General features: G+C 44.2%; 1 protein-coding gene across 1 annotated transcript; it reads right to left on the bottom strand.

Moving 5' to 3' along the window:
* Positions 1-3,802: 3,802 nt before the first annotated feature.
* Positions 3,803-54,384, bottom strand: LOC308081240 (heparan sulfate glucosamine 3-O-sulfotransferase 6-like). Its single transcript, XM_080457623.1, has 3 exons — positions 53,538-54,384; positions 49,564-49,853; positions 3,803-4,865 (listed from the first exon to the last, which is right to left on the bottom strand). Exons 1-3 carry the CDS (start codon positions 54,021-54,023, stop codon positions 4,214-4,216), a joined length of 1,428 nt encoding a protein of 475 aa, XP_080313749.1. The 5' UTR covers positions 54,024-54,384; the 3' UTR covers positions 3,803-4,213.
* Between the last annotated feature and the right edge of the window lie 8,116 nt (positions 54,385-62,500).

Raw genomic sequence — 62,500 nt, 5'->3', positions numbered from 1 at the left:
TGCATGTCGGACTTCAGTGATGGATTCTGGAAAAAAAAGAGCACCACACACACCAGAAGAACAACAGCACCAGATTGTCAAATAAAGCTTTACTTAGTACTTCTCAGTGCGAGTACCAGAGTCAGACACAGAATAATAAAACACCTTAGTACACATTTAGTATGCTTTTTACTTTAAGCCACAGATCCAACATGGTCCAATATATTCACAGATCAAAAGAACAATTTATTTTTTTACATTATGAACAATTGCGGTCATCTCCATTCAGAACATCTAAACGCACTCGGTCAGTTGGTAAAGATGATGGTGGTCAACGTTTTTTATCCCATTAAGACCAGGAAAGCATTTGTGTGTCATTTTTAGATTTCTTTGGCTATTCAAAAATAGCAGATATACAAGCTCATAGTGCGGCACCAAGTGCCACGCTACGAGCTTGTAAATCTGCTATTTATTTTTAAAAAAAATGAAAATTTGAGCAAATCTTTGAATACATATACTTTTAAAGCGAACATTCGTAACTCAAATCTTTGCCTCTGGGGGGTCCCTGGAACAACCTATTTTGAGATGGGGGTCCGCGGCCAAATACATATAATTTTGGGTGGTCCTTGACTTGAAAAGTTTGAGAACCACTGATGTAGCAACATAGGTTTTTTTCAAAAAACTGTTGAGATTTAGTAGACATTAGTAGAATCCCCCAGAAGCAAAGATTTGAGTTACATATGTTCGCTTTAAAAATATTACGCATTTTAACGATTTTTCCAAAAAATAGCAGATCTACAAGCTCGTAGTGCGGCACTCGGTGCAGCGCTATGAGCTTGTAGATCTGCAATTTTTGAATAGCCAAAGAAATCTAAAAATGACACACAGATGCGTTCCCGGTCTTAATGGGTTAATGAGCAAAATACAGTATGTACAATTATTCCATGAATGGATCCCATGTGTGAGTGCTTTCAGACAACGGTTCATAATTTGAGATGAGGTATCACTGGTATAATGTATCATATCAACTGTCAGTTCCAGGCAAATTGCCTGCAAACGTGTGATATGGGAGTTACATATTGAATTACGTAATCACTTGTGCTCATGTATTTTATACTTTGTCGTATGACGGCTAAATAGCAGTGGTGGAAAGTAACTAAGTACATTTACTCAAGTACTGTACTTAAGTAACATTTTTGGGGTATTTTATTTTACTTTACTGGAGTATTTCCAGTTTTCCGTACTTTCACTTCTACTCCACTGCACCTCGGAGCCAAATATTGTACTTTTACTCCACTACAATTATTTGAAAACTATAAATTATTACATTATAAAACATGCATTAACCACTTTAGTCCCATTTTATACGTAGGCTATTTGAACAGAGCCGATCTACAAGCTCACAAGCTTGTAGATCTGCTTTTTTCAAACATTTTAGTACTTTTACTTCTGGTACTTTTAAGTACATTTTGATACCAATACTTTTGTGCTTTTACTCAAGTAAATTTTGAATTCCGGACTTTTACTTACTGTATAACAGAGTACTTCTACATTGCAGTATTGATACTTTTACTTAAGTAAAACATTTAAGTACTTTTTTCCACCACTGCGTGGAGTTCTGCTCAAGCAGTGAAACGAGGCACGGTTCAGGTTCATAGTGAAACAAATACATAAACGCAGTCAAGGTAACAAAAAACGGCTCAACGTCAAAACTAGATAGTGGTTCATGTTGGAATGTCATATTGTTACGTCCAATAACCCCATACTGTGTCTTGATGTTTCTCTGTCGTATAATAAATATTTCCACATTTAAAAAAAAAAAATCTGTTGCATCTTAAATCAAAATCAAAAATATAAATATCAGCTTATACTATTAACAAAAAAAGTGGACGTCAAAAGTGTCAGGCAGGTGTAATGTTCCCGCACACACACTTCTTCTCCATGTCGCTTAATTTCCACAGAAGTCTGTGGGTCTCCATCCGTTTGCTATCCGTTTCTTTAATTTATTATTCTCATATATTTTATGTAGAGCCCGACCAATACATACATCGGTTTAGGCCAGGGGTTTCCAACCAGTGGTCCGGGGACCACTTGGGGGGAGTCCCCCGGCGATATTACAGTAGCTAACATAGCGTCACAATCATTTTAACCACTTAGTTTTGGCTATTCAAAAATAGCAGATATACAAGCTCATAGCGCGGCACCGAGTGCCGCGCAATGAGCTTGTAGATCTGCTATTTTTGAAAAAATCATAAAAATGGGTTCCTTGGCATGAAAAAGGTTGAAAACCGCTGGTTTAGGCCATAAGTAGATTTTTTGAACGACATTGTTATTGATTTATAACCTATTTTTGAAGATTTGGTCAAATTGATTAAGTGGCTAAATAAAAGAAGAGCAGTTTACGTCTCACGTAGAAACATTAAATATAAAAATAAAAATAAATAGATGTTTTTCAAATAGAAGATTTTGGATATTTTTTACCCAATATCGTTTAAAAAGTTGTCTGGGACTCTCCAAAATCTGGATCAGCATCGGAGCCAAACATCTGTGCATCGGCCGGGGCTCTATACCTTTATGTACAATAATAAAAAAACAAGACAAACGGTTGGATTTAGCATAATAACCCCATTAAGACCGGGAAAGAATCGGTGTCTTTTTTAGATTTCTTTGGCTATTCAAAAATAGCAGATATACAAGCTCATAGCACGGCACCGAGTGCCGCGCTACGAGCTTGTAGATCTGCTATTTTTTTTAAAATCGTGCACATTTGAGCAAATCTTTAAATATATACATTCTTAAAGCAAAACATTTTAACTCAAATCTTTGCTTCTGGGGGGATTCTACAAATGTCTTCTAAATCCTAGTTTTTGTTGTTGATTTTTTTTTTGCTATAATCAGTGGTTCTCAAAATATTTTGTTCCAGGGACCCCCCCAGAAGTTGTAACAGCGTTAAAAATGTGTGCTGCCGAAAAATGTGGTGCCGCGCTATGAGCTTGTGTAGATCTGCTATTTTTGAATAGCCCAAAGAAATCTTAAAAAATGACACAGATGCGTTCTCGGTCTGAAAGGGTTAAGCGAGTCATGCTCCGGTTCGTAGCGTACATAGCAGTGAGAAGCTGTCAGCCACACTGCCTCACACTGAAGCACGCTTCCCATTGACAGTCAGTCAGTCCTTCCATGCTGTGCCTTCTGTTGATTGAGGCAGAACGTTCCAAACGTTCGGGGGGGGGGGGGGGGGCTCCACTTTGGTGACCCCCCCTCCCCTCCCCTCTCATTCCTTTAGCCCCCCCCCCCCTCCCTGAGTATATAATATATATGTCAGCCCTGCGAATCATTATACCGAGTCTCTCCAGAAACAAGACGTCACTGTCCGGTGGTCCGTGGTCGCTGGAAACCTTGTATGTGTCCAAAGCGGTTACTTTTCAGCAAATGGAGAAAAAAAAAGAGAACCTGTGTTCCAAATGGATCCACTGTAGTTATCATTTAGTCACAACACAAGCTCTTGTTAACACTTTCCATTGGTTCAGTATGTATTTATAAAAATAAATAAAAAACAGAGACACACTTAACCACTTCAACAATTTGTTTTTCTAAAAATCGTCACCTTGCTAAACTAATGGCCTAAGTCGTTTTTTGAGGAAAATTATATTTTATTTAGTCAGCTCCTCATGACACTGGCCACCTCTGGTAAAATGGCCTATCTCCTAATTGAAAATGCTGTTCACTCCCTTTTAGTATAATGGCTTAACTCCCTAGTGTGACTTAGGCCAAAATAGGCAAAATTGCCAAAAAATTGCCTAAATCAGTAAATCATTTGGCCTAAGTCAGATGTAATCCTATTTAAATCTCTTATGTTAAATAACTGACAGACAGTTATTTTTATTTTAATAGTAATCATTTGTTATAAACATTTTGGGTGAAATGATTAAGAAATATATAGTTTTGTTTTGGATCTTTTTTTTTGTTTTTACCTAAAAAAATGACTTAGGCCATTAGTTTAGCAAGGTGACGAAATAGCAAAAAAAAATGCAGATCTACAAGTTTACAACGCGTTGTGAGCTTGTAGATCGGCTATTGTCGCTACTTTTTGCGCGACACTCTTCTACGACGAAGTGCGGCGTTAATTTACTCATGATAAAAAAAAGTTGGACATACAAGGTTTCTGCCCGACAACAACGCGGACGACTCGAGTTATGACAGGAACCCGGCCCCCGTTCCTTTCCTTCCCTTCCCTTCAGTCCCAGCCAAAGTCGTGGCCGCTCATCTGGTAGAAGCGGAGGTTGTGGGGCCGGTAGAAGTCCCTGAGCCTCTGCAGGACCTGGGCGGGGATCCGGGGATGCGGTCGGCCCTTGGACTTGCCCAGGCAGCGGGGCCTGCAGCTGCCCTCCGGCTTCTTCAGGCAGGGGAACCCTTTGGTCTGGTTGAAGTAGAAGTGCTTGTCCGAGACCACCCTCTTCAGGCCCAGGAAGTCCTGCACGCGGCCCATCTCGCCCGCCGGGTCCGACACCAGCCGCTCGCCGCTGACGAACAGGAAGCGCGACGGCGGGAAGTGCCGGAGCCAGTTCTCCAGGTGCTTGGCGTACAGGCCGATGCGCACCGCGCTCCACGCGCTGTCGATCGGGCGTCGGTCGCCGTCGTCGTCCGTCGCCGCGGAGGAGGAGGAGGAGTTTTTCAGAGCCAGGCTCTGGAAGGACGGCAGGCCGGGGTTCTTGGAGAGGGTCTGGGTGTAGTCGGACACGGCCCTCGTCACGGGGTCCCGGACCACCACGATCAGCTTGGTGTGGGGGTTCAGGGCGGACACGCGCTGAGGGGTCTCCTTGGTGACGAAGTAGCTGGGCGTCTTCTCCATGGTGATCTGGCCGTCCAGGGTGCGAGGCATCAGGTTCCTGGCGAGAAGAAGAAGAATGAGTCAGTCATCTTGTGAGAATGACCGGCTTAGCGGTTGGAATTAGTACAGAGGCATTGTATAGAGCTCAACCAGACGGTGTATTTATTCACCAAACCAATACACATAACATTCAATCATTGTCACCACATTGACATGGTGGTGTCCAGCTTTCCACCCCTCTCTCTCCTCTCCCTGAGAACTGGCAGCCTTTTATACCAGCTGCAGCTAATGAGCCTGGACTGCTCCATTCCAAGGGGTGTATTATACATCTAAAACATTATAAATACATGAATACCTGTACAGTTAATCCACATAAAAATCTATCACAAACTCTTAAGAACTACAACAATCATGATTCTTTATCACACTATACTACAACATAAATATCAATAGCAAAAGCACATCACAACCCCCCTCTGACCTCCTGACTATGGTACAGCCCAATCTACTGAAACACACCAGGTACAGTTAAGCATTCAATCAAACACTTTGATAAATTGGGCTTCAAAACAGTTTAATCTCATCACGTGTCTTTGGTCTGAACTATAGGCTTTATTGAATACAGAAACGTAAGAATACTATGGTTGAGACAGTTCCATGGATATCCACCATAAACTGTAAAAAATGTGGATGAAGGGAGCCGTGACGTCGCCCATTGGTCTCGACAAACCCATTTTGAAGCCACTATTTCGGCGCATTCAAATCCACCATCTTGGATTCCCGGTCCCGCTTTTGGAACCGTAAACTAATGCTATTGGGTGGAAGGGGAGCGAGGGCGGGTCTTCACTCAGTAAAACCCAATCACAAGCCCCGAAAACATGCCTTGCTTTATCATCAATTAAAACATCAATTGCATTTGTTTCAATAAATCAGGGCCAATTGAACACCCTTTATGTCTGTGTGTTGGTAAAAAAAAAATTGAACCAATGAAAAGCATTAAAAAGCGCTGACAAAACCAGCTAACTCCATTGGATCCTCAAACTTTCTGCTAAACCAGCTAAGTCCGGTGGAGTTTTGCTGACTCAAGGCTCCACCCCCTTTTGACCTCCAACCTCATTGTGAGTGTTCACTTTTATAGCCAACCTAGTTTTCTGCTTTGTGCAGAGTTAAACAACGGTTACTAAGCCCAAATGAAAGGGTAGAGAGAGAGAGTGAGTCTAAGGCATTACTCAAACCAAATGTCTTTTAAGGTGGTTTATTTTACTAATCACACATACAATACATTTAGGTAAATAGTTAGGTAATAAAACCTGGTAAGAGAAAACAAGCACAGAACATTCACAGTATTAAGATATGACTTCATCCCATTATGAACACATCAAACATACAATCATTTACAATGCTTTACTTACTATTGACTTTCCACTCTCTTCCAGATAATCAATGGGTCACTCAAGAACCCATATTCGAGGGACAACCCATGGCCAGTTACTTATCGAATCTGAAGTTTGTTCCTAGACAGGCTCCTTTATAAACTTCTCACACAGTGCCCTCCTTCAGGGAGGTTCAAGCAACCGGAAGTTCTGTTTACCCACAAAGCCTTGCGATTGCCTGCCGCTTCCTGTCACACTCTCTTCAGAGCTCCCCCGCTCGGAGTTGCTATCTCTTTTGTTTAGAAACCCACCACCTGATAGCGAGACCTGTTCCCTATCTTCCACACAAAGGCCTATTGTCTCTGGTATGCAAGAAGTCTTTGAAGCTCAGGAGCACAGCAGGGAGCCTGCCTCTGCCCACTCTGTACCACTAGGCTCAACTCAAACAGTACATGTTTGCTAACTCCTGCAGGACAATAAAAGCACATTGCTGTTGCACCAATAATAATACACAGTTATCTTTCATAATCATGGATTATTCCACACCTGCCACCTGTGATAACTGAACCCTGTTCAGTTCTCTCACAACCAACCTCTACTACCACCATTCACTGTGAGCTTTTTAGGCTTCTTAAATCATGGCTTAGGTCAGTATTTGGCGAAAGTATGGCGGAAAAGTTCGATTTCATCTCTGTAAACTGCTCTGATCCCACACTCATACAGGTTACATTCTCAACACAATTTTCACTCATTGTCTTTAAGTGGCTTCAATCCCATATTTTGGAATAATTTACAGTTCAACTTAACTTTCTCAATTTGTAATCTTTAAACTTTTTTAGTAATTCAAATTGTTTTGGAAAACTTTTCTTCTCCCACTTTTTTCCCTAGTAAGTCAATGTCCTATTTAGGGCATGTTGCCATGACAATTGACATAGTAACTTGGTTAAAGGGTTTAAAGGATTTTAAAATGGCTGATCTACAATCTTACCTTTGAGGAACTTCACTCTGCATTTAAACTTCTAGCCCACATCCCAAAATGCTTTTTATACAATCAACAAATTAGCAATTCAAAAAGGCCTGATTACTCAGATCATGAGTTAACAACAGTTAAGAATAATTTTGTTGCATGGAAGAACCTTCCAAATTATTGTTGCATTTTGACTTAGTGGCATATTGTCGGCAGTAAATTAATACATTTCATTATGCAAGTTATTTCTTCTGGTAATATCGTAAACACTACAAATGATACATTCATTTACACAATATCTCTCGAAATTCCTAAGTAAACAGTCGCTCAAATAAGACATTTCGATTTTTTAGACACCACGTTGGCATCTTTTTCGCTTATTGTCCGCACCGCGTACCACTGTTCACAGCTACTAACTGGATAGACCTGTTAGTCAAGCCTGTTGCAAAGGCCTAAACCCTTGTCTAGCCAGTCACAGCTGCCATGCCGCTTTCTCATGGACCTTTCCATCTGCACTGCTCCCTTACTCTGAGGGTGGCAGTGCAAATGTCAGTTCGTTCGCCAGCGTCACTTTGCTGGCACCACCAGCCACCAGTGGAACTGCTTTTTTAGCAACATCCAACTGGGGGCTCTTCTCGGCCGCTGCCAAGAAAGAGCGTGGGGCTTTGCTCCACCTGGTGGCCCTCTTCCCCTCCTTCGAGGGTGGAGAAGGGATTGTTAGTGTATCTTTAATCTTCACCTTTTTCCTTCTAGTTATTCCAGCCCCACCAGGACGAAGCATTCTCTTTGCCTGGATCCTGGCGGTAAGAACTGAAATGACCTGACGTAGCACTCCGCCCCTCTCTTTCCGAGCGGGCGCACGGATGCCAGTATTTACCCACTCAGACTTCTTTCTGAGGGGTTCTGGGGGAGCTGGTTTGGCGCCCAGTCCCCGTTTTCGGACAGACCCGACTGGTCTGTCTTCGGCGGCTCCCTTCTTGAACGCCACCGGTCCGCTGGTAGCTGGTCCCCTGCCACCTTTCTTAGACGGGCCCTTGGAGCGAACGCCACCCTTGACAGGCCTGACTGGTCTGCTTTGGGCCATCTGCCTGCCACCTTTCGTAGACGGGCGCTTGGAGCGAACGCCACCCTTGACAGGCCTGACTGGTCTGCTTTGGGCCATCTGCCTGCCACCTTTCGTAGACGGGCGCTTGGAGCGAACGCCACCCTTGCCAGGCGACTCGGATCCCTTCTTCTCCGTGTTGAGTGGGCTGGCGGCGACGTCCGTCGCAGCAGCGGCGTCTACTGACGCCCTCGCCGGCTTCTCTCCTGGTTCAGCGACCTCCAGTGACTGGCTCCCCTCTGCGTCGAGTGGATTGGTGAAGACTTTCACCGCCGTGGCGACGTCCATTGAAGCTGCCTCCCTGGCGGTCTGCTCATCTGCGACGTTGGCTCCCTCTGGTCGATCCCCCTCGGCTTCCTCCGCAGGCGTCTCGTCCCCAGGTCCAGCTCCATCGATCACCAGTGGCACCTTTGCAGCTGCTCTCTCGATCGCAGCGTGGAATGGGGTCTCCCCTGCAGCTTCTCTCGCTTCTCTCGCGATCTCCAGTGGCACCTCCCCCGCCGCCGATGGCTCCTCTCCGCCGGCCGTCACGACCTCCTCGGCGCCTTCCCTGCGCGTCGTGATGAGGAGATATCCCTCCGCCGCGTTGTCCATCGAAGCTGCTCTCTCGATCTCCAGTGACTGGTTCTCCGCAGTTACTTCCTCAGGATTGACCTCCTTCTCCGCGTGGTCCCTCGGAGCAGCGTGGAAAGGGGTCTCTGCCTCCCTCGGAGCGTGGAAAGGGGTCTCTGCCTCCCTCGGAGCGTGGAAAGGGGTCCCTGCCTCCCTCGGAGCAGCGTGGAAAGGGGTCTCTGCGTTGTCCCTTGCAGTAGTGATGCCATCTGGTTTCACTCTGAGGACTGCTGGCCCAGCTGATCCATCTGTAGGTGTGACATTCCTACCCCCCTCTGCAGCGTGGTCTGCTTCCTGCTTTATGACCGAATCTGCTGCCTTATCTGTGGAGATAGTCATTTGCCCTTCCCCCACAGCAGTAGTGATGTCATCTAGGTTGACTCTGAGGTCTGCTGGCCCATCTGATCCATCCGTAGGTGTGACATCCCTGCCCCCCTCTGCAGCGTCCGGCTTATCTGTATCTGTAGGGGTTACAGTCTCACCTCCTCCAGCTGCTGGAGGATTGGTCGCCCCAACCCCCTCTTCAGTTACTACCGGCTCTGCTGCTTTCTCTGTGGGGTCAGACATTAGTTCCTCCCCCACAGCAGGGGGATGTTCACTCACTGGTGGCTGTGTGAAGTGGGACCCTCTCTCATCCTGGAGTGATCTCTCCACCTCAACCCAGACCAGCTTCAATGTCTCGATATACTCTAGGACACAGGCATCCAGTATCCTGCAGATCTCAGATGAATCCTTGCCAACTTCTTCTAGTATGGCGATAGAACTAGTAGCAATCTCAAGGAATCTAGCTAAATCGGCTTTTAGCTCCCTTCCCGCTGCACCTATCTCATTTGTTGATAGATAACTAACAATATAGAGTGTGTACTCTGCTGCCATCTCAAAGTCTGACTGCGCTTCCCACACCCTTTCCACTAAATCAGCTAAATCTGCCATTTTCCCCCTTTTACCTTGCCTTCTTGGCTTATAGGACTTTAGGTATAGGCTTTTTCAGTTAGTCTAAATTCAATAGGCTCTGACAGCAATCGTCAGTTATTTTAGCAAGTAACAGTGTTGTTTCAGCCTTTAGCTATATAACAACAATAATTAATTAACACTGTGTTTAACCTGTAAAATAGCACCCACCCTATCAGCATTCCACGCAAGAAGCCTTTTAATGGTCTACTTACATTAGTTAATTTTGTTAATTAATACTGGATAGGATATATTTTGCTCTACCAAGGTACATTCTAGTATTTAACCCACAATGATTACCATTGATCCATTATTATTGTAAACTAATCATCTAGTTACTCATACTTTTAGATCTATCATAAAGTTTAGTTAAACATTGAATTACACTGGTAGTAACCTCCCCCACCCCTTATCAGTATACAATGGCTTTTTAACTTCCAATGATAAGATAACCTCACATTCACTGTCTGTTAGTCTAATTCTTTAGCTACATTGCAGTGTCTGGTCACTCATAAAGCCTAGTTAAACCATGAATACTCTCTTAATGTTTGTTTAATCAGCTTAAAGCAAGCATCTCATTGCTATGATTAGATTATTAACCAAACCTAACTACTCCTCATCTCAAGGTGTGTTAGTATTGGCTGTTAGCTTAGCACTGTATGCTAGACAATAGAATAGTTAGCTTAGCACTGTAAGCTAGCGGTGGCCGTTACCTGAGCTAACTAGCCTCCTCTGTGCTAATATAACCCCCTTAGTAACCCGCGCTAGCTTTGCTACACTAACGGTATCTCAGACAATAGAATTGTTAGCTTAGCACTGTAAGCTAGTGACGCTAATGGTAGCTCTCAAGTCGGATAGCTTTAGCTTCTAAACCCCCTCTGGTACGCTAATCAAACTTTTAACGGTAGCCTAGCTACATAACCTGTGGTTAGCTTCTAGCCCCTGCCTCCTAGCTCCTTATTCTTAGCTCAGTCAATAGAATTGTTAGCACGCAGCGTTTAACAAGCTACAGTCTCTGTTCTCCACGGTTTTCGCAAACTGTGGGGCTTCGTTCATAGCAACCTGAGTGAGTCTTTTTCCCGGAAGGTTCCTCAGTAGGCCCGTACGGTATTCAATGCCTCGGTCCTCGCGCCATGCTAGGCCGCCGGCTCCGTGTATCCCCTTTCGCCTCCGTGGATTCGACCTTCTGCAGGCTGTGGTTTTTGGAGACCCTTTGTCCCCACACCGACTCCTTCGGCGCTGATTTTCACGCTAGCACTAGTTCATTACGCCAGTGTTAGTGCTGTTAACCTATTTTAACCTGTCCCATAACCAGGTCTAATAGATACTTTATTTCGTTACAACTCACTTCTCATCTTAAAGAGACAGTGCGTCTTCATTCCTATGGCTATAGGAGTTTTTATACTGTTATTTCTTTATATAACACGCATAATTCAATTACTTTTAGTGTGTCATATCTTTACAACCACACAAAAATCACTCAATCATACCATCCGCTTCAAGGGCCTAATACCTATCTAGCTATTACATAGGCTACCACGGGTTATAACTTTAATTACTCTGTCACACTTAAACTCGAAAGATAATCTAGTAGTTGAATTACTTGGTAATTTGACTTCAATTATTATGTTAACCTCTTCTAGGACCACCTAAAACTCATCTAGTTTCACATAGGCTCCCTCGGTTTTATAATTGTTTAATTACCCTGTAACACTTCAACTCGAAAGATAATCTAGTAGTTCAATGACTTGGTAATTTATACTCTGTAATAAGCGGAGTTCAAACACAGTGTCCTTCGCTTATTAACTCTAAGCTGTCCCCCAAGAGGACACCACAGTCTTATTACAGTGTAACAAGCAGAGTTCCAATTACTAAACTCAGATAAGTTTCCTCCGGAGACTATCATTAGTTTATTTACTTGTAATTAATACTTTAAACCTAAAGAAATCCCTTCCAGGGATTACTAGAGTTTAATAACTGTGTTATACCTATGATAACACGGTTAATCAATTTAAACTCCTAGATGTCTCTCTTAAGAGACACTACAGTTTAATTACTGCGTAATTTAACGCTTAAACCCTAAAGAAATCCCCTCCGGGGATTACAGTAGTTTTATTACTGTTCACTTTTATAGCCAACCTAGTTTTCTGCTTTGTGCAGAGTTAAACAACGGTTACTAAGCCCAAATGAAAGGGTAGAGAGAGAGAGTGAGTCTAAGGCATTACTCAAACCAAATGTCTTTTAAGGTGGTTTATTTTACTAATCACACATACAATACATTTAGGTAAATAGTTAGGTAATAAAACCTGGTAAGAGAAAACAAGCACAGAACATTCACAGTATTAAGATATGACTTCATCCCATTATGAACACATCAAACATACAATCATTTACAATGCTTTACTTACTATTGACTTTCCACTCTCTTCCAGATAATCAATGGGTCACTCAAGAACCCATATTCGAGGGACAACCCATGGCCAGTTACTTATCGAATCTGAAGTTTGTTCCTAGACAGGCTCCTTTATAAACTTCTCACACAGTGCCCTCCTTCAGGGAGGTTCAAGCAACCGGAAGTTCTGTTTACCCACAAAGCCTTGCGATTGCCTGCCGCTTCCTGTCACACTCTCTTCAGAGCTCCCCCGCTCGGAGTTGCTATCTCTTTTGTTTAGAAACCCACCACCTGATAGCGAGACCTGTTCCCTATCTTCCACACAAAGGCCTATTGTCTCTGGTATGCAAGAAGTCTTTGAAGCTCAGGAGCACAGCAGGGAGCCTGCCTCTGCCCACTCTGTACCACTAGGCTCAACTCAAACAGTACATGTTTGCTAACTCCTGCAGGACAATAAAAGCACATTGCTGTTGCACCAATAATAATACACAGTTATCTTTCATAATCATGGATTATTCCACAGTGAGCTTGGAGGTCCGTTCAGCTGTTCTTATCAATTATGAACAAAACCTCCTAACTCCACTTTTTTCATTTCCTGATAAATGTACATTTTGGAGTTGGTTTCTGCCGGACAGCAGAGATATCCACCTGGATTTGAACCCGGGTCTCCTGCATAGAAAACCAAACCCCGTACCGCTCCTGCAAAGGGGGAACCCCACATTTGTCCGAGGGAGATATCATCAGGCATCTGGTGTTCAGGCAGAGCTACTCACCAAAGCCACAGACTACACTCAGCATTAGGTTCCAGTGTAAAATCCTAATCACGGCCTTGAGCCCGTTGTTTAAAGTACGTCAGAAGACATAAACATGTCAGAGTGTGTGCAGCGTACGTAGAAAACATCCCACCCCACAACACGTATGATTAAAGCGCCATACAGACCACTTTATGAAGCACGGGCCCCATAAGGCGCGGCCCATCCCAGTGCTGTTGCTATGGCCATCGTTGATGTCGGGTTGGGAAACCTCACATGTTCAAAAATAAATAAATTAATTAAATAAAACTGTTGCTTTTCAGGGTTAGAAACATAAGAGAAAAAAATAGCACATCTACAAGTTCAAAACGTGACGCGAACACGACACGTTTTGAGCTTGTAGATCTGCTACTTTTGGTCCTTTTGTGCAGTGTTGATTTCGTCGACTAAAACTATGACGAAAAATGTTCGTCGACTACCTTTTTTCACTGACGAAAACTAAATAAAAACTAAATAAAAACTAAGCTGTGATGACTAAGACTAAGACTAAATATATTGACAATTTCGTCAACAAATAAAAACTAGACTAAAATGTTAGTGAGGGATCTAGTGGAGAAGAGATCCAGTAGAACTAAAAGACAAGTCATTTTATGTTTGGTTGGGCTCGGGTGTTGCGCTCTGAAAATAACGCTGACAACGCGTCGCAGCGACGCGTTGTCAGCGTTAGTGTAGATCGGCTATTTTCAGCATGCAACCACATGTAAAATCAGCCATTACGACGCCATCAAGGCACCGCCAACCTACATTTTTGTGGACTAAATCAACTGTAGTTTTAGTCGACTATAATCTTATGATATTTAGTCGACTAAAACCTTATGATATTTAGTCGACTAAAACCTTATGATATTTAGTCGACTAAAACTAAACAAAAACTAAAACATTTCAGATGACTAAAATATGACTAAAACTAAATGGAATTTTATTCCAAAGACTATGACTAAAACTGAATACAAATTTGCTGTCAAAATCAACACCGCTTTTGTGTGACACTGTAGTATGACAAAAGTATAGGCCATTAATTTATGGAAGAAAACGTGACATAAAAAGTATAAAAAATGGAGATAAGAGGTTTCTGCCCTAACAGGAACAGCAGCAACTGAATGCCATGCGGAATGGAAGGCCATCTACTCAGAGCGCGGCTGATGAGTCAAAGAACCACAAAGCCACAAGAACCACTTAACAGCAATTTCCTTAAACCTCCCCCCCCCCCCCCCCCCCTCTCTCTCTTCCAGGACTCTTTCCTGAAGGAGTGGTGTGCCGCCCCCCCCCCCCCCAGGGAGGCTCCAAGAAGGACCATACCAGACCAAACCAGACCAGACTAGACCAAGTAAAACCAAAGTCTACATGCTAAACACACCAACACTGCTGAGCTCAGCTGAAACCCATAAACATTATTAGCAAGCAACGGTTGCTACGTATGTATACAGTACAGTAGTAGATACTGCAGCTCTCTACCCTGGAAGTCTGCTGAATCATGTGCAGTTACAATTTAGACAATTTAGCAGTGGTGGGAAAAAGTACTCTGATATTTTACTTAAGTGAAAGTAGCAATACCACAATATAAAGATACTCTGTTACAAGTAAAAGGCCTGAGGTCAAAATGTTACTTGAGTAAAAGTAGAAAAGGATTGGCATCAAAATATACTTAAAGTACCAAAAGTAAAAGTAGTAAAATGTTTGAAAATAGCAGATCTACAAGCTCACAGCGCGTCGCGATGCGACGCGCTGTGAGCTGGTAGATCGGCTATTTTCAAATAGCCTATGTATAAAACAGGCTAAAGTGGTTAATGTGTGTTTTTATAATATAATGATTTATATCTGCAAAGTAACTTAGTGACTAAAGTTTTCAAATAATCGTATTGGAGTAAAAGTACAACATTTGCCTCTGAGATGTAGATGAGAGTAGAAGTAAAAGTACTGAAAACTGGAAATACTCCAGTAAAGTAGAAATACTTAAGAACATGACTTGACTAAATGTACTTAGTTACTTTCAACCACTAGCATTTAGCTGACACTCTTTATCCAGAGCGACTTACAGTACGAAAGGTAAACACATAGAGTACATCAAATGCAGAGAGACAGTGTAGTGCCTCAGTAAACTAGGATCGTAGGTAAACCAAGAACCTATAGAGCGTGCCAAAAATCCTGAAGGGGGTGTCACCAAGTGTCTTTTGGTAGCGGCGGACATCTTTGAGGGGTAAAAAACAGGTTGACCACACGTTGGCACGCTCTATATAGAGCATCGCAGTTCCCGCCCACTTCCTGGTTTTTCCTGGTGCCGGAAGGAAAAACTCAATGCATTTTTCCCATTGACATTTCCAAAAATATTTATATCTATTAATTTTAGCCTCGAATCAAGCCATCATGACATGACATGAATCATGACCATAAAATGATTTTTTCTGTGATTTTTATTTATTTCATATTTAATTATATGATATACTATATTTAATAAATACCCTTTGTTTTGCCGTTTAAAAAAATAAATAATCACAGAATCAAACGTTTTATGGTCATGATTCATGTCATGTCATGATGGCTTGATTCGAGGCTTAAATTAATAGATATAAATATTTTTGGAAATGTCAATGGGAAAAATGCATTGAGTATTTTGCGGTGGAACCCGGAAGGGGGCGGGAACTGCGATGCTCTACAGCATCAGTCGGAAGTTTAGACTGCAAAGCACCTGCTCTCCATATCGTCTTTGAGTAAAAGTCTAGACACGATGGTTCGATTTAACAGCATGGTGTGTGTGTGTGTGTGTGTGTGTGTGTGTGTGTGTGTGTGTGTGTGTGTGTGTGTGTGTGTGTGTGTGTGTGTGTGTCTGTCTGTGTGTGACTATAGTACACAGTGAGGCTGCCGGCTCATTCCACCCCACCACCAGCTGCCAAAGAGGCCAGCTTTGTGGGCATTGAGGGTACAGTGTGTGGTATAGCTGTCCTATCTGGCGCCAGCTCATATGTCTTCTTCTGACATCCCCCCCCCCTCCCCCCCCAACCAAAAAAAAAAAAGGTTTCAGGCTATATTGTGGCCAATATGGATCTGAGGGAACAAATTGTCTGACTTCAAAAAGAGGGATGATGGTGAGTAATGGTCAAAACAGTAAACGACTTTAGAAGAGCACTTTACTGTGGCTTTGCCATAAAACAAACAAGTAATGGAGCCTGAACGCTTTTATTTGTTTCCGATTAAAAAGTCACTGTGACGTCCAAGTCTTACATGGAAATGACAGGAGTCTTCACTAAGCGTCCCTTAAGAACGCCAATCACTGCTACGGTACATTGTCATACATGAGTTGCGCATAATTCAGCGGAGAAAAAAAGAAGAATATGTCCCGGCATGGAGGCAGTTCAAAGACCCCGGGTCCAAAAACAAAACACAGCTTGATCTCGCCAGTTATTCCAGCGGAGTTTCTCTCTCTCTCTGCGGTTTCTCCCTGAATCCACTTTGATGATTGTTTCAAGACGCCTGTTGGATAAAGGAACGGTTCATTAGTTTCCCCTCTTGTTTCCTCGCCAGACTTGACATGGCACCGAAACAACAACGGCAACCCAAAAAAATGCTCGGTTTTAGCCCCCCCCCCAGAAAAAAAAAAACACCCCGACCAATAAGCGACAGGCCATGGAATCGATTTCAAACAAATCAAGTCAATAAAATAACTGCGTCCTGTATGCACTGTCCGTTTAAGAATTGGGTTATGTTTCCCCTCATTGGATCACTCCAATGTGGGTATCACTCCGCGGCGGAGGGATACATTCGAGGTAAGGATTAACTGATTCACTACCGTGCGCACCTGTGCGTGCGTGGGGGTGTGGCCTCCCCTATATAGGCACACCACACCCACGCGCGCCTGCTTTTTCATTTCTCGGCGGAACATTCAGGTTCAAGGTCGGTAAGTGAGCAGAGAAGGTATGTAACCTCTACTATAGCTCAATTATTTCACATCCAAGTGTTCTCAGTGGCTAGGTTTAGCCTGGAGCTGCTAACTTTGTAGCCCTCCTCACGAGAACTCTTAATTATTGTGCCGTGTGTACCATTTATGCTGGTTGCTAAATGTTTGTAGCGCTGTTAGCGCTGGTTAGCAGCCGGCTGCACTAACCAAGCCTCAGCTTGTACTAGCTTTGCTAGCTGTTCTGAGGTCTTTTTGTGCTTTCTTTCCTTGTTTCGCAGGAATCCCAATTAAAGGAAATTCTGCTTTATATTATTATATATATATTATAGTTTGTATTTAAAGAGACAGTCAGTTTTACCATAACCTGGTGCTGACTGTTATTCCCCTTAGCTGACAGGCATCTCCATAACCTGGAAGCCTGGTCAGACTGTTGTGCTTTATATTTCAAATTTTGTGTTTTCAGTCAGTTTTACCATAACCTGGTGCTGACTGTTATTCCCCTTAGCTGACAGGCATCTCCATAACCTGGAAGCCTGGTCAGTCTGTTGTTTGCTGACTACATTTATTACTGTTTAGGGGATAAGTGTAGTGTTTTCAGTTACAGCTGTGACCCAGGTGTAAGACCCTTACGGGGCGGCCATTGTCTTTGGGCCTCTCCCCTGGTAATTCCCTTACCGGGTGCAGTGCGTAGGGAGAGGCGACCCTGCCACGGCGTGCCAGGGGCACGGGGCCACTACAGGATGTCAGCCCTTTGTGTCAAGTGCAGAGAGGACATCCCACCTGGGGATGCGCATGCATCTTGCATGCACTGCCTGGGGCTGGTCCATGCAGAGGAGGCGGTTAGGCGCCCTAATGGCTGCCTGTACTGCTGTGTCTTCTCTGAGCGCCTGAGAGTGGCCCGACTGGGGGCCATGCGGGCCTGGGTGGCTCAGGCCTTGGCTCCAGCTGAGGACCGTAGATCTCTGCCTCCCTCCGGTGTGGTGAGCCGCCATCACAGTAGTCCTGCCCGCAGTGCGGGCGGGCGTGGAGAGCTGACCTGGCATCAGCAGGTGGACGCTGACCAGGGAGACGACATTCTCTCAGTGGAGGCCAGCGAGGGCCTTTGGCTGGGAGATGACGCCGGCACTGTTAACCGCAGGTCCGAGCAGTCAGCGGGGCCCTCTGAGGGGGGCAGTGACCGCCCTGATGTGGCCCCTGCCATGCAGGCAGGGGTCCAGGACCTTGTAGAGAGGATCAGAGTTACCCTGGACATTGCCCAGGAGGGTCCTCCGGGCAGCCCAACAGTGGTGCCCATATCTAGCCTGGGACCAGACGAATCTGCGAGTGCAAAAAAAAATTGCACTCTGGGATTTGGGTCTGGCACCGCTCCATAGAGAATCCATTTCCTGCTCCAGAAGACGTGGGTAACCAATCAGGGCCCAGTATTCGAATATGGGAGACTGTAATTGGTAGTTGGTTTGTAGGTCTAACCAATTGCGTCTAGAGTCATTGTTTTGATCCCGCCCCCTTGGAAAAAACACTTCCTCATAGAAGCACCAGACTCATATCCACGCAGTGATATAGTCTGTCTACGCCAGGCTAGCCCATATCCAGTGCCTTCAAGGAGGCCATGATGGAAGGCTGGGCTGAAAAAAGAGGCCGCTTCCACTTTACCTCTGATTCAGGGCCATGGGCTTTCATGGCAGAGCCTGATTCCCTTGGCCTCCGGGAGTACCCAACCATGGACTCCATGATTGCAGCCATGGTCCTGCCAGATAAGGACATCATTGGCAAAACCCCACGTCTTAAGCCTGGTCCTCCCAGGACGTTTGACGATGACCTCAAGACGGTCTATGGTTCACTGACAGCGGGGGGACGCCTGTCTAATGCAGTGATGCTCCTCCACGCCTACCTGCAGAGCTTGCTGCCCCAGGTCACAGGGGATAGAGGACCTCTCACTCAAGAGGTGAAACTGGTCTCTGACCTGATCGGCCAGATCCAGAGAGACATGGCCCGGGCTAATGGGAAAGCCTTGGGCCAGATCGTGACTGCTAGGCGCCACCTTTGGCTGGCACAGACCAAGCTGCCTTCCTCTATGCAGAGCACGTTTGCTGACCTCCCCCTGACCCCCGGTGTTACCTTTGGGCCCGGGGTCGATGATATCTTGCGGCAGACGGACAGGGTCCGAAAGGATCGGGAGACCCTGAAACATTTCATGCCTCCACCTCGGGTCCGTGCCCCTCCTTTCAGGCCAGGCCGACCAGACCGAGGTGGCCCTCCACCGTCCGGGAGGACGGCAGAGTCCTTGCCTACTCGGCAGCCCCAGGCTGCGTCACCTAACCCGGCTCAGAGGCGAGTCGACAGGCGCAGAGAGGGGGACCGCCGTCGGGGACGCAACGAGACTGGAAGGCCCAGACGCGCCACTCCTAAGGGGGGCGGGCCTCAGCAGTCAACCTGACAGTGTCGCCGGCCTCGGCCGCTTCTCCCAGGCCCAAAGGGCAATCTGGGAGGAGCGGGTGGAGTCCCCATGGGTTCTTTCTACCATGCTCCAAGGGTACAGACTCCAATTCCAAGGCCGGCCGCCTCCATTCACGGGTATCCATCCTACAACAGTGGCCGACCCCCTGAAGAGGGAAGTGCTACGGAAGGAGATATCCGTACTGCTGGACAAGGACGCCATCAGGATACTACGGCCGCTAGAACGGCTAGGTGGGTTCTACTCGACCTATTTTGTCATTCCCAAAAAGGGCGGGGGGCTTCGCCCTATTCTCGATCTGCGAAGGGTGAATCGCTGGCTAAAGCGGTTAAAGTTCCGTATGCTTTCCCCAGCTCGTGTTCTTCAGGCCATGTCGAAGGGCCTATGGTTCACGACGATCGACTTGAAGGATGCGTATTTCCAAATTCCCATGCATCCATCCTGTTGGAAGTACCTCCGGTTCGCCTTCGAAGGGAGGGCTTACGAATTCATGGTCCTTCCCTTCGGGCTTTCGCTGGCGCCACGGACATTTACCAAATGCATGGTGGCAGTCCTCGCGCCCTTGGCAGCCAGAGGTCTGACGATACTAAACTATCTGGACGACTGGCTAATTTGCGCTCACTCCGAGGAGGAAGCGAATTTAGCCACACACAAGGTTGTGCTCCACATACAGCAGTTGGGGTTGGTGTTGAACCACGAGAAGAGTCACTTGACTCCATCCCAGGCTGTGACGTTCATAGGGATGTCTTTGGATGCACAGACAATGAGGGCGTCTCTACCGCGGGTAAGGGTAGAGACGATCCTCTCATTCCTGAGCCGCTTTCAGCGCGGTCAGAAGGTGACAGTGTGGGAGTGCCAGCGTCTGTTGGGCTTGCTAACAGCGGCCTCACTGCTGGTTCCTCTAGGCCTGCTCCATCTCAGGCCTCTACAACTGTGGTTCAACTCCCACAGATTTCACCCGAAACGACACAGACATCGTCGCCTTGTGGTGACAGCACAGTGCCTGAGGGCGCTGTCGAGGTGGCACTCACGCTCCTTTCTATGTCAAGGAGTGGAGCTGCACAGGGTGTGTCGCAGGGAGCTAGTGTGCACGGACGCCTCCCTGGCAGGTTGGGGAGCAGTGCACAATGGCAGGTCAGCGAGTGGCCAGTGGAAGGCCCCGTGGCTGGGCAGACATATCAATGTCTTGGAGCTCAGGGCAGTGCACCTGGCTCTTCAGAGTTTCCTCCCGTCCCTAAGGGACAGACATGTGTTGGTGAGGACAGACAATGCCTCAGTGGTGGCCTACATCAACCACCAGGGGGGGGTGAGATCTCCCCGTCTGCACAGAGTGGCAGAGAGGTTGCTCTTGTGGGCTCATGCGCATCTAGCTTCTCTACATGCAGCGTTCATTCCTGGGGCTCACAACACAGCAGCGGACATGCTCTCGAGGGCAGGGCCGCAAGAGGGGGACTGGCGCCTGCACCCTCAGGTGGTGCAGCAGCTGTGGATGAGGTTTGGCCGGGCCCAAGTGGACCTCTTTGCCGCCTCAGGGAACACTCAGTGCCCCCTCTGGTTCTCAGTGACGGGGCCTCCGGGACCCTTGGGACTGGATGCTCTGGCCCACGACTGGCCAGAGGAACCGCTGTATGCATTTCCTCCAATCCCCTTGATCCCTGCAGTGCTGGACAGGACCAAGCAGGCAGGTCACAGGTTGATACTAATTGCCCCATTTTGGCCGAGGCGCCCATGGTTCAGTCTCCTGTCGTCTCTCCTTGCAGGGACTGCATGGCAGTTGCCCCTGAGGCCCGACCTGCTCTCGCAGGCCGGGGGGACCCTGTGGCACCCCGAACCACGGCGGCTCAATCTGTGGGCCTGGCCCCTGAGCGGCGCCAGTGGTCAGAGCTAGGCCTCCAAGAGGGGGTGATAGCTACTTTGGAGGGAGCCAGGGCTCCTTCTACTAATGCAGCATATCACTTGCGCTGGCGAATCTTTAGTTCTTGGTGTGCAGCGCACAGCCTGGACCCAGAATTCTGCAATGTGCAGGCCATATTGCAGTTCTTGCAATCCTGTCTGGATAAGGGATTGTCTGCCTCCACTGTGAGGGTGTACTTGGCAGCCATCTCTGCTGGTCATGTCCAGCTTCCAGAGGGTTCGGTGGGGAGACACCCCTGGGTCTCTAAGTTCATGAAGGGGGCCAGACGTCTGCGTCCAGCCAGAGCTAAGAAGGCTGTACGCTGGGATCTGGACATTGTTTTGTCAGCCCTTACTAGGCCTCCATTCGAACCCCTCGAGGCTGCTTCGTTGAAGCACCTTTCCTTGAAGGTGGCCTTTCTACTAGCAATCACTTCCACCAAGAGGGTTGGTGAGTTGCATGCTCTTTCAGTAAGCCCTGAGTGCTTCCAGATGGGGCCTGACCGGAGGAGTGTGGTTCTTCGACCAAATCCTTCCTTCTTGCCGAAGGTCCTGTCTGAGGGGTACGTCAACAGTTCCTGGTCTCTATCTGCTTTCTCCCCATCTGCAGACGAGGAGGGGCATGGTTCCGCTCCCAGTGTGCTTTGCCCTGTGAGGGCTCTGCAAGCTTATGTGAGTCGCACGCAGTCGCTGCGCAGGACAGACCAGCTCTTTGTGTGCTATGCAGAGCGGGTCCTGGGGTCAGGTCTGTCTAAGCAGAGGCTGTCCCATTGGATTGTGGACGCAATCCAGTTGGCGTATGGGCTGGCTGGTAGGCCTGGGCCAGTTGGTGTGGTGGCTCATTCCACCAGGGGAATGGCCACATCTAGAGCCCTCCTGCGGGGGGTTCCACTCTCTGAGGTGTGTGCCGCAGCCAGTTGGGCCTCATCTGCCACCTTTGCCAGATTTTATAATATCAACGTGGCGATACCTAATGCAGTGGTGTCGGCAGTTCTGGGCAGCTCCTCCTGACCTCACAGACGAGGCGGCCAGTTCGGGGTAGGTTCTATGCTTTCAGCCTTCTTTGTTGGCCTGACTGTTCCTACCTCAACCACCAGGTGAATCGGGTACTTCTATACCCACATTGGAGTGATCCAATGAGGGGAAACATAACGTAGGTTACGAAGGTAACCACGGTTATGTGACCCTATTGGATCACTCCAATCCTGTCGTGGTGCTTGAGGCGCCTCGAAATGTTCTTCAAGCAGGCGCGCGTGGGTGTGGTGTGCCTATATAGGGGAGGCCACACCCCCACGCACGCACAGGTGCGCACGGTAGTGAATCAGTTAATCCTTACCTCGAATGTATCCCTCCGCCGCGGAGTGATACCCACATTGGAGTGATCCAATAGGGTCACATAACCGTGGTTACCTTCGTAACCTACGTAATGCACACACAGAAGGCTCTTTGAAGGTTCCTAGTGCATTGCTTTGTTCAGTAACAGTGTTAAATAGCTCTACATCCCGATAGTAATCATTGCTACAGAGTGTTTGTTCAGTAACAGTGTTAAATAGCTCAACATCCCGCTAGTAATCATTGCTACAGAGTGTTTGTTCAGTAACAGTGTTAAATAGCTCTACATCCCGATAGTAATCATTGCTACAGAGTGTTTGTTCAGTAACAGTGTTAAATAGCTGTTCATCTTGATAGTAATCATTGCTACAGCGTGTTTGTTCAGTAACAGTGTTAAATAGCTCTACATCCCGATAGTAATCATTGCTACAGAGTGTTTGTTCAGTAACAGTGTTAAATAGCTGTACATCTTGATAGTAATCATTGCTACAGAGTGTTTGTTCAGTAACAGTGTTAAATAGCTCTACATCCCGATAGTAATCATTGCTACAGAGTGTTTGTTCAGTAACAGTGTTAAATAGCTCTACATCCTGATAGTAATCATTGCTACAGCGTGTTTGTTCAGTAACAGTGTTAAATACCTGTTCATCTTGATAGTAATCATTGCTACAGAGTGTTTGTTCAGTAACAGTGTTAAATAGCTCTACATCCCGATAGTAATCATTGCTACAGCGTGTTTGTTCAGTAACAGTGTTAAATACCTGTTCATCTTGATAGTAATCATTGCTACAGAGTGTTTGTTCAGTAACAGTGTTAAATAGCTCTACATCCCGATAGTAATCATTGCTACAGCGTGTTTGCTCAGTAACAGGGGTCTCTCCCCGTCTCTCCAACTCTTTAGTAAACAAACAGGTCAGCGTATCAATTTTATCCAATCAGGAGGGAGAACACTTACAGGTTAAACAAGTCAAATTGGTAAACGGAACACCATCAAAGTTACGCTGATATATAGAGAATATGGAGCTTTACATTTTTAACAAAAACTTCTCCATGTTACAAAAACATAATTACATACACTCCTTTTAAATAACAGAGCTGTAGTTCGATACTTTAATGTAGCAACACTTCCTACACTTAAGCACTTAAACCCTGTATTATATACTTCATAGACCAGGGTCCCCAAGGGCTCTATACTTGGCCCTCTCATTTTTTCCCCCCCTTCTACATCAAATCTCTTTGCCGAAGAATTGCTGATCTACAAGCTCACAACGGGTCAAGTTGCGAGGCGTTGTTAGCTCGTAGATCGGCTATTTTCCCACAAATGTTCACCCCAGTGTAGCAGGGACGCTAGGGTCCATGTGGTTCATTTCGCCCCCAAACACCACAAACACAAACATATTTATGACAGAGTATCTGTTATTGATTCACTAATAGTGAGACAGAATGTGACCGGGGCGGAGGGGGGGGGGGGGGGACGGACGGAGGGGGTACAGACCCCGAGCATTGTGGGTGAAAAGCCACCGCACACACCATCAACTATTCATGAGTCTGGGAAGACGACTTCTGGTCAATTAGTGAAGTGACAAACATCACTTATGGAGGGAAGGAAGGACGACAGACACCTCCAAGACTGCTGCAGTCTCAACACGCTAAACAACACCTCCAGCGTAACATATCTGTTACATCGTACAGACATGCATTCATACATGCACGCACGCACGCACGCACGCACGCACGCACGCACGCACACACACACACACACACACACACACACACACACACACACACACACACACACACACACACACACACACACACACACACACACACACACACACACACACACACACACACACGCTGTAGAGACAGACCTATCGATCATATGGAGGACAGGCAGACAGGGAGGGAGGGAGGAGGCCATTTGTGGTGTAACGATAATCAATTAATGGCCTTTTCTGATGAGGATCAATTCATGCATGGGACGGGGCTTAACTATAATTAAAGGACACTCTCAAAAACTTGAGCAAGAAGCTGAGATCTGAGAAGAATGTTCTCTGCTTTCGAAGAATTCTGTTGAAGAATCAAATTGTGGTTTTTACAATCCATGTGGGCACAAACAGGCATCCATGTTATGTTATTATGTGCACTTCTCTAATTACCAGTGGTGGAAAAAGTACTCAAATGTTTTACTTAAGTAAAAGTATACTGCAATGTAGAAGCTATATGTTACAAGTAAAAGTCCGGAATTCTAAATTCACTTGACTAAAAGTAAGGAAAATACTCAAGTACAAATACCTCAAAATTGTACTTAATAAGTACAGTATTTGAGTACATGTACTTAGTTACTTTCCACCACTGCTAATTACAGGCAGTTGTTTCCCCCGTAGCTAGCTGCATCTCTACAGTAGGATATATACCTCTAATCACTGAAGTTAGAGCACTGCACTTCTTGACTACAGTGTCGGACTGCACTGACTGCATTGACTGCACTGAAGCTCCGCTCTGATCACAGAAGTGCTCTCCCGCTATACTTTGAACTATCGTCAACCAGTGCTTATAGCTTCAGGCTGTTAGAGGGTCAGTTACCACAACACCTTCTTTCTTTGGCCCACACATTAAGGCTCTGCTGAACACGAGGAGCCGCTCTCAGCCCCTTCAGCCTGAATCCAAAGGGGAATAAAGGCAGATGTAAGGGATACGTCATGCAGCAGGACATGGCCTCAAAGCATAAGTAGTTACTTACCTACTACTAGGAACCTTCAGAAAGCCAGAGACAGCAGTGGCTCTCAAACGTTTTCATGTCAAGGACCCCCAAATTGAGACGCTGCGGACCCCCCCCCCATCTCAGAAATAGTTTGTGCCAGGGACTTCCAAAAGCAAAGATTTGAGTTAAAAATGTTTGCTTAAAAATATATATATATTCAAAGATTTGCACAAATGTTCACGATTTTTCGAACATAGCAGATCTACAAGCTCATAGTGTTTTGAATAGCCAGCTAATTAAGCTGGGGACCCCATGGTACCCCCCAACCAGCAGGGGGGGGGGGGTACTTTGAGAACCAAACAATCTGTAGCAATGATTACTATGAGGATGTAGAGCTATTTAACACTGTTACTGAACAAACACGCTGTAGCAATGATTACTATGAGGATGTAGAACTACTTAACACTGTTACTGAACAAACACTCTGTAGCAATGATTACTATGAGGATGTAGAGCTATTCAACACTGTTACTGAACAAACACACTGTAGCAATGATTACAATCGGGATGTAGAGCTATTTAACACTGTTACTGAACAAACACTCTGTAGCAATGATTACTATCAGGATGTAGAGCTATTTAACACTGTTACTGAACAAACACTCTGTAGCAATGCTTACTATGAGGATGTAGAGCTATTTAACACTTATTTTAACAAAAGTAACATTAGCTTCCAGTCTGCAACCTTAACGTATAGGCAAACAAAAGCCAGCCTACTGTATGCTATAGACCTCCTGCTTCTAGAACACATGCAGAGAGAGTAACTGGGGCCACGGAGATGTTTTCTATTTAGCCGTGATGCTTGGAAAGCCTTGCTGACTCGTCACATTATAAAGTCCCAGGTCCCTGCTGTTTAAAAGGAAGTGGCTCTTTTCCTCCCCGATGTGATATGGCGCTGATTATACGACTAATATGCGCTGGGCTGTCTGGATCAGGACATTATAATGGGCTTATTACAAAACAACAAGGATGTGGCCTATAGGTTTCCTGCCCTTAAAGAGCAGAGCTCGCTCTGTCGGAGAACGAGTGCACCTCCATCCCCTGTAGTGCACGACAACAACAAAAAAGTGTTCTAAAGAATATCGTTGCCATCGGTGGCAGAAACCTTGTATCTCCATATTTCAACTTGTTTTTTTTTTGGTTTATGAACCCACTTCATCGTACAGGAGTGTCACACTAAAGTAGTGAAAATAGCAGATCTAAAAGGCTTAGATAAGCTATTTTCACTATTTAAATTTCGTTTTTTGACTAATTATTGGCAAGGTTTGAAACCCAAAATACGTCATTTTTATATTTATTTGGGCTATTCAAAAAGAGCAGATATACAAGCTCATAGCGCGGCACTCTATGAGCTTGTATATCTGCTATTTTTGGAAAATCGTGAAAATTGGTGCAAATCTTTGAGTACATATATTTTTGGAAACAACATTTTGTGTAAGTCTACACCGTGTACTAAATGAATCTACAGGACCGTCTAAACATCAACTTGTTATGGAGGGAAGAGACCTTCATTAATCCCATGAAAGGGGGATTCGTTTTCAGCTTCAGCGAGCTGATGGCTGCTCAGATGGTCATGATCAAAGTGTCTCGCTAAGCTATGGGACACTTAGGACATGGGGGCGGGGCCTGGGACGGGCCGGGGACGTGAACCGGCCGTGACCTTCCGAGTACCAGATGGCCTCTCTCTCTCTCTCTCTCTCTCTCTCTCTCTCTCTCTCTCCCTCTACTATACCCACTAAGCTACGACCTCGACCGCCCCCAGCTGTGGAGCGCTTGTGCCTTGGCGGGCGGTCAACTTGTTTGTTTGGTAACGATTCAATTAAAGAAAGTAAACTGAATATCAGCACTGTAGAAAAAAAGGAGTGAGTATGAGGGAGAGAGAGAGAGAGAGAGAGGGGGGGGGCAAAGAACAAGCTGTTTCAAACACTTCCCAGCAGTGTTGCCATGTCTGCTTATTATAAGCAACTTTGGGCTTGTTTTTCTGTGTAGTCACTTGTAAATATTGGTATTTGCGGGTTGCGTTTTTTGGGGGGGGGGCTTGTTTCCTCATGTTGTTTAAACCAGTGGTTGTGAAACATTGTCATGTCAAGGAACCCCGCCCCCAAATAAATATGCATTTGGAGGGACAGCGAGTGCATTTTCCGGCAGCGGCAGCTTCCGCGGAGCTGCCGCGGAGCTGCCGGCGGCGCCAGCTTTGGGAGTGTGCTGCGTTTGTGTAACGCAGTCCCCACCAATATTATTTACGATTCTGTGCCTATCGGTACATAACTCGCACGGCGCTTAGTCGACTAGCAGACCATCGGCCGGTCGTCGCGGGCACAAGGTCTGCTGAGTCGGCGCACCTCCGTCATGGTCCAAAACTATACTTTATCGGCGGAAAAAAGAAGTTGACTGCCGCTCCTCCACCGGCAGTTCCGCGACTGCCGCTCCTCCACCGGCAGTTCCGCTGCTCCGCCGGTAGCTGCCGCTCCACCGCCGGCAGTCACTGCCGGGAGCTGCCGCTCCTCCACCGGCAGTTCCGCGGCAGTTCCGCGGCTGCTGCCGCTGCCGGAGAATGCACTCGCTCCTTCTGTGCATTTGTCCATGGACCCCCATCTGAAACTAACTTGTGCCAGGGACCCCCCCATATACAATGTTTCAAAAGTATTCCAAATATCTCACATCTTTTTCCAGATCTTTCTTTAAAATAGCATATGAGCTTATAGATCGGCTATAGATCGGCTATTTCAAAATAGCCGATGTGTATAATATATATAGGTTTAAAGGCATAGTTCACCCCCGAAATGACTTTTTTTCCCCTATAGATTAGTCACCCCATGGAGACTTGAATTCATGGATATTTTTTAGTTTTTGTTGCATTCGTAAGTCAATAATTTGTTGACCGGCAGCGGTTTCCGTTTTGTGTCTCCTACCGGAACCGCTGCCTATACCGGTCCGCTGGTCATGAAATTATTGTCTTAGGAATGCGACAACAACAAAAATATATCCATGAATTCATGGGGTGACAAATCGAAATAATACCTTAAAAGTGGTTAAACTGATAGAGTCGCTTGTTTTTTGGGCTTGTTTTCATAGACCCGGTTGCTTGTTTCATTGCTTCCCAGAAGCACACAGAGGGTGTCAGAGTGTTGACTGACTCAGTGTGGGAACTTTGTTTGCTTGGCACCCGTTTCCTTCGCTGTTGTCGGGCAGAAAACTCTTATCTCCATATTGAAAGGTAGGGTAAGTGATATTTTTTGGTAATTTTTGTATTTGTGTTAAAAAGTACTAGGGTACTATATTCTATATTCTGACAGTAATCATTGCTACAGAGCGTTTGTTCGGTCACAGGGGTCTCTCCAGCTCTTTAGTAAACAGAATATAGTACATTGTTTACCTGCAGACACTGGAAAAAACTGGAGAAGTGTGGTGGTGTTTACCTATAGAAACACACTGGAGTAGTGTGGTGGTGTTTACCTATAGAAACACACTGGAGTAGTGTGGTGGTGTTTACCTATAGAAACACACTGGAGTAGTGTGGTGGTGTTTACCTATAGAAACACACTGGAGTAGTGTGGTGGTGTTTACCTGCAGAAGCACACTACAGTAGTGTGGTGGTGTTTACCTATAGAAACACACTGGAGTAGTGTGGTGGTGTTTACCTATAGAAACACACTGGAGTAGTGTGGTGGTGTTTACCTATAGAAACACACTGGAGTAGTGTGGTGGTGTTTACCTATAGAAACACACTGGAGTAGTGTGGTGGTGTTTACCTATAGAAACACACTGGAGTAGTGTGGTGGTGTTTACCTGCAGAAACACATTGGAGTAGTGTGGTGGTGTTTACCTGCAGAAACACACTGGAGTAGTGTGGTGGTGTTTACCTATAGAAACACACTGGAGTAGTGTGGTGGTGTTTACCTGCAGAAACACACTGGAGTAGTGTGTTGGTGTTTACCTGCAGAAACACACTGGAGTAGTGTGTTGGTGTTTACCTATAGAAACACACTGGAGTAGTGTGGTGGTGTTTACCTGCAGAAACACACTGGAGTAGTGTGGTGGTGTTTACCTGTAGAAACACACTGGAGTAGTGTGGTGGTGTTTACCTATAGAAACACATTGGAGTAGTGTGGTGGTGTTTACCTATAGAAACACACTGGAGTAGTGTGGTGGTGTTTACCTATAGAAACACACTGGAGTAGTGTGGTGGTGTTTACCTATAGAAACACATTGGAGTAGTGTGGTGGTGTTTACCTATAGAAACACACTGGAGTAGTGTGGTGGTGTTTACCTATAGAAACACACTACAGTAGTGTGGTGGTGTTTACCTGCAGAAACACACTACAGTAGTGTGGTGGTGTTTACCTATAGAAACACATTGGAGTAGTGTGGTGGTGTTTACCTATAGAAACACACTGGAGTAGTGTGGTGGTGTTTACCTATAGAAACACACTGGAGTAGTGTGGTGGTGTTTACCTATAGAAACACACTGGAGTAGTGTGGTGGTGTTTACCTATAGAAACACACTACAGTAGTGTGGTGGTGTTTACCTGCAGAAACACACTACAGTAGTGTGGTGGTGTTTACCTGCAGAAAGTGATGTTTTCACTGTTTGTTTTGGTTCTCCCGAAAAACATCCCGTCTAACAAAATGTTAACATATTTGGGGTATTCAACAGGGGGACCGGGACCCCTAGGGGGTCCCCCGAGTTACTACAGGGGGGCCGCTAAATCTTTGTGTGATAGAATCGGGGGCGGCAGTGGCTCAGGGGTAGAGTGGCCCGGTCGAGCGGCCGGATGGCAACTGTGAGGTTCCCAGTTCGATCCCGGACTATGGCCATGGTATGGCTGATGTGTTAACAATCTTTTACAGCACAGGCTGATTGACGTTCAGGAAGTCGAGGAAGGCAACGAACACACGTTTAATGAATATGTATGATAGCGCCGTGGATCAAAGCTGTGATTTATGATACAGATCATTAGCGCATTTTCTGTTGGAGGAAAAACTTCAAATTCGCCGCTGCTGTTTGTCAATATTTTGACAGCTTGTCAATGGGCTGACCTAATACCCCCTGACATCCAAGGCCCTGTCCCATTGGATTGCAATTAAAAGAAATCTAGCATAAATCCTTTAAAAGCAAGAAGGGCAAAGGGGGGAATGGGTGGACTATACTTTTCTTTCTCTTTATCAAGGTTATGTCAAAGACTGTTTACTTTCACACAGTGGTGGAAAGCAACTAAGTACATTTACTCAAGTACTGTACTTAAGTACAATTCTGAGGTACTTTTACTTCTACACTACATCTCAGAGGCAAATATTGTACTTTTATTCCACTACAATTATTTGAAAACTTTAGTTACCAGATACTTTGCAGATATAAATTATTAAATTATAAAACATACATTAACCACTACATATAGCCCTGTTTTATACATAGGCTATTTGAAAATAGCAGATCTACAAGCTCACAACGCGTCGCGATGCGACGCGTTGTGAGCTTGTAGATCTGCTATTTTCAAACATTTTAGTACTTTTACTTTTGGTACTTTAAGTATCTGTCGATGCCAATACTTTTGTACTTTTACTCAAGTAACATTTTGAACACAGGCCTTTTACTTGTAACAGAGTGTTTCTACATTGTGGTATTGATACTTTTACTTAAGTGTAATATCTTGAGTACTCCTTCCACCACTGCTTTCACAATAGAATAAGCACGGATTAGTGATTAGCATTTTTAAAACTTAGATTAGTGGCCCAGTCCAATTTAGAAAATGTTTCTCTCTATGCCTTTATAACCAAAGTGTCTGTTGTCCCTTCTGAATCAGAACCAGAATCTACTTTGTCACATAATTGCAGGTGCAAACGAGTGGGCGAAATTCAGTTTTTGTGTGAGCTCACATTTACAGTTACAGAAAGAGTAGAGTAGAGAACATATTACAGTAACTAAGTCATTTAGCAATTAATCCAAATATTCTTATTCTAATTTATTTTCAGTCATATAAATAATAACTGTAAAGGACAATTGATTAGGCATGACAAATGATCCATTCTTCTCCTATCCATCGATTCTAAAACATAGGCTTATTAATTGGATTGTGTGCTTTGGGAAAAGGAAAGTAATCAGTATAATTTAAATGATCCTAAAGGTTATATATATGCTTCCAAGCTGTATTCAGAATCTGTTTCAAATGAAAGAAAATCAGTATGAGCTGAGGGGTATACTTATGTTCGGAATTATTACAGCTAGAACAAAGAGATGTACAGTACATCGGTTATGGTAAGAGAAATATGGAATAGTTGTGATAACGACCTAAAAAAAGTGCAGTTATATCTATAAATTCAAGGAAATGTTTAAAGATAATATAGTAGGTAAATATAAAAAAAATATTATAAACCATAAAATGTTATTTTTTTATAGGTGAAAAGACAAATGTTGTCTTTGTTTTCGTTTTGAGTATTGACTGGTGTTTTGTTATTGTTTGTTTTTTGAATATTATAAGGGTAGGCATTATACGCTACAGCTTCAGCCTACACCTTTTCGGTCCAAGAATAGTTTTTTTTCTTTGGAAATGTCAGCTCAAGTTTTCAAAAGTGAGGGTTAACGTACTTCAGCTCATATAGCGCATAATTCATTGCTCAATATTAGATTATCTCAGAATGTCTGTATTTTAGTTTTTTTATCAGTATACTGCTAGACTGCCCCAACCCTCCTGATTTCGTGTATAGAGGGGCGGGTGTATAGAGCCGGCGAGAGATTGCGCCTGATCCCATTGGTTCACCGATCTGTCCGTCAACCCCCGCCCCGTTAACACAACATTACGAGCGACGCCCACTGCACTCTGGTTGGTTGGGAAATGAAACACTTCCTCATACCGAGTACACCGACCCGCTGGGCCAGGCTTTTATTTTTTAGCAAAACTAAGCAATAAAAGCCTGGAGATCGAGGCTAGTATACTGCTGGTATAGGCACGTTTCACATTCCTGCCATATCACCGACCGTGGATTCTAAACAGCAGAAATGACAAACGTGAGCTGTGACTAGTGTTCCGAGAGAGTACCAGATGGAACCAAATGGACCCTTGACGGGTCCATTTGGTTCCATCTGTACACTCTCAGAGTTAAAGGGATAGTTCACCCCCAAAATGAGTTTTTTTCCCCTCTCGATTACACACCCTATGGAGATGGAGCAGTGGCGTCAGTTCAGCAAAAGCTAAAGTATGGCCAGGTTAGGGTTGCCAACTCCCAGAGATTAAAATAAGGGACACCTATCCAAAAAATTTACAGAAAACTATGCATTATACAATACAAAAACAATGGTCTCCTGGTCTCTATACTGCCTACCCCTGGTCAGCCGGGGCGCCTGATGGAGGGGAAAGGAACTGGTTTGAATAACGTGTTCCTTCCACGCGCTACGTCCTACCGGGGAAACCCCCCCCCCCCCCTGACATGTGATAAGAAGCGGCTTGCTAGCTCTCATACATTGAATGAGGCATGAGCTCAGCTCTAGGTTCTCCCTAGGCTTATAGAGGGAGTGTAGAGCCAGGGACGTGCTGGCCACTGGGAAATTCGGGAAAATTCCAGAACGGCCGCGCCATTTACGGGCCGCCAAAAATGTTTTCTCCCGTTTTAGGATTATTATGGTAATTTCTGGGTCGCTCAGCCCAAATATTAGTTACGTTACTGTTGGGCTGGGACGTTTTTCAGCAGTGACGTAATTTACATAGGGTTGCTGGGTTAAAACGCGCCCGAACACCCCCCCCCCCCCCCCCCCCCCGTTGACAAAACCGACCCCCCCTCCCCCCCGTTGACAAAACGGTGGGCCGGTTCGGAAAAGCCCAGAGCTGAATTTTGGTCCCAGCACGCCCCTGTGTAGAGCCCAGGATTACTTAGACAATTGGCACTGGGTGAAAAAATTGGTTAAACAATTGTGGGATAAAAACAAACAAAAAAACAATGGTCTTCATGATCTTTTTTTTTATATAATTCTTTTTTTTTTCTTTTTTCCATTTATTTTCTGGAGCCAAGGTATGGCACCTGCCATCCCATACCCAATTGATGCCCCTGCCATGGATCTCTTTTGTTTTTGTCGCATTCCTAAGCCAATAGTTTGATGACCGGCAGCGGCTCCGGTAGGAGACACAAAGTGTCAACTTTGATACATTATTATCTTTCCGCCGGTCATCAAATTATGGGCTTAGGAATGCGATAAAAACAAAAAAATGAATTCAAGGCTTCATGGGATGTGTAATTGATAGAAAATTACGTAATACGTTGGGTGAACTATCCCTTTAAATGAACACTGAGGATTTGACAATGCAAGAGGCAGATTTTCCAGAGTGGAAGGTGATTTTCCAACCGCCCGAAAGTCATTATTGATAAGTGCTCGTATAAGAGAGCAAGCAACGTCTGATTGGTCTAACAGACCAGGAAGTGGGTTTCTAATATGGTGTTGACTTGTGCATGTATTATAATGGTGTTGGTCCCGCCGGTGGGTACTTTTAGGCCAGAGTTTTGGGGGTTTCGGGGCGTAGCGGCGTTATTGGTTTTGAAAATGGTCCATTACTCACGCCCCATATGGTGGGAATTATAATGATTTGAGGTGCGTTGTGGTCCGGCGTAGGGAGCCTTGTAAAAGTCTTGGTGTGATTTCAGTCGTGTCGTTTTAGCTCCGTAGTGCCAGCGCTATAGCTATAGCAGGGAGGCAAGAAACCAGTGTTGCCATATGATGTGAGAGAAACAAGCTGTGACAGGTCTATACGAAAACAAGCCCAAAAGAAGTGACTAGGTTGCATGATCATACACACACAGGGGGTCCCCAGCAAAATGAGTTAATTTAGAATAAATCAGTTTAACCACTTTAACCCCTATAGTGGATCTGCTATTTGTTTTTAAATCTTGAAAAAAACCAATATATATATATATATATATATATATATATATATATATATAATATATAATATGAAATATTTGGAATATTTGAAATATTTATGTTTAAATACAGTGTGAATAAATACGTTTGAGAAACACAGATTTAAACAACATAAGGAAGGAAGCCCAAAATATGCAACTATAGGCCTTTAAAAAAAACACAAACCCACAACTAGGCCTACCAATATTTACAAGCAACTTCACAGAAAAATAAACCCAAAGTCGCTTATAATAAGCGGACATGGCAACGCCGGGAAGAACATTTAGTGTGAAGAAGAAAAGAGAGAAAAAATAGAAAAAGACTTTCCTTCATCCAGCCAAAATTAAATGTTTGGGATTCTTGGTAGTCATGCTCGGTTGCGCTGCCATCCCCACAAAGAAAAACGTTAGGTTGGCCAACGCACAGAGAGAAGGGGGGGGGGGGGGGGTTATCTAATGGAAGCACGGGAGGAAATTATGCCCTCGAGGAAATCAAAATGCCAATCGGTTAATCGTAAATAATCATCTATTAAACGTTTTTTAAATAAATTCAAGGTCTATAAATGGAAAACGATGAAGGAATCTTGGGGTTTTTGCTATATACGCTATGGAACTGCAGTGAATGGTTTGGAGGCAGAACACTCTCTGACATAATGTTTTGTTTACCAGAGTTACAGCAACATCAGTGGTACAGTTTATTAGAGCTATACTGCCACACTGACTATGCTTCCATGTGCACGTAGTACCATATGTTCAGCCCACACCAACCGACCCCCGGACCCCCAGTACCCCCTGCAGAGCAGAGCTGCCATCTGATCAGGCATAATTGTCCACTTGAAACACTAGTCACTAAATGAGTCACTGACCAATATATATATACAGGGGGCGTGCCCCAAATCTCCTGATTTGTCACTGTGTAATGTTGTCAGTTCTGCTTTAAACCCTGTACTTAGTTGACCGGTGGGGTCCCCCATGGCTCTGTTCTAGGACCGCTATAGTATCTCCCTGTACACCACATAGCTCCTTGCCGATTCACAAGCTCACAATACGTCTTTTTGTGACACATTGTGAGCTTGTAGATCTGCTATTTTCACTGAATGTTCACCCCAATGTTCAGGTACCGTACGCTAAGGTTCATGTGGTCATGATCGCTATAAAGAGAGCCTCCCACACTTATGGGAATGATTGCATGTACACACATACACACACACACATGCACGCACGCACACATACACGCACACGGCACACACACACACACACACACACACACACACACACACACACACACAATGCAGAGTGTTTTTTACGGGAACTCAGTGCCGCAGCTCAAACCTCCTGCAGAGAAGTGACTGGAGAAGTAAAGTGTGTCATTATTCATAGATATAAAAACTCATCTGGTATGGATGGATTCACACCCGCTGGTGGTGGGAGGTACTGGTGGTCCTTCTGTGTGTGTGTGTGTGTGTGTGTGTGTGTGTGTGTGTGTGTGTGTGTGTGTGTGTGTGTGTGTGTGTGTGTGTGTGTGTGTGTGTGTGTGTGTGTGTGTGTGTGTGCATGCGTATGTGCGTGCGTGCGTGTGGCAAACAGAGAGCAAACCCCATAGAGCACCGAAGTCCTGACGTCACTCGTTCATCCCCAGGTTTGCGGAAGTAATTTCTCTATGGAGAATAACATTGGGTCATCTTAGAATCGTCTCATATAAGAATTGTGGTCCAAAAATAAACACCGCGTGTCGGCGTTATTGTCAGGGAGGAGGTTCTGTATCGTTTATGATAGTCAGTCACTTATATTTGATACAGTCTGTTTCTGGCGAAAATGTAACTAATTCGGCGGAAGTAACATTAGCGTTTTCTCACCGTCAGTTGATGCTTCATATCCATAAGAGTCACCCCGCCGGGGTCATGTGTTTATTTTTGGAACACAGTTCTTATTTGACGCGATATTCAATACGTCTATGGGATTCAGAACGGGGGTGGAAAACTGCAAACCAGGTAGACAAACAAAGGATGTGTAAATGACGTCAGACTTCGGCGGTCTATTGTGGATGAATACACCTGCAGGCTGTTTGCGATATTTGTTTGCGTGCGTGAGTTGCGTGTTCGGAACGTTACTCGGTATCGATAATATACGCAAGTTATGGCTATATCAGAATCGATATCGGGTAAGGATTTTTTTTTTGGGTACATCTCTAGTGTGAACTCACAGTCACACTCGTATCCATCGGTAACGTCATGATGGATTGGTGTACGTCATCCCCAGGCCCTCACTGTCGTCCTATACCAGTTATAGAGAGACAGACACAATGGAGACAGCATGGCCGACATGCAACCTTCCATTGTCCCGGCCGCCGACAATGGAAGGAATGACAAAAACCCTCCACCGTGTGTGTGCATTGATGTGTGTGCATTGATGATTGCCACATTGATTCCAATTAAAAAATAGCCCCAGAAAAAAACAAACAGGATTCCAATTCAAAAGTAGCAAAAATAGCAGATCTACAAGCTCAAAACGCGTCGCACTGCGACGCGGTTTGAGCTTGTAGATCGGCTATTTTTGCTACTTTTGTGTGACACAGAATGGCCCGACAGTGAGTGTGGAAACATAGTGGCCCTCTCCATCATCAAAGTTGCATCACCCCTGTGCTAGTGGTTCCAGCGCTCTCTAAAAAACAGTTGTTCAGATCATCACTACTGTAATACTACTGTAATACTATAAGTAGCGCGACTGTCTGTTACACGGGGGGGGGGGGGGGGACATTCTGTAGCTCGTCTTCGTTGCACGCCATGGTGGTGGTGGTGGTGCGAACGCAGCGGGATGTCGTTACCGCACGAAGTCTGTCCTGTTCTAAGCTGTCTTCTCCCCCCCCCCCCCCCCCCCCCCAAGCTCAGTGATCACAACAACAGTCGTGGGTTAACCCATTAAGACCCCGAGGCCGATTCTACAATAGGTCTTCTAAATCCTAATTTTTTTCTGAAAAACCTCTGAAAATCAGTGGTGCTCATGTAAAATCACATGTTTTTGGCCCGCGGACCCCCACCCACCCCCCATCTCAACATATTTTGTTCCAGGGACCCCCCCCCAGAAGCAAAGATTTGAGTTACAAATGTCCGCTTTAAATACATATATATGTTCAAAGATTTGAGTTACAAATGTCCGCTTTAAATACATATATATGTTCAAAGATTTGCACAAATTTTCACGATAAAAAAACCCCCAAAAACAACCAGATCTCCAGAAGCTCATAGTGCCGCACGAAGTGGCTCGCTTATAGATCTGCTATTTTTGAATAGCCAAAGTATAAAATAATGGTTAAAGTGGTTAAAATAATGGCTAAAATCTACACCGCGGATGCTTTTCCGGGGTTTTAATGGGTTAATTTCATTTCACACACGCGCCCAAGGATTCCATGTTTACAAAGGAAAATGCGTGAATAATGCACACGTTCTCATCAAAGATGTGATTGTTTTATAACACCCCCCCCCTACCCTTTTTTTAAGTCCTGAGAACAACAACATATGTTGGTGACAGTTGGAGAGAGAGGCGTAAATAAGGTGCTTGTCGGGTGGTAACCACGTATGTCCCCAAAACCCTTCCTTTTTTATTATTATTTTAAAAGACCTGAGGCAGATTCTACAAATGTCTTCTAAATTAGTAGTTCTCAGACTTTTCTGTGCCAAAGACCCCCAAATGATAATTATTTGCCGTGGACCCCCCATCTGAAAATGTTTTGTACAAGGGACCCCCAGAAAAGGGGTTAAAACAATTCTAAATATTTTTTTTAAATTCACTTTAAAGATTTTCCAAAAAGTGGTTAGAAAATAGCAGGTGTACAAGCACGCAGCTTGTACATCTGCTATTTTGGAGAACCACTGTTCTTTTTTTTTAGAAGTAGTGTGTGTGTGTGTGTGTGGGGGGGGGGGGGTCATTTATGGGGGAAAAAAAGAGAAAATGTTTTAAAAGTTTAAAAGTAGGGTAAGTGATTTACTTTGGTTAAAATAAGTGTTAAATAGCTTTATATTCTGATAGTACTCATTGCTATCAGTGTTTGTTCAGTAAAAGGAGTCTCCATGTCTCTCCAGCTCTTTATTAAACAGTGCTCTCTCCTGATTGGCTTAAATTTCGTCACCCTACCTGTAAACACCACCACACTACTGCAGTGTGTTTCTGCAGGTAAACACCACCACACTACTCCAGTGTGTTTCTACAGGTAAACACCACACACTACTCCAGTGTGTTTCTGCAGGTAAACACCACCACACTACTCCAGTGTGTTTCTACAGGGTAAACACCACCACACTACTCCAGTGTGTTTCTGCAGGTAAACACCACCACACTACCCCAGTGTGTTTCTACAGGTAAACACCACCACACTACTCCAGCGTGTTTCTACAGGTAAACACCACCACACTACCCCAGTGTGTTTCTACAGGTAAACACCACCACACTACTCCAGCGTGTTTCTGCAGGTAAACACCACCACACTACGCCAGTGTGTTTCTACAGGTAAACACCACCACACTACTCCAGTGTGTTTCTGCAGGTAAACACCACCACACTACTCCACTGTGTTTCTACAGGTAAACACCACCACACTACTCCAGTGTGTTTCTGCAGGTAAACACCACCACACTACTCCAGTGTGTTTCTACAGGTAAACACCACCACACTACGCCAGTGTGTTTCTACAGGTAAACACCACCACACTACTCCAGTGTGTTTCTATAGGTAAACACCACCACACTACTCCAGTGTGTTTCTGCAGGTAAACACCACCACACTACCCCAGTGTGTTTCTACAGGTAAACACCACCACACTACTCCAGCGTGTTTCTGCAGGTAAACACCACCACACTACCCCAGTGTGTTTCTACAGGTAAACACCACCACACTACGCCAGTGTGTTTCTACAGGTAAACACCACCACACTACTCCAGTGTGTTTCTGCAGGTAAACACCACCACACTACTTCAGTGTGTTTCTATAGGTAAACACCACCACACTACTCCAGTGTGTTTCTACAGGTAAACACCACCACACTACTCCAGTGGCTGATGGCTGCCGGTATCGAGGGAAATGATTGGCAATAGAGCACCGAAGTCTGACGTAATGTACGCATCCTACCTGGGTCGCGGTTCCCTCCCCCCATTCTGAATCCCCATAGACGTGTTTAATATCGCGTCAAATAAGAACTGTGTTCCAAAAATAAACAAATGATCCCGGCGGTTTGACTCTTATGGATATGAAGCATCAACTGACGGTGAGAAAACGCCAATGTTATTTCCGCCGAATTAGTACAATTTTCGCCAGAAACAGACTGTATCAAGTGACTGACTATCATAAACGATACAGAGCCTCTCCTCCCTGACAATATCGCCGAGACAGTTTCGTTATTTTTGGACTAATATTCTTATATGAGACGATTCTAAGATGACCTAATGTTATTCTCCATAGAGAAATGACTTTACGACCCAGGGGATGGACGAGTGACGTCAGGACTTCTGTACTCTATGATTGGTATGTATTGTTTTGTTGTGTAAACACTGGGCAAAGTTGCATACAATACCTTTAAATACAGTACTCAAGTAAAAGTACTTGGAGTGTCCACCAACACAGACATCACTGTACGATGACAATGCCTTCCTTTCCGGCACCAGAACCATTGTGCTACAAAACAACAGAAACGAGTATACAGTCATTCTAAGAACTATTGTGTTACAAAACAGCAGTAACAAGCACGGTCATTCTAGCATTACCATCAAGGCCCTGCATTGTACCAAAAAAAAAGCACAACAAACACGGCAGTCATTCCACCAGCCCCGCTGTTTGGTGACAAATTCATGACAATCAGGGACAATCGTGCCATGGAACGTTGAGGTTTGTTCAGCCTTCTGCGGTGGCTCTCAAGTCTCCATATGAAACCCATCACCCCGGAGTTCCCTTAACCCACTAAAACCGGGAACGCATCTGTGTGTGTCATTTTAAGATTTATTCGGGGCATTCAAAAAATAGCAGATCCACAAGCTCATAGCGCGGCACCGAGTGCCGCGCTATGAGCTTGCAGATTTGCCATCTTTGGAGGATTTTTTTTTAAAATGTTTGCAAATCCTTGAATATAATATGTCCTTTTTTTTACTGAAATCTTTGCTTCTAGGGGTCCCGGGAACAAAATATTTTGAGATGGGGGGGGGGGGGGGGACAAATACTAAATAATTCATTTTTGGGGGTCCTTGACATGAAAAAAGTTTGACCATTATAGCATCAGTTATTTTCCAATTTAGAAGACATTTGTAGAATCCTCCCAGAAGCAAAGATTTGAGTTACAAATGTTAAAAAAAACAACATAATATTCAAAGATTTGCACACATTTTCAAGAGTTTTCAAAAAAATTGCAGATCTACGAGCTTGTATATCTGCTATTTTTCGAATAGCCCAAAGAAATCTAAACATGGCACACAGATGCCGTTCCCGGTCTTAATGTGTTAAAGCCATAAAACAACACAGAAAATCATTAAATCTTTCGGGGCTAGCTTGTGAATGCGGCTATTTGCGGCTTTTCCCCCCCCATTCCAATGATGGTCTCGTATGTATATGATGCACATGCAAAACCAGAGAGAGACAGAGAGAGAGAGAGAGAGAGAGAGAGAGAGAGAGATGGAGAGAGACAGAGAGAGACAGAGAGATGGAGAGAGAGAGAGAGAGAGAGAGAGGAGAGAGAGAGAGAGAGAGAGATGGAGAGGGAGCAGATGGGATTGACATGGAAGGGGATGAAAAGAGGCAGAAATGAAAACCGGACCGGTGGCTCTGCCCTCTCTCGGAAAAGACTGGGATGAAAGCGATGGAAAACAGAGATGTGCGTTTTGTTACAGAAGACAATGGATTTACAAGAACAGGCACGGGATGGAGGGAGGGAGGGAGGGAAAGAGGGAGAGAGGGAGTGAGGGAGGGACCGCGCCTGCTTTTCTGAACGCCCTCCAGTGTATAGGGTTGCACGGGCGATGTGGACTAAATCAAATATCACCACATGGATTTAGAAAAACAAAATGAAACATTTTCAAAAGCGCAAACTTTTGATGCGATGCCTTGTGAGCTTGTAGATCTGAGCTTATAGATCTTTTTTTACACATTTTTGAACATTTTAGAAAGTAAAGTATAGTGCTGAACTGATTAAAAAAACCAATTTGGCCGTCATCTCAAAATATGTTGTTCCAGGGACTTTAAATATGGAAATACAAGTTTTCTTCCCCTGACCATGACAGTGTCGATATGTATACGTTTGAACTGTGAGCCCTGAACCGCTATCAGCTCTGAGACCTAAACAACTTCCACCAGGCTAGAACGTCAGACCTTTATAGATCCTGTCACAAATGCAAATGCAAGTGTGTGTGTGTGTGTGTGTGTGTGTGTGTGTGTGTGTGTGTGTGTGTGTGTGTGTGTGTGTGTGTGTGTGTGTGTGTGTGTGTGCGCGCGTGTGTGTGTGTGTGTGTGCATGCATACGTGTGCATCCAGATGTGACAGTGTTGCTGTGAACCCGGGTTGGTAACGGAGCCAGAGGTGCCATACTGCAGGCTCTATTTTTCATGCCCGGCATCACCCCGATCACCCAGGTGAGAAGGATCCACTGGGTTCCGCATGGATGGATTATCTCTCTCTCTCTCTCTCTTCTCTCTCTCTCTCTGACTCTCTCTACTGTCTCTCTCTCTCTCTGTTTTTCCTGTCAAACCCCCCCCGCCCCCCCCCGTCCTCCCCCCGTCCTGCCATCTCCACCCCGCCCGTCCCTCCGCGGGTCACATGCGAACGACTTGATGCAAAACAGATCCTCCTCTCTTCTTGTTGTGATATCGGGTGACAGTGACAGCACGCAGGTGACTTCACCGCTTTGCCAGGGGGGGGAGGGGGGGGGGGGAGGGAGTCGTCTTTCCCTGATCTCAGTGACAGGAGAAGCCCTGAGAAATATCGCGTTGCTCCCCCCCTATTGTTTTCTTAATCCGCCGCCGTCAGCTTCCCGGTACGGTTAGCCTCTCCCCCCCCCCTCCCCAACAACAACACACAGCACAGACCTCCCGTTCTCACACCTCCAGCCTCTTAACAGCATTGACGGCACCGACAGGCGTCTTCTATGTGGAGGAGTTCTTCTTCTCTTTTTGTATAAAAGGTGTCATCTTCCCTTTGGGGTGACATCATGTCTGAGTGGCGCTTCACCGCTCTCACCCAGTGTTGCCAGATCTGCTTATTATAATTTCCCCGCAAGATTTTATTTGAAAATAGCCGATCTGCTATTTTGAAATAGCTGATGTATATGTTAAAGTGCTCATGTGGCCGATAGTCGCTTCTTTTGGGCTGGTTTTCCTAGACCTGGTTGCTTGTTTCTCTCACAGAATCTGGCAACACTGCTCTCATCACTGATAGATGGAATTATCCGCGTGCAGCACCTGGGGGGCCGGTATAGTTGGCTCAAGTGGTAGAGCGGGGGGGGGGGGGGGTTGGATCTAACGGTTCTCTGGTTCGATCCCCCCACCCATTCAAACCTGAGGCCATATTTTAACTTTTTGTGTTTTTCCGTAAATTAACGCCCACTACTTGATCATACTACAGCGTCACACACAAAGCATCAAAAGTAGCAGATCTACAAGCTCAAAAGCAGTGTTGATTTTGACAGCTAATTTTGATTTAGTTTTAGTCATAGTCTTTTGAATCAAATTCCATTTAGTTTTAGTCATATTTCAGTCATCTGAAATGTTTTAGTTTTTGTCTAGTTCTAGTGGACTAAATATCATAAGATTATAGTCGACTAAATCTACAGTTGATTTAGTCGACTAAAATGTATGTTGGCGGTGCCTTGATGGCGTCATAATGGATGATTTTACACTTGGTTGCATGCTGAAAATAGCCGATCTACAAGCTCACAACGTGTTGTGAGCTTGTAGATCTGCTATTTTCAGAGCGCAACACCCGAGCGCCAACGGGTGTCTTTTAGTTCAACTGGATCTCTTCTCCACTAGATCCCTCACTAACGTTTTAGTCTAGTTTTTATTTCCTGACGAAATTGTCAATATATTTAGTCTTAGTTTTAGTCATCATAGCTTAGTTTTTATTTAGTTTTCGTCAGTGAAAAAAGGTAGGCGACCAACATTTTTCGTCATAGTTTTAGTCGACGAAATCAACACTGCTCAAAACGCGGCCCGAATTTGAATCCTGAAAAAGTATCAGTTTTGGACATTCAAATTCCACCCGACGACAGAGACAATATACAGTATACTGTTAGCTCAAATGTAAAATGACACAGATGCAGATGGGTTAATGTCAAAGTGTTCTTGAACAAGACACTGAACACTAACATGTGCCGGTCCGCCGGGCGGACCCTGCTGCTGCGCTACAGCGCTAACGGTGCTAACTAACAACACTAGACTGAGAGGGTGGGGGGGGGGGGCAATTAAAAGAACACATGCAACACACACACACACACACACACACACACACTAGCGCACACACACTGCAGCCTCCTGGAAAACGCAGTGTGTGCCGACGGCGTTTCCACATAAACACTATCCTTCAAACCGCTCTAAAAAACACAGAGGAGGAGGAAGAAGTGTGAGGATATGGAAGGGAGAACGAGAGAGAGACAGAGAGAGAGAGAGAGAGAGAGAGAGAGAGAGAGAGAGAGAGAGAGAGAGAGAGAGTGAGGGAGAGCGTGGTGAGAGAAAGAAGGTGAGAGAACAGAAAGATGTGTGAAGGAAGGAAGGTGGAATAAAGATCAGGCAGAAGGGAGAGGGAGAAGAAGGCCAAGATCAGAGCAGTGTGAAAGAGAGAGAGAGAGAGAGAGAGAGAGAGAGAGAGAGAGAGAGAGAGAGAGAGAGAGCAGACCTAGCAGCATGCTAAAATTATCGGTGGCAAAAGTGTTTCCATGTGTCTCCCAGTTGAAACGTTGCTAAGGGGGGGGGGGGGGGGGTTAAGAAAAAAAAGGGCATTAAAAAGATGAAATTACATTGGAGCGTTTTTCACGCTCTGCTCTGCCTGAACGTTCTCTTCCCTTCTGCTATCATAACCTCTGGTTTTATACATTATGTAAGAAGTAAGAAGTCTACACGTCCTTCAATAATCTCACCGTTTCCCCCGCGGAGGGAGAGCGATGGAAGCCTCGCCGTTTTAACGCGCACGGATCCAAATCGCACGCTACATAGTCTGACAAGTGGAGGACCACTCAGAAGTCTCTCATGCTCAGCTGGGACCTTGTCCAGGAGCCTGCTGGAACATCTGGAGATGATCAGGAGGACCAGCCTGGTCCAGTCCCGTACCCTCTTTAAGGGGGCCTTAAACTGCACCCAAATTACACAGCTCTGCTCTCAGCTACAGGTCACTTCAGATCAACTGCTATCAACATGGCAGCGGCAGTCAGCGGAGCTTTAACGTGCCCTCCTCCATGGGAACTTAAACCACCGTCATTTTGTCAAAGTAATAACGTGTGCCAGTGCTTCTTCTCAAGCGTTTACATGTCAAGGACCCCCAAAATTGATGTGTATGTGGCTGCCCGACCCCCACATGAAACCATTCCGTGGGCCATATAAAGAGAAGATTTGCGTTGTTGAACATTTTTTCAAAACTATTCCATATTGTTCCACACATTTTCAAGATTTTTTTTGTTGAAAAAAGCCTACATAAAAAAAAGGGTTACAATTATTAAACTGTTCCTCGTTTTACTGGGGACCCCCCACTGGAGTGCCATCGAGAAAGACCCCTGTGGGGGGTCCCTGAACCCCACTTTGAGAACCACGAGCCCTATATACGCCAGGCGTCTTCAAACAGGGGGTCCGGGACCCCTAGGGGGTCCTCAGAGTTACTACAGGGCGTCCGCCAAATCTTTGTGTGGTTGGGGACCATTAGCTGAAAATAGCCGATCTACAAGCTCACAACGCCTCGCGCTTGCGAGGCGTTGTGAGCTTGTAGATCTGCTATTTTCTGAGAGTCGGCGTAGAGGGGAAAAGAGCTGACCAAGTACAGTCAAGTTGACTAAATATCGAGGGTTTAAGGTTTAACTATCTTAAAATACACATTAACGTGAATCCAATTATTTATGAAATGCATGAAAAAAGTTAAATCTGCGACATCATTTTATACAATATTTAGTGGGGGGGTCCCCTGCTTCATCTCTCTCTCAGCTAGGGGGTCCTTGGCCTGAAAACGTTCAAGACCCCTGCTCTACGCTATACTGGCCCATTCCCAAAAGCCCATCGCACATTCAAACATACCACAGCAGCACACGATAACAGAAGAACGGGGCCGTATCTCTATGCTCCACACACATCTTGACAGAGCTATGGATTCACCATTGGAATGTTAATGGAGGGTGTCATTCTGAAGTGTATAAATGGTGTTTAAATGAACAAATGCCATGATGACAAACAGCTCCTCCTCCCCGGAGACCTTCAGTCAGAGCTGCTGCATCTACATGAGAGCGTGTATACGTACAAGGAGCCATATTGGCTGTATTGCAGTGGTGGAAAAAGTACTCACTTATTTTTTTTACTTAAAGGTAGGGTAAGTGATATTTTTTGGTTAAAACAAAAAGTATTTTGTTAAAAGGTTAAAATACTATATTCTGATAGTAATCATTGCTATAGAGTGTTTTTTCAGTAACAGATGTCTCCCTGAGTCTCCAGCTCTTTAATAAACAGAAAATACATTTTTCAGTAGGTGTCAAAATCTCAGCCAATCAGGAGAAAGTACCCATTTTTAAGCTTCATTTGTACAGTGTTCCAGTTCAAATTTTGTCTGCTCATTTCTTAGTGTCATCACTTCCAATTTCACTTGTTTAATCTATATCCTGATTGAGTTCTCTATCCTGGTTGGATAAAATTGGAAATGAAACTGAAACTGAAACGAAAATGCATTTTCTGTTTAATAAAGAGCTGGAGAGACAAGGAGACTCCTAATACTGAACAAACACTCTATAGCAATGAGTACTATCAGAATATAGAGCTATTTAACAATTATTTTAACCAACGCAAATCACTTACCCTACCTTTAAGTAGGCTAAAAGTATCAATACTGGAATGTAGAAATACTCTGTTTCAAGTCAAAGTCCGGAATTCAAAATTTACTTGAGTAAAAGTACAAAAGAATTGGTATCAAAATGTACTTAAAGTACCAAAAGTAGAAAGTATACTCATTATGCAGAAAGTTCCATTTCACAAGTTTTCAAATGTATAAAATGTATAAAAGATCTTTCGAAAATAGCTGATCTACAAGCTCACAATTTGCGTCGCATCGCGACACATTGTTAGCTTGTAGATCGGCTATTTTCAAATGGCCGAAATGTATACAGGACTGAAGTGGTTAATATATGTGGTGTAATAACAATACAAATCTACAAAGTAACTAGTTTTGGTTTAACAAGTTTTCAAATAATAGTAGTGGAGTAAAAGTATAATATTTTCCTCTGAGATGTAGTGGAGTAGAAGTAAAAGTACAGAAAATTGGAAACACTCCGGTAAAGTAAAAAAATGCGTCAAAATTGGACTTAAGTACAGTACTTGAGTAAATGTACTTGGTTACTTTACGCCGCCGCTATACTGTGAGTGGTGGAGGACATGTGAATATATTTCAGAGAGTTCAGCCATACATGGAGCGTATTGACAGCAGCCATCAGCAAGGTCTCCACAGGTGAGTGGCTGCATCCAGGGACAATACTGCTGCTGTTCATCTGACCCTGGCCTGCAGCCTGTCTCCATGCATCATCGTCACAATATAGACCCCTTAAAGGAGTAGTTCACCCAAAAAATGACTTATTTTCTATCAATTACACACCCCATGAAGCCTTGATTTCATGGATTTATTTTTGTTTTTGTGGAATTCCTAAGACAATAATTTGATGACCGTGTGTATTTCCGGTAGGAGACACAAATAATCTACTTTGTGTCTCCTACCGGATACATTAGCCGGTAGGAGACGGGCTCAAATTATTAGCTTAGGAATGCGACAAAAACAAAAAAGAATCCATGGATTCAAGGCTTCATAGGGTGTGCAATTGATAGAAAATAAGTAATTTTTTGGGTGAACTCCTCCTTTAACACAGGGGTCTTCAACGTTTTTAGGCCAAGGACCCCCTAGCTGAGAGAGAGATGAAGCAGGGACCCCCTACTCTATATTGTATAAAATTGTGTTTCAGATAAAAGTTTTTTTTTTTACTTAGTCTGCTCTTTTTTCCCTCTACACCTATAGCCTCTTTGCCAAAAATAGCCGATCTACAAGCTCTCAACGCCTCGCAGCGCGAGGCGTTGAGAGCTTGTAGATCGGCTATTTTTGGCTAATGCTCCCCTCAGAAAAGGAATTCTAGGGTTCTAAGTGGTTAATATAAAAAAACTAAATCCTATCACACAAAGATTTGGCGGACCCCCTATAGTAGCTCTGAGGACCCCCTAGGGGTCCCGGACCCCCTGTTGAAGACCCCTGCCTTAACAGACAGCGTCACACTGATAAGAACCAGTATGCGTGCGCAGGCCGGCACCAAATGAACCCCACCGCTCATAAGATGCAACGTTAAAGTGGTCACTAGCACTCACGTGTAAAAATGCATCCCATCAAACTTTCAGATGCTGTTTTTCTCCCAGTAGGCTATGGAGGAAGAATGCTTAGGATTTTTTTAAATACATATTTATTGGTTTCTGTTGTGTGAATCAATCAAAACACGATGCTTTGTGAGCTTGTAGATCAGCTATTTTCAGCAGTGGTTAATCCATCCATCAAATGAATCTCTCTCTCTCTCTCTCTCTCTCTCTCTCTCTCTCTCCAAACACAATGTAACACAACAATGAATACAATAAAGTAAACAACCACATTTCAATAGGCTTGATTAAATATAGTGAAATGGCTTCTGCACCACATTTCTCCTGCAACACATATTGTTTAAGACTTTAAACCTGGGAGTGTTATTATAGGCAAAAAGTGCAGTAGCAGATCTACAAGCTCACAAAATGTTGTAAAGTGAACTAGAGCTGCTACTTATTTACTTAGGGCTAATCGGCTGTTAAACAATGATTATGACAAAGTCCCTGGGGTTTCAGTTTAGGCAACATTATGAAACAGTGGTTCTCAAAGTGAGGTCCAGGGACCCTCAGGGGGTCCCAAATAGGACCCTTACAGGTCTGTAACTCTGAGAGTGTACACATGGAACCCTTATATAGGGTCCATTAAGGTTACCTGTACCACTCCAATCCTTTATATCATAGAAGCTTATTTTAAATACCTGTACCACTCCAATCCTTTATATCAGGGTTCTTCAACAGGGGGTCCGGGACCCCTAGGGGGTCCTCAGAGTTACTACAGGGGGTCCGCCAAATCTTTGTGTGATATCATTATTATTTTTTTACATTAACCACTTGAACCCTAGCATCCCTTTTCTGAGGAGAACTTTAGTCATGGGTGTAGACTAGGCAAAAAAGAGCAGCAAAAGTTGACAATTTTATACAATATAGAGGGGGTCCATGCTTCATCTCTCTCTCAGCTAGGGGGTCCTTGGCCTGAAAACGTTGAAGACCCCTGCTTTATATCATAGAAGCTTTTTTTAAATACCTGTACCAAGCTTTTTACCAGCTTGCAAAGCACGCTGGTCTAAGAAGAGACTGACCACTAGTGTCACGTGTTCGACATATTCTCGACATATTCTCGACATGTTTTCCATCATTGGCTGTCCTTTAAGCCAATGGGGATACTTTCCCATACTCTGAACGGGCGGTCTCGTCCTCCAAGCTATGGGTACTATGGCTACTAGACACGCATCTCGCCTCTATGGCTACTATACACGCCTGCCGTCTGTTCAAATCACTGTGACACAGAGTAATATATAGGAAGTAAAGTACTTGAGTAAATGTACTTAGTTACTTTGCACCTCTGCATACGAGCTGCGTAGCGTCCGTTCTGGCCTAGCAGTGTTGCCAGATTTCTGCGAGAGAAATAAGCAACAGGTCTAAGCCAATGGGGAGCCACTAGCAGTGTTGCCAGATTCTGCGAGACAGATCAGAAACCAGGTCTATATGAAAACAAGCCGCGCATACACGGCACACACACACACACACACACACACACACACACACACACACACACACACACACACACACACACACACACACACACACACACACACACACACACACACACACACACACACACACACACACACACACACACACACACAAAGAAAGCAAGCTGGTATACATGACTGAGTCATGTCTTGTTTAAATACCTGTACCACTCTAATCCTTTATCATAGAAGCTTATGTTTAAATACCTGTACCACTCTAATCCTTTATCATAGAAGCTTATGTTTAAATACCTGTACCACTCCAATCCTTTATCATAGAAGCGGTCGAAGAAGTGCGGCTCTGCGCCCACGGCCCTGACGTCGGGGTGGATCCTCAGGAACTCCAGCAGAGCGCGCGTGCCTCCCTTCTTCACGCCGATGATGATGGCCTGGGGGAACTTCTTGGTCCCGAACGTGTTGGCCACGGGCATGCTGCTGCTGGGGGGTCCCTGACCCTCTGACCCCTGCTGCTGGGGGGTCCCTGACCCCTGCTGCTGGTCCGCCTGATGTCCGGCACCACCACCGGCCACCGCTGCATCCACCTGCGTGCAGTGGTGTGTAAAGTAACTAAGTACATTTACTCAAGTACTGTACTTGAGCTCGTCGCCCCTAGGTGCTCACAGCTTGTTGCTCCAAGTCTGATTGAATCTCTGCCCCCCCCAACAGCCTCCCTCTTATAGGGAGTGGATCCTACTACCTGGCGAGTGCCGCGCTATGAGCTTGTAGATCTGCTATTTTTTGGGGAGAAAATCGTGAAAATATATATATACTTTTTTTAATCGAAAGTTTTTAACTCAAATCTTTGCTTCTGGGGATTTTACAAATGTCTTCTAAATCCTAACAGGTTTTTTTTCCTAAAGTATTTTTTGTATTTATGTTTTCACTTATGTTGCTATATTATCAATGGTTTTCAAACTTTTTTCATGTCAAGGACCCCCAAAATAATATGTATTTGACCACGGACCCCCTCCCATCTAAAAAATATTTTGTTCCAGGGACCCCCCAGAAGCAAAGATTTGAGTTAAAAATGTATATAAAAGATTTGCACAAATGTTCACGATTTTTAAAAAGCTCGTAGATATGAGCTTGTAGATCTGCTATTTGTATAAAGCCAAATAAATCTTAAAATGACAGAGATGCGTTCCCGGTCTTAAAGGGTTAACCCAGCAACACGTTCCCATAGCAGCCTATGACTGGATCTACATTCCAATCGAGGTTGTACAATTCTCACCCGCCATCACTAGATTCAAAAGACCATTCAATTATTGCTCTTGAATACAGACAGACAGACCACCCACCCCTCCTCCTCTACGGTACTTGGAACCCTCTAATCGACTGCCAGAACTGCAGAGGAGAAACAGTTGAGGTGACCACGCCCATGATTAGCACCACTATCAATGATTCAATAAACAGAAACACTTCACACATTAACCCATTAAGACCTGGAAAGCGTCTGTGTTACTTTTTCATTTGAGCAAAAAAAAAGCCTTATTTTACACTTTTACACTATTTTACACTATTTTACACTGGCTATTCAAAAATAGCAGATATACAAGCTCATAGCGCGGCACCGAGTGCCGCGCTACGAGCTTGTAGATCTGCTATTTTTTTTTTATCGTGAAAATGTGTGCAAATCTTTGAATATATATTGTTTAAAGCGAAAAATTTTAACTCTATTCTTTGCTTCTGGGGTGTCCCTGGGACAAAACATTTTGAGATGGGGGGTCGTCGGCCAAATACATATCATTTTTTAGGGACCTTGACATGAAAAAGTTTGAGAACCCACTGATATAGAAACATACGTTTTTTTTAGAAAACTGTTGGGATTTAGAAGATATCGGCCTCAGGTCTTAAATGGGTTCAAATGCACTGAGATGTTTAAGAACACTGTCCATGAACCAACACTTCCACATTGTGATTCATTTCCAAAGCCGTCCGGCAAAGTTAGTCAAATGGAAGCCGTTACTTCACTTGTTCCTTAAGCTTGTAGGTCAGGGCCTTGACAAGGGCTCCTGGAGACTCCTGAGGCCCTGGAGCCTGGGTATGAGGCTCAGACCATGCAAGAACCACTGCAGTAAACACAGAAGAGGGGCCCACACACATTTGATATTTGATGAATCTATAAAGAAAAATGTAGACCTCACGGCACAGTTCCCCGCAAGTGCCCCTGAAAGACAACTGCCCTTTGCTACGCTTTGTACGGTGTAGCAGTGGTCCTCAAAGGGCCCACTTTGAGGGGGAACCCAGCCTGGGGGCCCTTGTCAGAGCCTCAAACCCAGAGAGAACCACTGCTATAAATACAGAGGAGGGGCCCACACATTTCATATTTGATTAACCTATACATTTCATATTAGTAAATTGTCGATAACCGCACAGCCTAGTTCCCCCGAAGGGCCCCTGAGAGCCAAGGGACTCTGGGCCTTGCCCCCGGCGGCCCAATGGCTAATCCAGCCCTGAGTACATGGCACCTTATGTAGGGGGTTCTTCCGGGTTGAATGGGAAACATGGCCACAGGCTGACTTAATAAGCCATTTAAACGTTTTTTTCAACCCTGTTCTAAAAAGTTAGGGTTCCTCAAAGATCTGTAGGTTTAGGGGGACTATACCTTTTTGGGGGGATTTTTGGATACGATGTGGTGAAAAAGGTCATGAGACCTCATCTCGGAGCTGTGCAGCGGAGGGAGGGGTTCTTAATGGGGATAAAGCAGTGGTTCTCAACCAGTGGTCCGGGGACCACCAGTGGTCCTTGTGGGGGGGTACCAGGGGATCCCCCCGCGAAATGAGTTAACATAGCGTCACAATAATTTTGTCCATTTAGCTTTGGCTATTCAAAAATAGCAGATATACAAGCTCATAAACAGCTCTATAAGCGCTTGTAGATCTGCTATTTTTTTCAAATCTTGAAAATGTGTGCATATCTTTGAATATATACATATTTTTTAAAGCGAACATTTTTAACTCAAATCTTTGCTTCTAGGGGTTCCCTGGCAAAAAAAAAAGATTTTTCAGATGGGGGTCCGCGGCCAAATGTATATCAATTTAGCGGTCAATTGGCATGACACAGGTTGAAAACCACTGGGCTAAAGTAACACATGAGAGAGTACTTTTTTCTCCACCACTGACCGCACCTGCGTGTCCGAGGAAGAGGACCGTTTCGTTCCAACGGACGACATAACGCGTGGTTACAATACACTAACCACTTCAGCCTTATAAACTTTGGCTATTTGAAAATAGCAGATCTACAAGCTCACAATGCTTCGCTTAGTTGTAGATCTGCTATTTTCGAAAGCCTTTTACACATTTTAGACGGGACATATTCTGCATACCTACTTTCAACTTTTGGTATACTTTATAGGCTACATTTTGATGCCAATATTGTTGTACTTTTTACTCCAGTACATTTTTAATTCCGGACTTGTAACAGCTAGAGTATAGGCCTATTTCTACATTGCAGTAGGATTGATATTTTTACTTAAGCAAACAATTTGAGTACTTTTTCCACCACTGTCTGCATATGTCATATATTGTACATATTTCTTGTTTTTCATACAGTAACCTGTTTTCTTATATATGTCATCATGACTGTTTTCTTAAATGTCATCATGATTTGAGTGCGTGCGGGATCTCATTTTAAATAAGCCATTATTGTGCTTTTATATGAGCGATCCAGTTTAGAGGACCTTGTATTGTGAATTATAGCACTAGCCTACTTCCATGTACTGTTTCCATGTCTTTTCTAAATAAAGTATTCAATCAATCAATCAATCAATCAATCAAAGACAGACGAGCGTCATGTGAACCCCCCACATCTCAGAGTCAAATATTGTACTTTTACTCCACTACAATTATTGGAAAACTTTAGTTACTAGTTACTTTGCAGATATGAATTATTAGATTATAAAACATATTAACCACTTTAGCTATCTAAAAATAGCCGATCTACAAGCTCACAACGGGATGCATTGCGAGCATGTAGATCTGCTATTTTCAAACATTTCAGTACTTTTACTTTTGGTACTTTAAGTACATTTTGATACCAATACTTTTGTACTTTTACTCAAGAACATTTTTAATTCGGGACTTTTACATGTGACAGAGTAGCCGGCTACTTTTACATTGCAGTATTGATACAGTTTTCTTTTACTTAAGTAAGAAGACATTAAGAGTACTTTTTCCACCACTGATATTATGACATGATGTTGAACGTCATGTGAACCATGGCTATACCTGCGTGTCCGCTGAAGAGGAGAGCGCATCGGCCGCAGCAGCGCTCTGCTGCGTAACGGCGACCGTTTGGTTCCAATAACGGACGTTTTGCCGCGCTGATCGGAGACGCGGGGAAGACGCGCGCGGCAGCAGGCTGTCCAACAACACGCGTCTGTTGTTGTTGTCGATGTTATTCACCACCACGGGGTCACCATCATCAGAGTAGTCTCTGTCTAACGGTTTCGTGTCGCCGCTGCTGTACAGGGTCCTGGGAGCCGAGTCACACAGTCCGGCGAGGCAGTAGAAGAAGTAGGTGCCGATCAGCAGCATGGTGCAGACCAGCGACACCCCCCTGGACTGTTTGAACAGTAATCCACTACATCCCATGAGTGGATCTCCAGGATCTCCTCCTGGTCGGAGTGCAGGGGGGTCAGGAGGATCGACTCCTGCAGGTCGACGGTGACAGCACTGCAGCAGAGGGAGCAGCGATGGTGAAGACAACAGCATGCTGTTCTTCTGTCCTCACGTGAAGATGAAGTCCATGCACACTCACAGTGATGATTGAAGCTGTAATCCTTTAGTTCTTCTTCTGAGAACCTGTTGCGTTTTCTCCTCCTCAAAGTACTAGGAACGTTCCATGTAGACAGACCTGCAGCAGCAGTGATGGAATGGAACGAAGGGTTCATTGGTTCAGTGTGTCAGAACGTCTTCATCGTTGTAGTAATATAGTTTCCCCACAATGTTCGGATGAGAGAGGATGAAACATGATGCAGAATCAATTAGGACAATTAATTCACTATTTTCTCTGCTGAGATATAATGTGGTCATTTAGCCTACAGTTAGACGACGTCAAGGCTATTACACATTCAACACCTCGCTGTCTACTGGGGTGTAATCTCTCATTCAAGAATTCTCTCTCTCTCTCTCTCTCTCTCTCTCTCTCTCTCTCTCTCTCTCTCTCTCTCTCTCTCTCTCTCTCTCTCTCTCTCTCTCTCTCTCTCTCTCTCTCTCTCTCTCTCTCTCTCTCTCTCTCTCTCTCTCTCTCTCTCTCTCTCTCTCTCTCTCTTTCCCTCTATAAGCTAAGCTATAGGGCAAACATACCTCGTGAGAATATAAAACTGGCTGTATGGGAGTATATGTGTATATATATGGTTAAATAATCCATTTCCGTGAGTAAATATAATTCCTATTCATTTATGGCCTGCCCTTTATAGCTTTATACATTATATATCAATGTGTTTTTGTCCCATTATTTGAGTTGAATTTGAGATGAATTCATGCAAATAGGCTATAGCCACACAACTTGTTAGCCTTTGAGAGAGTTAATATTAACAGTTAATTTCTAAATTGCATCATATCATGTATATGTCATTTATATTCAGGAGATGTGTGATTTCTACCACAAAAACAACTCAATTAATATGGAAAATGTTAGAAATGGATGCTTTCTTTTACTTTTGTTTGTTTGATGTAGGATGTATTGATGTATGATTGAATGAATGGTTTTATTTCAGTCCTATAAGCCATTTACAGAGTTAATGTATATGTACATATGGCAAACCATTGTTAGAGACCAAAAAAAATAGCATTTAAGGATACTAAACCTAACAGCTCCAGAGCTCAGTTCCATGGATGCCCTCTGAGTGCAAATGTGTGTGTGTGTGTGTGTGTGTGTGTGTGTGTGTGTGTTGTGTGTGTGTGTGTGTGTGTGTGTGTGTGTGTGTGTGTGTGTGTGTGTGTGTGTGTGTGTGTGTGTGTGTGTGTGTGTGTGTGTGTGTGTGTGTGTGTGTGTGTGTGTGTGTGTGTGTGCGTGTGTGTGTGCGTGCGTGCGTGTGTGTGTGTGACATATAGAAAAATATAATCCATACAACTTACAACCATAACATACTAGACAAGTAAAAATAGCAAAGAACAACATGGCTACAGAATGGAACCGGTGGTTACAACTCAGCTAATTGTTGGTTAGGTCCAGCTGCTATAAAATGCAGTTGCATTATCACTGAAGGATTTTACAACTACTCATGTTTTATTTAAGCAAAAGTATCAATACTGCAACGTAGATATACTCTGTTACAAGTAGAAGTCCCGTATTCAAAATGTAGCCTACTTGAGTAAAAGTACAAAAGTATCAGCATCAGAATATACTTAAAGGGAAATACCACTCATTTTTAAAATTGAACTATGTCTTTAATACACCTTAGAGCTGTTGTGTGGAAATAAGAAAAAAGCCCCCCCCCCCTTCTATGTTGCCTAGAACTGGAGAATTGATTGAGGTCATGTGATCAGTGACATACGCAGGGTGTACTTTTGGCTCCACCCTCTCAGCCAAAAGTACACCGTGCGTATGTCACTGATCACATGACCTCAATCAATCATGACCTCAATCAATTCTCCAGTAAAAGTATACTCATTGTGTAGAATGTCCCATTTAACAAGTTCAAAATTCAAAAAAGTTTTAAATAGCTGATCTACAAGCTCACAATGCGTCACGATCGCATTGTGAGCTTGTAGATCTGCTATTTTCAAATGGCCGAAATAATTTATATATAGGGCTGAAGTGGTTTAATGTATGTTTTGTAATAATAATCAAAATCTACAAAGTAACTAGTAACTAAAGTTTACATATAATTGTAGTGGAGTCAACACACAATATTTTCCTCTGAGATGTAATGGAGCAGAAGTAAAAGTATTGAAAATTGTAAATGCTAGAAAGTAAAAATACCTCAATACTGTCCTTAAGTACAGTATACTTGAGTACATGTACTTGTACTTTACACCAGTGATTCTCAAACTTTTTCATGTCAAGGACCCCCAAAATTATATGTATTTGGCCGCGGACCCCCATCTCAAAATATTTTGTTCCAGGGACCCCCCAGAAGCAAATATTTGAGTTACAAATGTTCGCTTTAAAAAATATATATATTCAAAGGTTTGCACAAAATGTTCACGATTTTTCAAAAATAGCAGATCTACAAGCTCATAGCGCGGCACTCGGTGCCGCGCTATGAGCTTGTAAATCTGCTATTTTTGAATAGCCAAAGTATAAAAGGTTAAAGTGGTTACAATTATTGTGATGCTATATTAACGCATTTTGAGAACCAATGCTTTTACACCACTGAACTTTGTCGCACACAGACGCACAGTCATCGTCATCATCATCCTAACGTTCTCCAAAACGTAAGTCGACCCCCACCGCGGCGGGGCGGCGAACCCTGGCTGGCCCTTTGAACCTTTCCAGTGATAGATGAGTGCTTCAGACCCCCTGAAAGAGACAAGAAGCCCCCAGGATGTCTACTCTATACTCTAAAAACCCTCCTTCTTGTACTCTGCCTGCACCCTGAGACCCAATCCTGTATGTACCAGCGTTGCCATGTCAGTTCATTATAAGCGACTTTGGTGCTTCTTTTTATGAAAAGTTGCTTGTAAATATTGTGGGTTTGCGGGGGGGGGGGGGCTTGTTTATAAAGTGTAGAATTTGGGCTTTTTTAATTATTATTTAAACCAGTGGTTCAATTAATTACATATGGTTCATGTCATGGATCTCCAACTTAATATGTATTTAATTTGTCCCTATGACCCCCTTTCTGAAAATGGAGCCCGCCGTACCATATTTGTGTCGTTAGAAAGTTTTAAAAAATCTTCCAAATATTCCACATTTTATTTCAAGCTTTTTTTAAAAAAATAGTCGATCTCCTACTAGACTGTCACCTGGTTGCTTATTTCTCGCACAAAATCTGGCAACGCTGGTATGTACCGCCCCCCCCATCCCCCCACACACACACACGATGTATGACAGGAGTGACAAGTCTCCTGACACAAGCCTCCAACAATGAGCCTGAAGAGAGAGACGACCCCTCACCCACCCCCCCACCTCACCACCCCCCTCAAAAAAGAGATAAAAATACAGTATGATGTTGTTGTATGTGTCCTTAGGGCCCCCCCTCCCCCTCCCCCTCCTCCCCCCTCACACTTTAAAGCTGTAGAATGTATAGAGTTTCTCTTTGACAGGGAGAAGGGCTTTCACAATAAAATACTGAGCGCCAAAAGTAGCATACCAGCCTTTTTGACATGACGCTCTTACTTTGATAGGATGTAATTCCTCAAAACTGTGTTGTTGTTGTTTTTTTGCCTTTATAGAGATACATCAGCTTTATTCGGGATTGTTATTGAAGTCTGATGCGTGTCTCAAAATATATCTTAATTACCTCAAAATTGCAAAAAAAAAAAATGCTATTCTGATGTACAGATTTGTCCAAACCTCACCGATTTGCGTGAGGTTTGGACAAAATCTGTAGGTGTGATATCCAAAAATGGGTTTTGTACAAATTGGCCTCCTGGTGGCGCTATAGCAGGCCAATCTGAGGCAGAGGTTCGGCTTTGGCATCCAGGGAGTGTGTGCGCACAGTTTCGCAGCGGCCCGGGCTAACGGTGCTGGAGATTAGCTGTTCACAGACAGACACACGGACGGACACGCGGACGGACACGCGGACGGACACGCGGACGGACACACGGACGGACGAACAGGGTAAAAAACATACTCTCGCCATGCCTTTCGGCCTGGCGGAGACAAATATGTTGTTCCAGGGACCTCCCCAGATGCAAAGATTTCAGTTACAAAATGTTTGCTTTAAAAATATATACATTCAAAGATTTTGGACACATTTTGAATAGCCAAAGAAATCTCAAAATGACACACATGCGTTCCCGGTCTTGATGGTTTAAAAGAGGTTTAATATTCGGAACCAAATATTACAAAGACTGAGACTCTTAAATTGCCACCTGCTAGAAATATATAAATGGAACAAGTTGTACAAAATAGTACTCAAATAACAATCTGTGTGGATGGATGGATACACTGGCACGGCCCGGGCAAAATATAGAATAATGATATGTTTTGAAGCAACAAACAGCCATTGTAAATCTATCTAGAGAGAGAGAGACTCGCCCGGCGCTGAGGAATTCAGCGCTCTGGAACGCGGCAAGGTCTGTGTTCAAAATGTTACTTGAGTAAAAGTACAAAACTATTTGTATCAAAATGCACTTCAAGTACCAAAAGTAAAACTACAAAAATATTCGGCTATTCTCAAACAGCCTATGTATAAAATAGGGCTGAAGTAGTTAATGTATGTTTTATAGTAGAATAATTTATATCTGCAAAGTAACTAGTAACTAAAGTTTTCAAATAATTGTAGTGGAGTAAAAGTACAATATTTGACTCTGAGATGTAGTGGAGTAGAAGTAAAAGTACAGACAATTAGAAATACTTCAGTAAAGTAAAAAGAATACAAAAAAATTGTACTTAAGTACAGTACTCAAGTAAATGTACTTAGTTACTTTACACCACTGCAGACGCAGGCAGGCACACAGTAGAGTCAAAGTGAGGTCAGAGAGCCCCAGTCTCGCTTTCATCAGACATTTTATTTGCTTTTCTCTCGTTGCTAATTGCTCTATTTGGACTCATACTGACAGTTCTGGACCCAGACATATAAACGGCCAGTTTAAAGCAACAAACAAACTGAAATAAAAACAAAATGTATGCTGTGAAATATTATGTCTGTATTTAGAATGTATAGGATTGGGTTTTTGAATGGTGTGTGTGTGTGTCTCTGTGTGTCTGTGTCTGTGTCTGTGTCTGTGTCTCTGTGTGTGTGTGTGTGTGTGTGTGTGTGTGTGTGTGTGTGTGTGTGTGTGTGTGTGTGTGTGTGTGTGTGTGTGTGTGTGTGTGTGTGTGTGTGTGTGTGTGTGTGTGCATGTGCATGAGCATGGCATGCGCGTGTGTCTGAGAACATGTTTTGTTTGTCTTTGTGTAGCATCCGTGTGTGTGTATGTGTGTGTGTGTGTGTGTGTGTGTGTGTGTGTGTGTGCACGTGTGTGTGTGTGTGTGTGTGTGTGTGTGTGTGTGTGTGTGTGTGTGTGTGTGTGTGTGTGTGTGTGTGTGTGTGTGTGTGTGTGTGTGGTGTGTGTGTGTGTGTGCATGTGTGTGCGTGTGTGTGTGTGTGCATGAGCATGGCATGCGTGTGTCTGAGTACATGTTTTGTTTGTCTTTGTGTAGCATCCGTGTGTGTGTGTGTGTGTGCGTGTGTGTGCACACACAGGTTGTGTGTGTGCGTGTGCGTGTTTGCGTTGCGTGCGTGCGTGTGAGCGCACGTACGTGTGTGCACCCACATGTGTCTACATCCAAAAATGTTTGAATACTAGTACATGTGCAGGCAGGTATGTACAATCAGTTTGCGTGCGTCATTGTTTAGTAAACTTGTGTGTGCGTGCGTGCAAGCAACGTGCGTGCAACGTGCGTGCTACCATTACATTTCCATAGCTGGAGGCTTGCAGATGGCATGCGTGTCTGTCTGTCTGTCTGTCTGTCTGTCTGTCTGTCTGTGCGCGCGCGCGCGCATATGCGTGTGTGTGTGTGTGTGGGTGCGTGCATGTGCGTGCATGTGCATGCGTGTGTGTGTGCGTCCATGTGTCAGCCATTATGGCAAATTACAAATCCTTCCCACCAAAAGGAAGATTGTTCCACTCGCATTGTGTCATTTCCAGTACAAGGAGAGAAGCTCCCGGCCATATGTAATCGCCGCAAGACACGCAGCGGAATCCTTAGACCTCATTATGACAGATGTAGGAAACCACCGGCACAGAGAGATGTCCGCTTAGCCCGCCCAAACCGGGGAAACATCTGCGTCATTTTTACATCACTTTGCATCACAATCTTTCAACCACTTTTAACATGGTTTTGTTCAAAAATAGCAGATCTACAAGCTCATAGCCGCTTTATGAGCTTGTAGATCTGCTATTTTTGAATAGCCAGAGAACAAAACAATGGTAAAAGTGGTTGTATATCTTGTATATCTGCTATTTAAAAACAAATTGTGTTATATTATTATTTTTTTAATTATTTTTTTAAGTGAAACATTTTCACTCAAATCTATGCGTTTAGGGGTCCCTGGAACAACATATTGAGATGGGGGGTCAGCGGCCAAATACATAATAATTCTGGGTGGTCCTTGACATGAAAAAGTTTCAGAACCACTGATATTATAGCAACATGCGTTTTTCATAAAACTGTTAGGATTTAGAAGACATTTGTAGAACATTTGTGGACCTCAGGCCTTAATGGGTTAACCCCTTAAGACCGGGAACGCATCTGTGTCATTTTAACATGTCTTTGGCTATTCAAAAAATAGCCGATCTACAAGCTGTGCCGCACTCCGAGCTTGTAGATCTGCAATTTATTTTGAAACGTCGTGAAAATTTGTGCAAATCTTTGACTATATATATATTTTTTAAGCGAACATATGTATCTCAAATCTTTGCCTCTGGGGGGATTCTACAAATGTCTTCTACATCCTAGCATTTTTTTCATCTTTTTTTTTTTTTACTTATATTGCTATAATATCAGTGGTTCTCAAACTTATGTGAAGGACCCCCAATCTCGAAATATTTTGTTCCAGGGACGCACGCCCCCAGACGCAAAGATTTGAGTTAAAAATGTATAGATGTATATTCTATAAAGATTTGCACACATTTTCCACGATATAAAAAAAAAAGAGAAAATAGCAGACCTACGAGCTCATAGCGCGGCACTCGGTGCCGCGCTATGAGCTTGTAGATCTGCTATTTTTGAATAGCCCAAAGAAATCTAAAAAATGCGTTCGCGGGTCTTAAAGGGTTAACGGGTCCAAACACCCAGGCCAGAGGAACCTGATGCTTTTATTACATCTTAGAGAACGAATACCAAATGAGATATTCTCCTAATAATGACTTCCAGATCCGCGGATGGATGGATGTACAATCGCGCATATTTTCCTACTGTTCTGGATTCGATCATCTCCTGTTTATGATTATGGGGTTTCATCGAGTTAGCCTTTGATGAAGTGCAAAAAAAAAAGGATATCAAAATAAAATCCATATTTCATTTTGTGTTCTATGGTCGTTATTATGGTTGTTGGACTTAGATGCCCCCCCCCGTCCCCCCCGTCCCCCCCGTCCCCCCCGTCCCCAGTTCACTTTAACTTAACCCATTAAGACCTGGAACGCATCTGTGTCACTTTTTTGATTTGAGCTAAAAAGCATTATTTTACACTTCGGCTATTCAAAAATAGATCTTCAAGATCTACAAGCTCATGGCCCATGTGCTTGTAGATCTGCTATTTTTGAAAAATCGTGAAAATGTGTGCAAATCTTTGAATATATGTTGTTTTAAAGCCAACATTTTTAACTCAAATCTTTGCTTCTGGGGGTCCCTGGAACAACATATTTTTAGATGGGGGTCAGCGGCAAAATACATATAATTTTGGGGGTCCTTGACATGGAAAAGTTCGAGAACCACACGTTTTTTTCAGAAAACGGTTGAGAAGACATTTGTAGAATCGGCTTCAGGTCTTACGCAGTTAAACCCTATATATACTTTGTCGTTCGCCGAATAGTGAAAACAGCTGATATATATGCGATGCGCTGTGAACTTGCAGATCTGCTATTTTCACTACTTTTCTTTTCCGACAAAGAGAGAGAGAGAGAGAGAGAGAGAGAGAGAGAGAGAAGGCGGACAGCACAGGAATGAGCCAAAGCAAACAGTCTGGCCGGCAAGGAGTCGAACCAGGGCGAGCGCGTCTACTGTATGTCACCTCAACCCAACCCAAACCTAACCCTAACCCCTACCTTAACCCTAACTCCTACCTTAACCCTAACCTTATCCTTAAAGCATAAACCCAACCCTAAGCCTAACCCCAACCTTAACCCTAACCCCAGTCCCAATCCTAACCTTAACCTCAAAGCATAAACCCAATCTTAACCGCAACCTTATCCTTAAAGGTTTCATGACATTCAGTTTTACAACACATTAAAAGTCTTGGTCATGGTCCTTCAAACGTGTATAAAAAGTTTAAACTGAAAATTCCACTCCAGTTAGCCATTGCAGGTGTTTTTCTCTCACATTTCTAAAGCCTTTTCAACTGCAATGAAAAAATGGGCGGGGTTAATAGCCT

This window comes from Gymnoscopelus braueri, assembly GCF_963280865.1.
Source record: "Gymnoscopelus braueri genome assembly, contig: SCAFFOLD_145, whole genome shotgun sequence".
Taxonomy (NCBI): Eukaryota; Metazoa; Chordata; class Actinopteri; order Myctophiformes; family Myctophidae; genus Gymnoscopelus; species Gymnoscopelus braueri.
The sequence above is the reverse complement of the archived record's forward strand: the minus strand, read 5'-3'. Positions and strand labels throughout refer to the sequence as shown.

Coding starts and splice junctions, on each gene's coding strand:
- LOC308081240 (XM_080457623.1), bottom strand. CDS start 54,023: ATGCTGTTGTCTTCACCATCGCTGCTCCCTCTGCTGCAGTGCTGTCAC. Junction 49,854..53,537: donor CCTCTTCAGCGGACACGCAG/GTATAGCCATGG, acceptor CACTGCACGCAG/GTGGATGCAGCGGTGGCCGG. Junction 4,866..49,563: donor AAAGGATTGGAGTGGTACAG/GTATTTAAACAT, acceptor TCTTCTCGCCAG/GAACCTGATGCCTCGCACCC.